This window comes from Nyctibius grandis, chromosome 11 (genome assembly GCF_013368605.1).
Source record: "Nyctibius grandis isolate bNycGra1 chromosome 11, bNycGra1.pri, whole genome shotgun sequence".
NCBI lineage: Eukaryota > Metazoa > Chordata > Aves > Nyctibiiformes > Nyctibiidae > Nyctibius > Nyctibius grandis.
Window position 1 is genome coordinate 15,234,915 of NC_090668.1, and position 72,089 is coordinate 15,307,003.

The 72,089-nt window shown below is 42.5% G+C and overlaps 1 protein-coding gene across 10 annotated transcripts; it reads left to right on the top strand.

The window, feature by feature from the left end:
* The first annotated feature begins 6,317 nt into the window (after nucleotides 1–6,317).
* SEMA6D (semaphorin 6D) lies at nucleotides 6,318–38,414 on the top strand. Of its 10 annotated transcripts, XM_068409868.1 has the most exons (19): nucleotides 6,318–6,432; nucleotides 23,500–23,652; nucleotides 24,013–24,124; nucleotides 24,720–24,780; nucleotides 24,889–24,951; nucleotides 25,041–25,142; nucleotides 25,360–25,450; nucleotides 25,728–25,847; nucleotides 26,283–26,371; nucleotides 27,145–27,362; nucleotides 27,471–27,602; nucleotides 27,799–27,954; nucleotides 28,038–28,211; nucleotides 28,962–29,102; nucleotides 29,204–29,281; nucleotides 30,125–30,186; nucleotides 30,531–30,587; nucleotides 32,434–32,601; nucleotides 34,722–38,414. In XM_068409868.1, exons 1-19 carry the CDS (start codon nucleotides 6,351–6,353, stop codon nucleotides 36,023–36,025), a joined length of 3,363 nt encoding a protein of 1,120 aa, XP_068265969.1. In that variant the 5' UTR covers nucleotides 6,318–6,350; the 3' UTR covers nucleotides 36,026–38,414. The 10 variants fall into 10 exon arrangements, with proteins under 10 accessions (XP_068265969.1, XP_068265960.1, XP_068265961.1 ...); XM_068409859.1 differs by lacking the exon at nucleotides 30,531–30,587 and having other exon boundaries at nucleotides 6,320–6,432; nucleotides 30,095–30,186; XM_068409860.1 differs by lacking the exon at nucleotides 30,531–30,587 and having other exon boundaries at nucleotides 6,320–6,432.
* Nucleotides 38,415–72,089: the final 33,675 nt, after the last annotated feature.

Genomic DNA, 72,089 nt, shown 5'->3' on the forward strand with positions numbered 1-72,089 from the left:
CATCTGTCTATGCCTGAAAAAGGCAGCACATTTTACTGCTAGTGAGGAAAAGTGTAGGTAAACACTGCGGATGGTGAATCTGTACTGACTGAGTAGCAGTATGACAAATGAAATTTTGGAAATTAAAATTGTAGGCTCTGAGGAAGATAGCCTATTAATCTTGCAAGTATGCCATTAAATCTAATTACAGTATTTGTTGATACTACCTTAGATGTTTTGAAATTAATTCCCCGTCAAATGATAGGCGATGTAATACACCTAACTGAAAGCTAATCATTGTACAGAAAATGGAGTTTTCTTGCTTTCAGTGATTCCTGTAGACGTTTCAGGTGCTGGGGGGAGCCAGCAATACCTGCCGCTCTATACCTGGCCCCAAAGGGCACCGTGGCAATGCTTCAGCTTGGCTTTTCTGTTCCCAGCTCTCTGCCCTGTACAGCTGTCCCTCTCTGAGATTTTTTTGCAAGTACCAGGAATTAATCACATTTTACTATTGCAGTGGTCTTTGCAGGAAAGTGCCTGGCCAGAACTGTTGGCCTGAAAAGAGTTGGTTTTTCAAAGTTAAGTCTGATGGGGAGCTTGCAGGCAGGAAAGACCAGTTTTACAAGACTCTGCCCAATATGTTTATTGCTTGAATCCCTTTTATTAGCTTCGACATGCAGTCATCCAAATTTCACTCTAAGCACATTCAAGTAGCAAAATACTCAGAACAACACATTACAACATCATGGCTATGTCTTTTCCGTCTTTTGCTGACGCGGGTTTTCTCTCTCCCAGCCCCACAGTCTGAGCAGAGGAGGAAGCTTCTGGCCTTCCACTGCCTCAGGTTCATCTCTGCGGGATCCCATGTGATCCCCACTGGCTGACCCATGCAGTATACTGCCAAAGCATAAAAAAAATTGTTTTCCAATTATTTTTATTAATTACTGGCACATCTCTACCTCCCCAGAGGTAGATGGGGGGAATTGGAGAGCCAGTGTATTGAATTTCAGTCAGACTTTTGCCTAAGTAAGAACTGAGAGCAGCTATTATGATTTATCACTTAAATATTCAATGTAGAGATAGTGTTCTGTATGCTTCTCAAGGTAAAGTGATGTCGGGTGATTGTGGGTGGGCATGGAATAGCAGTGTATTCCCATTTCTTACACCAGCCTGAAAGATAAATGTCAAGAGTGGAAGCATGTGCAGATGCTGATCCTATACAAAGCCAGGATAAAGTTGCCAAGTTGGGATGCACAGCCCATCAGTGTTAGCAGAAAATTATCACTACGCCTTCAAGTGACAGGCATCCAACCTGAGATATCTAACCCATCCCTCTAAATGAGGAAGCAGATTAGAAAGATATAAAAAGAAGAGAACGATGTAAATTGAAGTTTTGACAGTCATAAATATTTTAAAAACAACTCTTACACAGTACCCAAGAAGATGCTAAAAGAAAGTATTGAACTTGTTTTGTGTTTCTTATATTTTACAAAATGCTCATCGCTTAAAAGCACCTCCTATAATTTTCTGACAACTGACAAGGGTGAAAAGGGGGGTTTCATATCATTTGGAAAATCTAAGAAAATATTTTCTTTCCTTTAAGCATTATAAAGAACTACACTTATGTGCTACCTGAACTGGATACTATTTACAGGGATAAAATTGTGATGTCTTTTCTTAAACTTACCACTCTTTATACAGTACTTGACTTATAACCAATTATTTGCCTATATCAACACAGCACAAGCTTGTTATATTAGCAATTTGCTATTTTTAGCCTATTGGTGTAAATCATGAGTGACAATGATGTCTCACTTCTGATGTGCGTTGATACTGCTACAAGCTCAGGACTTGCGAAGGAAAATGGTTGGCTCAGTTTTATTGCTTTGCCAGCCAAACACTGGGATTTTCACCTGTATTTCCCCAGGCAACAAGGTTTAGGGTGATTGAGCAGAGACAGGATCTAAATGCACTCCAGGCAGATTAAAGACCCATCTTCTGCGATCTAAACCATGGGGCATGGAGGTGAGTAAGTGGCTACAAATAGGGCAATAACTACAGTAAGGGTTCATGGAGACTGGATGCTAAAGCCAGGACCAGTAGGCATGCATCTAACAGAGGTGAGCATTAGAAAACACGTAATTCTGCATTGTGCAGGCTAACAGTGGAATACCGTAATGAGCTATCAGTTTCAGCTTATGTGGCTTTAACCCTGTTCTGGTGATGAGCTGTGAAGCATTATAGCTTGAGCTTCCTATTTTCTACATTTATGTTCTTAAAAATCCAGAGGAGAGAATTCTTCACCAGTCGATAGGGATGAAAAGCGTGTTTTTCTTGGAAATTGTTCTACATTTATTCACATACTACATATGCCTGCCCTGCCCTGTGCAATGGCTCCCAAGATATTGAGAAAGTATGAAGGCACATAAAACCAGAGCTGTATGAAAATAATTTCTCTAGGTTGTTAATAGAAATTAATATTATCAGGCAGACTAATATTTATCTCAGCTATGGGAGCATTACTCATTGAATAGCACCTTAAATTGTCCAGCTAATTTCATGCACTCATAATAAATAAATTCTATTCTCTTTTATTATCAAACTTAATTACGGGCAAAGTAAGTCATAACATCCACACTTTGCAACTTAGATTTAAGGACAGTGAATATAAAAACTGTGCATGTCTACTTCATCGGAAATTATATATCTAATCTATATTAAATTACCTACCAATTCCTCTATACAATGCCATGCAGTCAGCAGTTGTCTGTATGCACTGGTGAAATGTGGCACTTTTTAGAGGGAAAAAAAAGCAAAGGAGGAGGAAAATATTTAGCTAAAATATAATGACACTTAGGATATAACATCATCACATCTTGGCACTACTGTGATTTGATCATCCTTCTGTATCTGACTTTTGCGGTTTTATTGGAAATGACACAGCTTAAATGGAACATGTCCTCAAAATATAAGTTTCACATTTCATTCGGAAGCCATCGTGGCCGTGCATTAGTGTGCTGAGTCACTGATTCAGCTCCGGCCCGGGCAGAGGGAAACCATCAATACCTTTTCCTCAGCACCTGGTATTTCCTAGGGATGTGCCGTTTGAGCAAACTTTCCTGGGCGACCGTGCTCTGAAGGTGGTTTCCCAAAAGCGCAAACTGCCCTGCACTGTGTGCACTTGCACTTCCTTACCAAATCACCGCGTGGCTGAAATAGTGATTTTCATGAACGCTTCTGCTTGCTGAAATCAATTCAGCCTTGGTTATAAACCCAATGGAGGCATTCAAGCAGAATTAAATGTCTGGTTTAAACACATATTAGTTTAGTATTATCCGTATTTTAATGAAGCAAAAACTCAATTTGTTGTTCTAACAGATGGTGGTTCTTTTATCTGTATGTAAATTTTGAATATTTTGCTTACATTTTCAAATTCGTGAACAAGTGTTGCTTAAGTCTGTAAAACACTCAGAGAGTGAAAAGTCCTTTAGACAACAGGAATAATCCATAAACTATACGTACGAGATAGGGTGAGTAAGTGCTCTCATTATCATCTCCTACACAGGGACAGCCTCATCGGAGCCAAAGCAGGTCCTGGGGCATTCCTGGCTCTTGGGCTGACCCTCAGTCCATTTTATTGTGCCTCAGTACTTTCAGATTCTGCTGATGTGTTTCTTTTACAAATCAATCATTCTAGGGGTAATTAACATTTAAAAGCCAGGTTTCTTTTAATTCCATTAGTATATTTGTGACAAGAAATGTGTTGGCAGAATCCAAAGGTTAAGAGTTACAATGAAGAACAAGTTTTAGGATAAATGAAAGTTAAGGCCTAAAATAGCCTGACAATAGCCCATTAATCTGCACACTATTGACACAATAGCGGTCTGTTGTGGCAATGGGGATTTAAGAAGCTTTGCAGCACAAGTTACTGATAGTTTATCATATCAATAGGAGCCTGCATGTATTTGTGTTTAAAAACCTGTGGCTGTGTAATTCCCTGACCGCACACATATTGTAAGTGCACATACTTTAAATCCTTACATAAAGTGGTTTCTAGCCATGCAGCAGATTTAGAAACAATAACAAACTACCATATTTAAGTGTAGACACAAGATACTAGTCTTGGCTATACCAAAATCCTCCAAAATGCTCCACTTCAAACTGAAACCCTTGGCCCTACAGGAATGTGATCCGATTCTCAATGTTGTGTCATCTGCCTAATTGAAGCAGAAGGAGATTTAAACCATGTTAATCCCTCATCCTGATACGTGGAAGCCTCGAGTCAGCTTGTGGCTGGGATGTACAGCAGGGCAGAAAGGTCCCTTCCCAGAAGCAGCCCCTCTCAGAGCAGAGGGGAGTGTGCAGCCACAGCCCAAGCAGATGCCGCAGGCTGTGCCAGGCTTCTGTGCCCCCGCTGCAGGGATAACGGAGCAGCATTGCTGAGTAATTTCTACATGCCAGTCACAAAAAGAGTGTATGGAATGAAAATGGGTGGCTCTTCTAGGACTGCAGGTTTTCTGGCTGGCACCACCATCAGGCATTTAAAAATCCAAGAAGCAAATCTCACATTTGTAGTGCTGTGGTGTGGGTAGCTTGCACCTAGGTGCCCATACCCTCTACAAACCCACGCACCAGTGGGCCTGCTCCAAGTGTTTGACTTCCAGAGAAGAGGCCACAGAGCTACTCGGTGAACCAAATCCTTCTCTTTGAGGCACTCTAAGCCTTTTTGTCCTCAGGTTGCAATTTGATTCCTAACCAAGCGAGTAGCCTCTATCGCAGCATTTTCAAGCACTGTGCAAATTTTGATGGTTTTCAGATTAAAGCTGTTCATGAGAAAGAGAAAATAATGTCCTTACACCTTTAGCCAGGCAGCAGTTCCTGGGGTGCAACTTAGCTGTGCTGTGTTTGCTGTGAGGAAGCCCGTAATGATCTCGCCTTTAGCTTGGCACCACTAGGAAACATCAGAGAGAGACAGCCAAGGGACTGAGTTGCCAAAAACGTCCTATTCCCATGGCTGAGAGATTTTGTTGGCACCATCTCTAAAGAGAATTTACTATGGGCCAAATCCTGGCGCCCTTGCTTAGACGAAACAGTTCTCAAGAGGCAACGCTCCCACCACAAGCGCTGCGTGCATAAAAACCTGCAGGATCAGCCCAAAATATTGCTTGGGAGTATCACGCGCTTGTCTTCCAGAGGGGCAGGAGGGCTGTGGGGAGCGCCCTGTCCGAGGACTTGCTGTGGGGCAGTGCACAGCTGAGGGGCAGGAATTTCAGAATTGCATGTGAATTACAGAAATGTTTCCCCAGCAAAAATATCTAAATTATTTTTACTCAGAATTTTTCTGAGTTCCCATAAAACAAGCACAGATACAGTTTGGTGAGTAATCTTTTTTTTTCTCTTGCTGGGGCATAAAAATATTTCGTGGCACTTTAAGCCTTAATCTATCTTTCATGTGAAGAAAAATGAATTAGTGACAGCTATTTCCTGGACTTCATTTCTGGGATTAAACCCTTTGTTTCTGGAATATCTGAGGGGATTTTGGACAGGCACTTAAAAAGATGTCATTTCAAGGACATCCCCCCCGCCTCCCCCCCACACACACGCAAAGTACTCGTCTGCAAAATTGAGTCTCATTAGCCTACAAAATTGCATTGCTCGCAATGACTTTTTCTTTCTGAGTAGAAATGAAAATTTCCGTATTAAGAAGAGAAGGTAGCGCCGGCGATGAACAAAACGCCTTCTCGATGGCTTCGCCCCAGCTGTTTACCTCCGCGGCTGCGGAGGCGGGACCGGCACGGGGTTGGAGGCAGGCGGGCAGGTTTACCGAGGTGGTTCGGGAGGGGTAAAACTACAGGCGAAGTTTACCGGAGCTCCGCGCACGCAGCCGCGGACGCGGTCGCTCGGTGGTCGCGGCGGGAGGGGAGCCGCGTCCGGCGCTGCCCGCGGCTGGGGAGGGCGGAGGCGGGGGGGGGGGGCGGCCACGGCCGGGGCGGTGCCGCCCCCGCCCCGCCATGGCGCGGCTCGCCGCGGAGCTGCGCCGCCGGCCGGGGACCGCGCTGTCGCCTCCTGCGGGCCGCGCTCCCGGGTGCGGTGAGAGCCGCGGCGGGGCCGGGCGCGGCAGCGGGAGGGGGAACTGAAAAGTTGGCCGCGATAGTGGCAGGGCGCGGGCCAGCTGCTGCCGCGGGCGCGGTGTTCGCGCGGAGGCGGGAGGCGGAGCGAGGCCGGGCGCGGCGGGACAGCGCGGCGTGGCGAGGGGCGGGCGAGAATAAATACATGAAAGGGAGGGGAGGGGAAAAAGGGCAGGCGGGAAGGGGTGGGCTCTGCGGGGCGCGCCTCCCCCGCGCTGGCTCGGCACCGAGCGGAGCGCAGGGATGGGGCGCCCGGCGGGGGACAGCGGGCGGAGGAGGCAGCCCCGCCGGCGGGCGGCGGCCGTGGGCGGCGGCGCGGCGGCAGGTACGCGGGGCCGCGGCGGGTGCGCGGCGGCGCTGCCAGGCGGAGCGGAGCGGGCGGCCGCTGCGGGAGCCGGCGCTGGCCGGAGAGGGGGGAGCCGGAGCGGAGCTGTTTGGTTTATCGCCCCGGGGCACTTAGGGTGAGTTTGGGCCGGCGCTGGGTCGGGGGCTGAGCCGGCCCGGCCCCGGGAGCTCGGCGCTGCCGGCGGGGCGGCGGCGCGGGCGCCCAGCGAGGCGTGATTTACGGGCTCCTCGGCAGCAGCCGGGCGCTGGGAGGCAGAGGGAGCTGTGTTTCAAGCTCCCCATCAATTATGGATGGAAACAAATACTAGAGTCAGTTCTGAATTATCCCCGTGCAGAGGCAGGGATAGCTCCGCTCCGACCTCCTGGGGAAAACAGCGCTCTGCCCAGGTGCAGAGCGGAGAAACTTTTTTGGGGGGACGGCGGGGGAGGGACGTTTTAGCACTGCAGAAACCGATACGGCAGCTTCCAGGGAGTAATTAGAAAGGGTTTAAAGCCTTCTTTATTACTTATAAGCTCTGGAAATGAAAGGTCACACAGATATTTCTAGGTGGATATTATGCCTGTGTTTTAAAGGGTTGAGGGGTGGTTGTGTTGTGTTTTTTATGATTGTCGTTGTGTTTTATCTTGTGAGTTGAAAAAATGCGATTAAGTATGCTTTAGGTTGAGGTATTGAAAATGTCGTAGTTCCAGTGGATATCCCCCTTGTTAGCATGAATATAGCTAGTCTTAAATCAGTGGGTTTCTGCCAATCTTTGAGTTGTTTCTTACTTCTGGCCAAGATTATGTCAGTATCACAGGTGTTAGCCTGTGAGTAACTTAAGCAAAATTCGGCCCTCAGTGTGTAAAGTCATTTGTATTTATGTGTGTATGTTTAGCTTAGAATGTGCTTACTTTTGAGCATAGCAGCAGCAGCAATGATGGTTCATAACGCTCATATATGTGGCACTTGCTGTGCAGATGGTATTGTAGCTTATCCATGTACACACGCACACGCTCCACACATAACGTGCAGGAATTACAGCAAACTTCCTTCAAAATACTGTTCAGTACTCTGTAAATGCGTGGCTTTTTTTTCCTCCTGGTTATTTCCTTTGGGGGAAAAACATGTATCTTTATTGAGATGGCTCTGTGTTCTAAGTTGTTAGTCTTTCCTTAATAATGTTTATTAATTCACTTAAATATTATTTGAAGGAACAGCTTCCTACTGTCTTAGAGGCTTTTAGTGCTAGTCTATTGCTCTCACGTACAAATACTTTCACAGAGAATTTTCTGAGGTTCTCTCCTTTTCCCAAGTCCAACAGGAAGCTCATTGTAAAGCTTTGCAATCACTTTTGTGGCAAAAGAGAATAGATGTTTTTCCTGCTTTATTCACACTATAAAATTCTATGCACCTCTAAAGTCTACTTAAGTTACTATTCAGTAAATTAAGCTGTATGTAATCATGTTTAATGTAGTAAGTGACAGGCATATTTTGTTATGTTGGCAGATATTGTATAAACGTTTACTGTGGCTTAGATAAATACAAATTGCCAGTTGAGGGCTCTGAATTCTTTTCTATATAATCATGAACTTTAACACTTTTTATATTAGTTAATATAAAGCTCAGTTGTTTTAAAAACAGGAAGAAAAAGTTTGTAGTAAGAATTTATTAGCATTCTGAATTATGTAGCTCAGATTTGTTTTCAAAGGGACAACCAAGAAAGTATAACCCAGAGGCTCTAAATTGGTTTATTTAACCAGCTTCTCACTTTCATCTGCACTTTTAGTTACAGCGAACAGCTACCTTCCTCCCTCATACTCTGCAGCCTGTCACTACCTGTCCTCATTTATGGTTGAGATGCAACAAAGATAACATCGTTTTCTAAACGCGCTTTGCGTGATGCAGGAGCGTGTGCCAGGAATACAGTGACGGCCCTGTCAAAGCTCTACAAACCAGCTGTATGGCTGCGGTTTTTTTTTCCCCTAGACTCTCGCGCCCTTTGAGCTGGACCATCTGAACGTTTTTTACTTCTTTTGTGTGGCTGGTCTGAGCCGGCTATTACAGCAGATACTTTAGCCATTGGAACTGCTGTAACTTTGATGTAGACTTATGAAGAGCACACATTTAGATAGAATGCTTAATTATATATGCAATTAATTCTGACTAAATTGGTCTCCGATCTCATTGGTCCTGTCATATGAGATATGTGAAGGTAAAGAAAAGTACCTCATAGAAGCTCACTTCAAAGCATATATTAGGCATTTGTAATAACATAACTTCTGGGCTTACTACAGTTGGTCACATGCAGATTGCAGCTCTTGATTTTTATGGTTTTTTTAATTCTATTAAAAACATTAATGCAGGATTCAGCAACCCTTGAAGTCAGGTGAAGCCCAGTTAGCTATAGAGAAATGTTGAAATGTTTTGGTTATGCTTCCTTCTGAAGAAAATATATTTGAAATCTGAGTCAAGTGGAGATCATATGTGAATACAGTCGGTTTTCATTATGTGTCATACAGGTGATATGACAGACGCTGTTTTGGTTCTACTCTTTCTTTGTAAGACAAAGGAAACAGTTACATCAACAGCTGCTGTGCTCATGTAAGCTTATGTTGAGCTTACTTGTGTTGCAGTCTCTGATATTTTTCAAGGAATACACTATGTGTTTGCTTTGCTTACTGAGCAGAGGAGATGGTCATTGATTACATAGTCCTGTGTTAAACATACATTCAATTCCAGTTTGAAAAAATCAGATGTCTTTCAATTGGATAAAGTAATAATTTGCTCCATGAGTAATTAAGAAAAGATGGAAGGCATATTACTTGCGTTGGGTAGTACAAGTTATTTTCAGTCTTAGCAGCTCTCTATGTAATTAAAACAGTTCAAATGTTGCTTTCGTCAAAACTGCTGTTCGAACAGATGATCTCTTTTCTTATGCATCAGATAAGCTGCTGCAGTTACCCTTAAAACCCATCTAAGCCATTTTATTAAGTTGTTACTCGTTCTGTGAATAGCTGCCAGCCTCGAGTTCAAAAGAAAGTAGGTTCTGATTTGTTCCCATGTCACATGGAAGAGGTGTGCAGTGAAAATCGTATTACCGCCCTTCCGATGCTGTTTTCCGGAGCCCTGTATGTTGTGTGCCGTAGCCGCTTTCCCTCGTCATGGCTTGACAGTAACTACAGTGCAGCTAATATCAGAAGCGATCCAGTTTATTCAAACAGGAAGACTGTGTTAAATTGTCCCACTTCCAAAGTCAAATGTTTGTGTTAACCACAGAGATCAAATCTGTAGTGCACATATATAACATATGAGTAGTGTTTTATTTCCCTAACTTTTCTGTTCCATTCGGCTTTTGTTAACTAACCCAGATTAGCATTTTAACAACCCTGAAGTGAACTTCTGCCATTCTCCCTGCTTGGACAGTGTGTGTAGACCATCCATCATCCTGTCCTTGGCCACAACAGGCTACTGACTCCATAACCATTTGGAGCTATGCAGAAACCATCCGACTGTGAACAGCACAGCTGGCTACAGCAATTTTTTTCTTCCACACCACTGGCAGCATTGTCTGGCTATGGTAACTAAAGTTAACCTCCAGAACATGAAGTTTCTTTAGTTTTAGCACCCCTGCCCAGCCCCGCTGCAGCGCGGTGGGCACACCTGCAGACAGGCCACAAAATGGCTGCGAGGAGTGAGGTAACAACTGGACTCTTTCTTTTCAAGGCTCCAGTTTGGAGACAGCAACCTGTTGTTTGGGGTGGGATTACATTAACTCCGTACTTACCCGAGGGGGAGCTTGCTCCTGACTTCTGTGCTCTTTCAATTTGCTGACGGGGGTGTGCTTTGAAAGCCGCCAGCTAAAGAAACAGAACTTGCCGCTTTAACTTAGCCCCGCAAACTGCCAAGGAGCACAGAAAGAGATGGAGAATTTCGGCTGTGTATTTCACGCATTCTTGTAGAAGCCTTTTTAGTTCCACAACGGAAACCATGTGATTTCACAGGATCTGTGCCCAGACGCTAATACTTGCTACAGATGCTTTCCTTGGTTTGTTTCACAGATCTATGAATGCAATAGGAAAGAAGTCATTACAGGATTTGTTGTTTTAATTGTGTGCTGTGAATGGCAGGTAACCAGCAGGTGGATGTGCTTGTGGCTCTGTGCTAATTCTACTTGTTGAGATTTTTGCATAATTTACTTAAATTGGCCTAACGTGACTGCCTGTCATGTGTGAGCCAGAGCTTTCTTGCTCGAAGAGAACTCTTGCTTTCAAGAGCAAAGGAGGTCAAGAGGTGGTACCAGGCAGGGAGGGGCTGGGTAGAAGTGGAGGAGCAAAGAAGTGGTGGTGGAAGACAAGCAAGGAGCTCAAGCAAGCAAGTGACATTTGTTCTGTCCAGAATGGTTACAAACCTTGTAAATGAAATCAGTCTCTGGACAGCTTTCATTTATATTCTCACACAGCAGACTGGCCTTGGTCTGCCTGACCTTGGTAACGTTACAGAGGTCGTATTTGCACACAGATACTCTTCTTGCAAAAAGGTTTGTTGTTGCTGTTATTTTTCTTAACTGTTGCATCTAAGAGCCAAATTGCAGCCCAGGTTTCTAATTCGATAGGCACTGGATAAACACAGAATGAAAAGGATGGATCCTGTTTCCCACAGTAGATGGTTTAAGAGAAGAGATGGCAGATGGATACAGCCAGGCTCTAGAAGTGGGAGAGCCACGTTGGCCTGCATAATCAGCCGCTGTGTTAGCGCACAAGCTGCCTAAACACAGCCGAGCTGCGTGTGTCGGGGAGAGCGGGCACACGTGCTTGTAGGCATCAGAGGCAAAGGGGAGCTTTGAAGAGGACTGGGGATGAGAATGACAGTTAATTGGCAGATGCATGCTGGGGGGCTCTTCCAAGTGCACGAGGGACAGCGGGGAAGCAAACACAGAGGTGCTTGCCTGGAAAGGTAACAAGTGAGCAGTGGGAACCAGCATCACAGACTAGCTGCCCACCAGAGGTGGGAGTGAAACCTCAGAAGAGATGAGGGGTGATCAGCTGGTCACTCAGCTCAGCTATTACTGCAATAATAGGCTTTTCTTAATGTGAGCCACATAGTTCATCTCTCTTACACCAAATGGTCGTGACAGCTGGGTCTCTGCTTTCCCGAGCAGCAGCAAGGTACCAGCTCACACCTCTGTTGGGTAGGACCTTCCTCAGAGCTTTATTGTGGCACGAAACAAAAGGTATTTCCCTCAAGGGCTGCTGCCACGCTTCCCAGGCGTGTTTATGGTGCTGGTGGTGGACTGAGACTGCAGCAGCTACAGCACCAACAGAAAGTGTTGCTGCTGTTTATGTGTATGTCTATCATGACAGATGCACTTTGGGGTCAAAAGAAAATTCTCGCACTTGTATTTCAAGCCCTTGTTTATGTATCCCTTCTCATGTTGTATGAACACTTACATGTCCCATCGGGCTGTGTAACCATCCTGTTTTGGGAGGCTACAGAGAGGAAAAATGTGTATTTAACTTACAGAAGCCTCAGTGTATAGTTAAGGCTACAGTATTAAAATTTTAGATGGTGTTTGAATGTAGTCCAGTGTTAGTGAGGGAGCTGCGACTCTGCCTGTTAGTGTAATGGTAGTTAAAAACCAGAAAGGGCTGTAAGCAGTCGGCATGTTCCCTGAGCGGTGCAGCACCAGGAGCACTGCCTGGTGGGTCAGGGACGCTCAGTGCCCTGTGGGAGCAACTTAAACCAACTGAGCTGCAAGGCAGGAGAGGGCCTTCTGGCTTTCCAACGGTTGTCCAAGAGCCAGCATTGGCACCCCTTGCAAATACAGCTCTTTTGTGTATTGCCACCTGGAGGTGAGCACGGAAGAGAAGGGTAAGGATAACAGAGGAAAAGCAGTGGTGTGAAAGCTGTCAGCAGTGTGTGAACAATGTCCCCAGGTGTCTTGTGAGAGGAGTAATAAGGGGGGAAAAAAATCATCTTGCAGAGTTGAATGGTTTCTTTCAATTTGCAGACTTGCTCTCTGTGACAGTTTCTCTAACCCAGCACGTGTTTATCAAAGATTAACACTGAAAAGCCAGTAATTTGTTTTTGCTCAGTAAATCATATTTTCTTCATAAAGTAAACGCTGTGTGGATATTTTTAGCATTATGTAGTTTTTTTCCGTAATGATAACCTCAGACAAAAATAATCAAATCCCATGCTTTGGGGATTAATCTGATTCCCTGCAAGGGTATGGATAGAATTTTTTGTCTTGTGTGTGACTATACAGGTTTTACTGTGAGAGTGGATTATGGCTTTTCCTCCCCCTAAAGCATCAGGTTTTCATCCTCGCCAAAGACATAACAAGCACCACTCCTGATTGAACAGTGGTCTTACGTGGCAAACTATGCCAACACAAACCTAAATGTATTTGGTGCAGCTGTAGAGGAAAAATAGACCTGCAGGCATATATAGTGTGTGGGTCAGATATGATTATTTAGTCACATTCTTACCCTGGCCCAGTATTACTAGTGATAACACAAGGATTTAGGGAAACATTGCAATTGTATTGGGGATCTCGGGAGGCCAGTGTGGAGGAGAGAATGGGACAGGCTGTAATGTAAAGCTTTAAAGCCCTAAGTCTCATTCCCTGATCTGCCACAGATTTCCTTGTGACCTTGATTCAAGCACTTGCAGTCCATATGTTACTGATTTGAATTTTTTTAATTATTTTAAATTTTTTTTTACTTTTAAAGGTCTGATCTGTGGCTTCTCTGTGGCTCACTAGTCAAAGTGCCCAAGTAGTGTGATGCAAATACTTCCCTGCCTTACAGGGTGAATGTTATCATGAGGTGATATAGCCCAAGTAAAAGACGGAGAGAGAGCTGGTGCCCAGCACGGCTGCATCCTGTGCCAAACGACGGCCGAGTGTGGGCTCTGCAGATTGCATTTGGCCCATGGAAAGTGGGTAGTTCTGTGATGCAGAGAATTCCCCAAACTGATGTGATGCAGCACAGGGACATGCCCAAGCTTGGGACCCAGAGCAGGATGGCCACGGCTGCACATTGCACCGGTCCTGCCTCCAACCCCAAACTGGCTACAGCATGGCTATAATTTACCTAACTGCATATATATCAGCTTAATAACTTCCGCAGACTGTAGGGTAAGGAATCAGCTGGATTAAATCCTGCACTAATACATCTGATTTTTAAATAAATAAAAATAAGTCTTTCACCACTACCCCTCTGTGTTCTTGATAAGCCAGGTGCTCCCAGAAGACCCTCAGCACAGGCACCTCTCGACATTCTTCTGCCCCTCTGACTGTCCCCAGGGTCTCACGGCATGGGCACCAGTGTTCCCCCTGCCCTCCCCTGTGAATATCTATATACGTACATTTACAAATACACACTCAGAGACTACAAAAGCAGCAAATATAATAACGTGATCCAACTGTTCAGTGCTAGGCTAGAAAGAAGTGTTTTTCTGCCATTATGTGAAAATTTAGCGTGACTGGAACAGAGTCTGCATTTGATTAGGCAATTTAAGAAATGTAAGAGACTTCATACTGTAGGGCAGTGCTGCAAAACAATTGCTCAGAACATGTTCTAAAATTGGTTTTTCTTCACCAGATTTCCATGTGTTTCTGCACGACATCTCAAATGAAAATATGAGCAGTCACGTGGCAAGTGACTACATTTTGGTATTATGGTAAATAAAAGCACCAGTTTAAACAATTATTCCAAATTCTGAGTAGCCTTTGAGATGACAAACCACGAAACTCTCCCTCTATTTACTTTCCAGTCTGGTAAAGACATTTCATAATATATCCTTTCACTGGCATAGTTAATCTTTAATGCTTAACAAGATAATAGTAATCGTTAACTTTGAGCTCAGGCTTCCTCCAGGTTTTCATGCCTGCATTTTGTACATGTAATTGATTGTGCCCAGGAAAGTGGCAGAGCGCATGCTTTGCATATACAAATAGGTAACTGGGTGGCCAGCTACCAGATTTGTCCATGCAGAAAAATCAAGACTAGCTAAAACCACGTTGTTCCCCAGTCTCTATAGGCAGCATTCCTGTGGGCAAGGCTGGCTGACCGTCCCAGCTCAGAGAATGGCACGCTGATAATACCAGTGCAGTGCTTGAGATGCTGTGATGTGTTTCTTGCCAGTTGGTAGTTGTCTCCTGTCTCTCCCCTTGCGTTTTCCAGCAGCCATTTACTTTCTCTTTGGAGTGAGAGCAGTGGCATGCAGGCAGCCCTTTTCCCCAGCAGCAGCAACTCAAGATGGCAAGCCCCATGCTCCAGCAAGGCACAGTGCTGAGGTGCTGGAGGGATGTTTATAGCAGGGGAGAGCAGTGGGTGGGAAGAAGTGATGCTTCCTGGAATGAAGTTGACAGCAACGTGGTCTGGGGCACAGCCTGTTGAACAGCAGATGTGCCCTCTCCACAGTGCAAATCCCTTTTTTCTTGACCTGTCCTACTTGTTGGGGCATATTCTTCCCCCCAAACCTCCCATCCATTTCAAAACATCCCATTCACTTCATCCTGTAGGTAAACCCTGACCTCCTGGGCTCCAGCCAGGTCTAAAATGAGCAGCGCTTATCTCTGCAATCAGGGCTGGAGCAGTGCTCAAGGTGAAGGCTGCTTTCTCCACTGCTGGGAGACAGCAGGGCTCGCAGACAGGAGACCTGGGGCTGCTGCCAGCAATTCACTATGGCTGTGGCGTCAGCTGGACTTGTGCAAGTTGTGCCTGAGACCTTTGTTATGTCCTCACCTGCAAATACTGGTTTGTACCTGTCCCAGAACTGCCTTATCAGATGGTGCCTAATCATGCTGAAATGAGTGGCAGTTTTTCTATGTAAATCATGTACTGTAGGCTTGCAGGAGGGATACTTCCTTACTTCACTTATGGCGCTCACCTGCATTTGTAGCCAGCCCTCGTAGAGAGAGGAAAAGGTAATGCTTTGGCCTCAGTTTTAGGCTTTGTTTGGGCCTGAGGGGGGCAGTTTGGCTGTTTCCAAACCTACACCCAAGCCTATATGTGCTACTGTAAGTAATTAGATCTTTGCCATCATGGTTTAAGAGTTCTCTCTAGTTTTCAGGATAAAAGTATTTCAGGCTAAAAGCCACTATTGAAAAGCACCAGGCACTTCTGACACAGCTGAGAGCTGGAGGCACTCGGAGCTCACCCTGATGAGCCACAGCTGCTCCCCCCAGCAGGCTGCATCACTTTCCTTGGGCTGGGATCGGGGCAGGGGCTTGTGCTACCAGTGCTGCCCACGGCCAGGAATTAATGGAGGATCAGTGCTGAGAGTATAGAACAAACCCTGAACATCGCTGTATTGACATTCTCTGCACCAGTTCTTGTCCACTTTCACGAATAAATTTAGAATCTCCCAGGGCAGTCTCAGTTGGGCACGAGCAGTTTGAATTAATAAAATGCCAGCCTGTTAAAATGGTGAATCCAGAGCACTGCTTAAGTTGAAGTACCTTGCACCTTATCACCCATAGCTCAACCCTGACGAACCTTCAAGGGGAGCATGTCCTGCAGGAGCTTTGTAAAACAGAGCAGGTTTGACCATAGATGTGAGCTGAAATCAAAGGTTGCTTTCAGCTGGAGGACTTTTGTATCACCCTGGTAAGGGAAGGTAGTTAACATTCACTCTCAAAAAATTAACTTAAAATAAACATAGTTGAAGCAATCACTTACAGTTTGCTTAGTGTTTTACTTCCTTTCCTGGTGAAACTACCTTGTGTTCAAGGAAATTGTTGATCACAGGAGAATTTAGCCCTCAAAGTGCGTCTAATCAGCCACTAAACACTTGCATCATTAAAAGTCACCCTATCCATTTTGCAAGTGTTCTGTCAGCTCGTTCTAGATCAAGAGGGGTGCGCTTTCTGTAACATTAAAAGCCTGCAAACAACTGAAGTGTAACTAGCAATAGCATAAGCCAATTAAGATGAAAGCTGTGATACTCAGTGGTAGGGTTTCATCACTTTAATATTAAACTATCATTTTTTACTTAGGCATAGATCAAGAGGTGTTAATGCAGAATCCTTAAAAGAAGTATTATCTTAAAATAACAGACCTGTTATTTGCACTTTCTTGCTCAATTAATATCACAGCTCCAAATACTCTGAATTTTTTCTTCAGAGTTGCAGATTTTGAAGTTCTTATAGAAAGTGAGGATGGCTACATACTGCCAGTTTCAATTTGGGTGTACCTTTATAGGACAGAAACAGTTCTTCTTATCTATTAATTAGTACAAAATCACGCTGTTAGTTTCTAAAAGGGACTACAATAATTAAGTATATTTCTTTTATTATAACCACAAATATTTTCTTGTGTTATTTGATAATTAGCTGAAACAATCTGTCAACAAACTCCACAATATGGATTTATTCCATCATAGACAATCTCTGAGATTTGAATGTACAGTAAACCCCCTGTGTCAGGCATTGCCTTCAGGAGCTTTACTGAAGCCAGCCTTCATTAGAAGAAACACATTTATACTGGAATACCACTTGGGAAAAAAAAAGTTAAAAAGAAAATCACACTTGCATTGATGTTGGCTGTTGTACCCTTGTTTTGGGAGGACTTACCACACTATAAAGCAATTGAATCATTGGAAAACTTATGTATAGATATGACCTAAAATGGGAATCTGTCCTGGTTTTGTGGGGATAAAATTATAGAATCACTTTTCTATTACGTTTTGTTTCAGTTTGTGGCCAGCTGTGGTGTGGTGATCAGGGTCATCAGCAGTGAAGGCCAGGGCAGCTGCCGCAGGCTGGCCCACAGGTGTGTTCTGTAACATTAACATCAGGTCACTATAAATGGGAAAGCTGCTGGGGAGGGGGGCTCTTTGCTCTGCTGTCTTTTCCATTCCATCTTTCTCCTCCTCTCTTCTCAACGGTTACTATCCCTGGAGCGACTTGCCACCACTGTATGAGCCAAGTATAATTTTGTGTCTTTTGTATTAGTATCGATATTGGTTTTCTTATCGTATTAAATCTGTTTAAATTTCAACCCACCAGTCTCCCTCCTTTTCCCAATTCCCTTTCTTGGTCAGGGAAGGGACATTGGGTGATAGAACAACTGCTTATTGTTTAGCCCTGGGTGCGGGCTAAACGGAGACAGAATCCAGTCCCCTGCTTCTCATATAATAGATACTGATACAGATTTTTAAGGCAAATGTTGCGTTCTATGTGGAACACTTTCTGACTTGTGAGCAAATGACTCATTATATCCATTTCATGCAGTGAGACACATAAAAAAGGACCAAGACCAAAAAAACAGAGGTAGGACAAAGAATTGTTTGCTCCTTCTCTAGAGTTCAAGCCACCAGACCCTGGGCCAATCTGGTCTTATATTTTGGCTTGGATAATTTGGCTTGAATGCTGCATTTTCATGTTTTGACTACCAAAACACACTTTGGCCTGGTTCCCCACTGTGCGGCTCTGCTCTGGAGTTATTTTATTCTATGCACAGCGGGGGTAAGGTGCTATTCTAAGTGAATATTCTGATGCATCCATGGTTGCCACTGCATACATTTCTACAACAGTTCTAGGGCACCACTGAAGGTGGCCTGTACCACCTCCATGTAATTTCTTCTAAATGTTTTATCTTCTGTAAAGGACTGACCTGCTTGACAAACCATAGTTCAGCAACAACCTACCTTTCTCTACTGTGCCCTAGTGAAATGCAGCTCCTGCACCTTACTGGCAAGATGTTCTCTCTGCACCTGGCTCAAGAAGTTGAACTTCTCCCATCTGGTAGCAGTTACCATCAGCAAGTAAACGCCTGTGCAAATCCTTACCTCCCTAAAGTAGAGTCACTGCCAGCATGCCTTTTAACTTCATGAAGCCCAGAATTTGAACCATACCCTTTTCAACTAGTGGTTTTCAACCTGCAGTTGGTGGACCATAAGTGATTTGTACATCAAAAGATAATCCCCAAGGCCGTAGTAAACAATATTTTTAACCTTCTTACACTAGTCCTTTGCATCAAAAAAAAAGGGGGGAGGGCTGCTAAACACAATAAGTTCCCATTCAGATACCAACATAACTTTTATTTGGTTGCAAGTGAAATCTGTGACTTGCTGTAGCCCAGCCAACAGATCTTTGTGGTTTGAGTGGTCTTCTGCTTAAAGAGCTTCAAAGCACTGGTTTGGCCCAGTGCCCTGAAGCCACTGTCCAAGGATGCACTGTGACCCTCACCAGGGGCTGAGATGAGTGGAAGTTGCTGAGTGTTGCACAGGTTCTGCTTTGCTCTCCATCAGAAAGAGGAACTGAAGTCTCAGTTGTAGGCCCCGAGAAACTTGTTGAGGATCTGTGAACAAGCAGCAGTAAAGGATTTGTTTTGTTTTGCTTTAACTTTTATCTTATTATTAGAGTGGTTTCATGCTCAACATTTCAGAATGTATCATCTCAGAAACGCACTAGTTAGTGCATTTGCACTAATTAGTGCCCTCCGGGAGTCATTTGCATGCAGGAAGGAACAGAGGACAACAGGGATTTCCTGATCTGTCGAATTCCAGTCACTGGGGATGGTGGGAAACCACATCACATAAATGGACTAAGCTCAGCATATTGCTAATCCGTTCTGCCTGTCCCCCCTCAACATTATGGTTAACACATACCTCCAAGCACAGAGGAGATCCCTGGTCTTACCTAACAGCCTGATTTTGCCCTGTCTGGTGTAGAAGGAAGATGATGGAGCCATTTAAGCCTTTTCATGTTATGTGCCTGGTTTTCAGCTTTTAATTTTGCAGCCCTTTTCTCCTTTGCCTCGCCAAACCCCCAACAAGTGAACTAACTTTTAGGATATATCTTTTGTTCTGACCTATCTTGAACTTCAGCCTGGATTTGCCATACCACATTCCTGTCTGTGCTTAGCATTTTGAGAAGCATTTATTGTGTTAAGGAGATTTTTAAGAATTATTTTTTTTTTGAGTGAATGGAAGATATTGCATCAGTCTGGTTTGAAGCTATTTTATGTGTTGCTTCTCTCCAGCTGGCTGAATGCCCTTTCCCTTCCCCCTCTTTTTTTACGTGGCAGTGCACGGAAAGATGATTGATGGAGTGTCACCAGTGCGTTGTCAAAGGCTGGAGTAGATTAATGGGCAAGAAACACCAGCCTGTTCCCTTTCATGTGTGATTGTTTGAAGGAGGGCTCATATTTTAACAGAAATGAAATCCTGCTTCTCTGGATTCCCCCAATCAGGAATTGAAGGATGGGATTCGTATCTGAGATTGAAAGGTGCCAGCCACAAAGAGACAGTTTATTACTTGGGACAACTGCCTGCCTTCTACTTGACCAACAGCACTCGCCTTGAGGCCTGTTGCAGTCAGGCTGCTGTCCTCTTTACCGAGTTGATTTGTGCCACCAGTTCACATTTATACCCGTATTTCTTTGTTTTTGCAGACACAGCTAGTTATGGCATAGACCAAATGGCCAGAAGATCTCTGACCTGTTACTAGCTTTTCCACCTGGGTGACACTGGCCAGTTTGCCTGTGCTGCAAGGAATGACCACGTATGACCCAGAGCAGCTCAGATCCTTTGAAAAGGCTGTTTTGGTGGTTGGCCTTGGTCACAAATTCAGCCTTGATCTGTGCCTCAATTCCCCAGCTGCAAAACAGGGATAGCAATATCGTAATTTCCAAACATTGCACTTGCCATGAGCTGTTTCCTAGCAGAAATGCTAGGAATGCAATTTATAAGAGAAATTAATCAAAGACTGGTCTGAATCCTGGTTGGGGAAAAATAATCAGACCCAGAGTATGATTGTTTTCTGCATTTCCTTCAAGGTAGACATTGCCAGCATTTCATAATGAGCTGTTCTTGTCCAGACAGATACTTCAGCATTGTTATTTGTAGTCCCCAGTAGTGGCCTCCATTAAAAGGTTTGAACGTGGTAAGAATTGTCTTTCACTCCAGCCTATCTGTGCTTACCAGAAGCATACACGTGACTGTCATAAACCCCTGTTCCAAGGGCTAGATGCAGACCATTTTTATGATTATCCAGGGAACAGCTGTTCTTCCAGGTTTATTCTCTTTTCAGTGGTTCTGATCTCATGCTTGTGTCCAACCAGCTAAAAGGTGCATTTAAATGCCTCTTAAAGCAAGTGCATTTTCTTTTCATAGGTGGGTAGAAATTAGAGCTACTGTTCATTTGCTTGTAATATTTTAACAAGCAAAATAATAAAGAAATGTGTACTACTTACCTGGCTGGTAAGAAGTGATGACCTGTGGTTTGCTGATCCAGCCCAGCCCTCTCTCCACTCGTCTCTTTTGTCACAACAAAGGTCTGTGCTTCGTGCAGATGTAGACATTTTCTTTGATAGAGACTTGTGACAGGTGATGTTTAGTTAAAAGTGATTGCTGAACATAACTATTCCCTCCTTTTATGTTCTCAAGGTTCATCTCTGGAGTATCTTCAGAGGTTTGGGGTTTTTTTGAGGAAGACATAAATGTGAGTTTGTTTCCGTTCTAGATGCAACCTCTAGGGAGACACATCCTGTGGTTTTACATTTCCAAAACTTTACTTGTTTTATGGAGTATGATAATACCCCCTGAAATTTGAATCTAATTGAGAGAACTGATACTATCTTTGTTTACTTGGTGTTTCAGTCATTTCCTATTTAGTTTTGTGACAGGTTGGTTTTAGGTCACAATTGTCGTGGCCAGTACACAGCAAATTGCCCTTTTGTTCTCTGCAGCCATTTCCTTGACTCCAGAAGACAGTATCTGCCTTTGTAAGGCAGGTTACGTTTAAGTTTTGTATTTGTTGCCCCAGTGAATTCTTCCTAGATGGGATAGTGGAAGGAAACAGAGGGAAAAAAGAAACTTCCTAATATGTGCCCATGCTTGATACTGGCAGAACTTGCACAGTTTGCAGGCTGTGTGCGTTTTACAGCCAGGCCAGGGTCTCTTTGAGTCATGATGTGTGGGCCATGAACAGCCTCATCTTCTATGCTAACTAAAGCCTATATGGCTGGGAGAGCTGCTCGCTCTTTGGCAATCTGTATTCATCTGTTCTCCAAGAAAACGAGGCTTCAGGGAGGGCTTTTTACTAAGCACCTTATAGATGTTACTGTGCGCTGACTCAGCATACAGTTTATGTGCCTCCCCTTTCTCTTCTTTCACTGGGGCAGCAGTGGGTTGGATATTTGGAGGCTGCTTTTCTTGAAAAAAAGACAAAAAAAAAAAAAAAAGATTGTGTAAATATTAATGATTTGTTATTGAGTCTGGGAGCCACTGTGCTGCAGGACTTTGCTCTAATGGTGCTTTCACAAGAACGAACTAATTTGACTAACTTTATTAATTCCAGTTTGTTTTAAGTTTGCTCATTAGTAATTTAACACAAGATGCTTCAGCTGAAGAGGCCATGTCAGGACAAGGAAGAGCAGAGGGAAAGTGCCAGGAATCATTAGTGTTTATTAACCACTGCACTCATCAATCTTGACTAAGAGCACAGCCCATTCGTTCTGGACTGGTGGACTGAGATACAGAAATATCATTAACAGTGGAAAATGCTTCTTTTCAGGTCAGTCCGTAATGGACAGGCATTCAGACACCACCCCCATCACCAAATATTATCAGCCTTTAAGCTGGTCTCCTCACACTCCAGCCCGAACTGGCAGAGCTCAGCAGCCTTGTGGAAGGGAAGAAGCCCTGCCCCTAGCCAGCCGTAGTATCAATTAGCAAATACAGTATTTTCATCCCCAGTAAGCATTACTGAAAGGTCAAGTGTTGTTATGAAGGGGTTTTTTAATTGCTTTTCAAATTATTAAATGATTAATACTTATGTGCTTTGCTGGATCAGGCCTGGCACTTTGGGCTGGCAACGTGTACATCTCACAGCAATTCTTGAAACATTAAAATGGAAAGGCTTCTTTTTTTCTGTTTAGACAAAGAGTTTAATAACCAATTTCAGCAACTGCAAAGCATTGAGCTGGTGACTCAAAGCTCTGACCTGTGAATCGGGGCTGAATGAATGCCTCCAAAAGGTTGGAGGAGGGAACAGTACTACATTTGCCAGGTTTCTAATGAGAAACATGACCCCTGCCCAGACTGCTTGTGGTCTTTAAGGATTGCATTTCACTTTGAGATGTGTTTTCTTGTATCCTACCCAAATTGCAACTTGAGTAGTTACATTCTGCTCACTAAAATATCCCTGCGGTTTAATTGGAGAAGTTGTTTCCCTTCCTCTCTTAAAAGCTGTGTTGTATAATGTAGTGGTGCTATCATAAGATGTGCTGTATAATCTACGGAGCACACACATACACACACACACAAAAACCCCACCATGAAAGTCTCTGAAGTCTCTAGCTTTCTACAGTAACAAATACAATCTGGGGAAAATGGCATCTTGGGAACGCAATTCAGCGTTGTGCCCCCATTTGAGTCTCTTGGTGCCCTTGCAAAGCTTGTGACAAGCACCGTCACACTGTGGAGGCAGCATTTTTACTTTGCACGTGTGTAAGTCACTGCACAAGGCAAAGCATCAACTGTGTGGTCCTAGACATAAGGTCTTTTGCAATGAGCACGTTAGGCTCAGTATTATGATGGCACAGCCTGGAAACAAGCAATAATTTTAAAACGTGGCATGGATGTTCAGACAGATTGTGTGTGTGTCGTGACTTTGGTGGATGAGATTTAGGTATTTTATGGGGAAAGGGTTTTATTGGATGACATTCAGTGATGGGGGGGATGGAAAGAGATTGCAGTTTAATTAAAATTCTAATCCCAAGTTTGACAATTTTTCTTGCCAGGTCAGCAGCCTGCATGTTCTGTTTGTGATTCCCGTGAATTAAACGGGCTGACAGTCATCAGCTTCTTTGGAAATGCCTGTAAATCCAGCTAAAAATTAGCAAACATCAATATGTTTCAGAGCAGCTTTGAGTAGGGTTATGTCACAGAGCAGTTTTCCATCAGTGTGCATACAGGAGCCTTTCATAACGCCAATTTAGTCCACTGCTGCCAGTGCTCCAATACAAAGGAAAAACTCTTCCTCTGCAGTAGGAAGACACGTTTACTGTCCTGCGCTGCTGAAATCTCACTGGCATGTTCCTGTTTTCCAGGTAGTTAAGCAGTGTTGCCCCAAAGGTAGTACTCGTCTTTCACCAGCCATGAGGCTTCCTCTGCTTTGTGCCTCCGTGATGCTAATGAGTCTGTCCCAGTGCCGAGCTGTCAGCTTCCCTGAAGATGAGGACCCTATTAACATTGTTGACTACCACTGTAAGTAATCTGCAAATGGTGCTAACCGCGAGGGAAAAAGTTTTAATTTTTTTTTTTCCCTTGGGAAGTTAAAAAAAAAAAGTCTCTTTTTTTTTCCAATTAAAATGTGTTTACTGGCTTTGTATCTTTAATAGAACACTTAATCATTTTCTTAAAAAAGCAATCAGAAATACAGCAATAACTTCAGGAAAAAGAACATTTGCTGACATTAGCCATCTTTTCCTCATTTATATTCAAGACATTACTCAAGGAATTTAGTTTAAACCCTTCTACACCTAGTATATACAGCTAATCAATGCCATATATTGATTCTTTAGCTCTATAATCCTGAGTGATGGTGTAGCCCATTTTTACTTGCAGATTCAAGGCAATATCCAGTATTTAGAGGACGCCCTTCAGGCAATGAATCTCAGCACAGACTGGACTTCCAACTGATGCTGAAAATTCGAGACACACTTTATATCGCTGGCAGGTAATTTTCCTTCACTCAGTTCATTAGATTGAAATTCTTTTCTCTTCTGGTTTTGCATTAATGTGTAAAATTCATTTAGAAAAATCTGCAGAATATGTTAAAAATTAGAATTAGGGGAGGACTTCCCAGAGAAATATACTCTTATCTGTGGCCAGTGCATGAAAATTGGATTTGATGGCTGCAGTTACTGTAGTTATGCTAAAACCAGTGATGAAATACTCTTTTCCCTCTTTTATATTACTGCCCTGACAAAAACCTCTCCGGATCATTTTAAACTTGGACTGACACATCAGGGATGTAGGAAGTGAGCATCACACATTGAATATCGTATCAGTCCGGATTAGTCTTCAGCAGAATGGAAAGACAAGAGATGTATAGCTGGACACTGTAGGTGCTATCGAAGGACCACACCAATAAAAATCAAAACCACCTCATGTTGCTAATGACCAGCCTTCTCTGATTTGTATTAAACACAGAATATCCATAAGCATTTCATAGAAGTTTCTGGTCTAGCAAAACACTCTAAAAAGATTTAGCTTATCAAAAATAAGGCCAATTAATTAAATTTACTTGTCTTTTTACTCTTTGCAAACAGGGACCAAGTTTACACTGTAAACTTAAATGAAGTTCCAAAATCAGAAGTTACTCCAAGCAAGGTGAGTAGATCCAGGTGCTGGCAAAGGAGAGAGGTATTTTCTTTGGTTTTAATATTTTTTTTTTTGTGGAAAGGAAATCAAATGTTCTTTTCTGGTTTGATTTAACAGAAATTAACATGGAGGTCAAGGCAGCAGGACAGAGAGAACTGTGCTATGAAAGGCAAACATAAAGTAAGTTTAGCACATACATTATAGAAAAACAACACTAATTTTATTATATAGGTGAAGTCTGTGATTAATATGTCTTACTCTCTTTTCAGGATGAATGCCATAACTTCATTAAAGTCTTTGTTCCAAGAAATGATGAGATGGTGTTTGTCTGTGGAACAAATGCATTTAACCCTATGTGCAGATACTATCGGGTAAGAGTATTGAAAATGTCATTAATCTGTTGCTGGCTTTGCTTGCACTAAGTATGCTGTAGCAAATACATCCAGGTGGGACTGGCAAGTGCATCAAGGTGAAACAAAGACAGAAGCTAATGTGCTGAATTAAGTTTTCTGGAAAGACAATGTTATGCTTTTGTGCCACTGTACAAAATAGAAATGACACTATCACCCATTTATTTTTCTTCTCTAGCTGAATACCTTAGAGTATGATGGGGAGGAAATTAGTGGTTTGGCAAGATGCCCGTTTGATGCCAGACAAACCAATGTTGCCCTCTTTGCTGGTAAGAACTTCTGCTTGTAATGAGTCTAAATGATTAATGACACCAAAGGAGCCAGAGAGCTTTTAAAGCAAGCACAGGAAAGCTAAAGGTGTCATGGTGCCCCTGCTCTTAAATTTTTTAAAGGGCCTCCAAAGGATTAGAAGCTGACCTGTTAATAAATAGGTTACAGCAATTTGGGGAAGAGTGGCAGTAAAGAAATGGGGAAAAATACAGGCTAGTCAGAATTCTGTAGATTATTAAAGACCTCTTAATACCACGTTTTCAACTTCCCTTTTAGATGGAAAATTGTATTCGGCAACAGTAGCAGATTTCCTGGCAAGTGATGCCGTTATTTATCGCAGCATGGGGGATGGATCTGCCCTAAGAACAATAAAGTATGATTCCAAATGGATAAAAGGTAATTAGGGGGAGTATTTTCCCACACACATGGCAAACATACTTTCAGTGGCACAGAGGGTCAGGTAATGCACAGCCAGCGTGCTTTACACGTATGCTTCAATGTCAGCATATATGCGGCTTTCAATACAGTGTGATTACAATAAGAAAGCAGTTTAATACAAATAAAGCAAAATTTTTGTTAAATACATCAATGAACGAATCCACAGTAACAAAGTAACTGAGCTGAAATGCAATTCCTCCGAGACCTTTTTACAGTCCATTAGCCATCATTAAAGACTCCCAAGTTCATTTAAGCTCCAGTGCACTCATATTTGGACATTCTAAAGTGTCTGGAAGACTGGAGCTCATGTTAGCTGGTGTGGACCTGTGGAGAAGCCACCAAGTCATGCAGCGTAGTTCTTTTAAGTAACCTTCTCTTTTCTCTTTCTTACAGAACCACACTTCCTCCATGCCATAGAATACGGGAACTACGTTTATTTCTTCTTCCGAGAAATTGCCGTAGAGCACAATAATTTAGGCAAGGTAGGTATTGTCACAGCGAGCTGTCGGGTTGCTGTGAGTTGTAGCATGCGATCGTCCTAAAACAGTGTCAGTAACAAGCACAGTTTGCAATATGAAGTAGGGACTAGTACAAAGTTCACACAGTTTTACCATCATTACAATTTACAGGGCGGGGGCGGGGGGGAAGAGAAATAGAACAGTGCATTCTTCAACCAAAAAGTTGTTCCTGTTCTCTGTGCCTTGCTGTTAGGTGAGCTCGCTACAGGTACCTTTTAGTATTAACACTGTTGCCTTAGTGTTGCTGTTGCCTTAACACTTGTGGCAAGTAATGGAAAATCTGAGCGTTTTTTCATGCTTATTAAAGAAACAAAAGAAAACAACACAAAAGAAGTTTCAGAGAAGTTTCTCTAATGTCCCTGGATATTGAATAATTCAGGCATGCCAGTACAGAGTATAATACTCATGCCTCACCATGGAAGGATATTCTATAATAAATTATTAAATCCTTTACACATGGTTAATTAAAGTCTTTAAATCTCCCTAACAATATGATTTTGAAGGGAAAAAAGGGTGGGGACAAGCTGCATTTGCTTGGTGATACAGTAAGATAAGTGCCTGTGCACTACAAGCTAAACACCATTTGCTTTCATCCTTTCTGTGCAGATAAATGGCAGCTTCCTGTTAAAAAAATTATCTTCGGTGTTTTAACAGCTCAGAAACAAGCACTGGTTTCCTTGCATCTCTCAAGCCTGTCTCCCTTTTCCTGGTTTTTTTTTTTTTTTTTCCCTTCGCAGGCTGTGTATTCCCGTGTGGCACGCATATGCAAAAATGACATGGGGGGGTCCCAAAGAGTCCTGGAAAAACATTGGACATCCTTTCTGAAAGCTCGGCTCAATTGCTCAGTTCCCGGAGATTCATTCTTCTACTTTGATGTTCTGCAGTCTATCACAGACATAATAGAAATCAATGGAGTCCCCATGGTTGTCGGTGTATTCACCACACAGCTTAACAGGTGAGAGATGAGCAACCATACATCAAAGGTAGTTCTCTGGTTCTGTCTTACACCGAGATTGGTGCCGTTGTAGGCTGAGTTGTCGCAACTATTTTTCTAATTTTACAGCATCCCTGGTTCAGCAGTGTGTGCTTTCAGCATGGATGACATTGAGAAAGTCTTCAAAGGGAGATTTAAAGAACAAAAGACTCCTGACTCTGTTTGGACAGCTGTACCCGAAGACAAAGTACCAAAGCCAAGGTAAGAGGTTCTTACTCATGATGCCATAATATTGACCTTGTAAAGAGCTACCTTAAATCAGCAGCACTCTTGAGTGTCTTGTCAGGCAAAAACCAAAGCAGAGCTTTACACTTCAGCCATAAGGATGCTCATTAGCAGGCTGCCTTCTCTCATTAAGTAAAATACCAAGAGGAAAACAATGTTGTTCTCCTTTCAGACCTGGCTGCTGTGCAAAACACGGCCTAGCAGAGGCTTACAAAACCTCCATTGATTTCCCAGACGAAACACTCTCCTTCATCAAATCTCATCCTTTGATGGATTCAGCTGTTCCCTCAGTCATTGACGAGCCCTGGTTTACCAAAACACGTGTCAGGTATGGCACCATTCAAAAATAACGCCTGTGAAAAGGAAAACGGGAAAACGCGGTGTTAATGATATGCCTTCTGGTCTTGATAGATACAGATTGACAGCAATTGCTGTAGACCACGCTGCTGGACCCTACCAGAACTACACAGTCATATTTGTTGGCTCCGAAGCAGGAGTAGTACTTAAAATCTTGGCAAAGACCAGGCCTTTTTCTTTGAATGACAGTGTATTACTGGAAGAGATTGAAGCATATAATCATGCAAAGTAAGTATTAACCAGAACACCTAAGCTCTTCATCTAGTCCTTGGTACCTAGCTAAAAAAAATCGTGGTAAACTAAAAGCAACTCATTATCACCAACATTACCACTTGTTTGTTATTTCATGGTGTTCCTCGTGTTGAATAACCTGAAAATATTTGGTCACTTGCCATATTGCATGGGTTCAGTGAACAACGTAATTCCACTCCGGTGACGTCAGTGATACAGTCTAATTCTTCTGCAAATAGATACACTTCTTCCTGAATATGAAACGTCAGAACTATCTGCTGCTGTTAAACAGAAATGATGTGAGCTTATCTTTAGGGTTTCTCAAGAGTGGCCAATAATGTATAAACTATATCTAATCATTTTAAACTTGTTTATTCCGGTGCAAAGAATTTGGGAATGGAAGCGTTCCAATTAGACCCTACAGGCATCCCATACAGGACTCCTGTTCTGCTCTGTCGAGATATTTATGCCGACTGAGAGAACAAAGAAAATGGATTTGGATTTTTTTTTTCCTATATAGTTCAGTGAAATTGTCACCTAGCTGTAAATAAGAGCCAGAAGCTGGCATTTGATAGCCCATCGGTTTGTTTAGAAATCACTCAGCAAAGACGAGTAAGTTACATTTATATGTGTAAAAAGTCTCTTTTCAGTATCTACACAGGCATAAATAAAATGTTTGCAGTGTAAGCACTGCACAAAGTACTACAGTTACTGAAATAATGGCCTCCCATTATTTTTCCTGAACAGGTGTAATGCTGAGAGCGAGGAGGACAGAAGAGTCATTTCCCTTCAGCTGGATAGAGACCACCATGCTCTGTTCGTGGCATTCTCCAGCTGCGTCATTAGAATTCCTCTGAGCCGGTGTGAGCGTCACGGGTCATGTAAAAAGTACGGCCCCGTTCCTGAACTCCCCCTTAAAGGAAGGGCGCCAGCATCTCTTGGGAAGGAAGTAAAAAATGCATGATTTTTTGGGGTTTTTCTCTTGCAAGGGCATGTATTGCTTCACGGGACCCATACTGTGGCTGGTTAGACCACGAGGCATGTGGAAGAGTGACACCAGTCATGCTGTAAGTACTGCTTCTCAAATTAGCCCAGCATCTCTACATACGCTTTAGAGACCACATGAGCTCATAGCCTATGCCTGTTCCCTTGCGCTCAATTAATACATCTCCATTTTTTTAGGGATGATTTTTCAGTGTGCTCTATATGTAAGAGAACAGAATGCTGAAGTCTGACCTAGCTCTGCAATCTCTGCGTGAAGACTTGCTTTCAGTGAGAGTTTTACACGTGTGTAGGAGGACAAGCAGACCTGTAGGAAGAGCAGTTGGAAGCAGGAAGGCAAGAAATTGCTGCCTGCAAACCTGAGCAGCTCAGAGAGGACAGTACACAGGATCCCCTCCCAGGCGTGCTCAGGGCCAGGGCACGGTCACTTGCAAATATGAAAGCACAGGATTCACAGTGGGAAACGAATAAGATTTTTGCTTCCGCGCTGGAGCTGGGGCGATATATATGCATACCAAAGGCACTTTGCACAAATCAAGTCTGTAATATACAGTGCATTAGCAGCTGTATCTTAAAAAGAGGCCTTTGTAGCAGGCCAGTGCAAACTTTAACTAGTATAATTAGACAGTTGTATTTAAAACCAAGAGCACACCCAATGTAGAAGACATGATGAAGTTGATGAAGAAAGGGATTTTTTTTTTTTTCTGTTTCCTGGCATAAGCACATATATAGAGTTTTAAAGCCTGGTTATAACTGACTTGTGCATTTTGCAAAACGATGTTTTGGGCCATACACTAGCTTTTGTATCTGTTTCCATTTGCTGCTTCCAGGAAAAAAAAAATCACCATTTGTTACCCTACTAATACTGTTAATTGCAGGTTCTCTTTGTTTGTTTCATACAACCACAGCACTGGAGGATATGTACAAGATGTTGAATACGGCAACACAGCGCAGCTTGGGGACTGCCATGGTAAGGCATAGTCATTGCTGCTCGTTTATAATGTCTCAGCAGTAGTCTGTGGCCACACCTCACTATGGATGTTAAATTTATGATGAGCTTTTCAGTAACATAATGAACACATCACCTGGTATTACTGTGAATGTTCACAAAGCTGAGCTTTTTGGTCCTGGGTGGCAGAGTTTTGTCTTTCCTTCACCAGGTTACAACTATTTGGGGTCTACAGCAAAGTATTGAAGAACTTATTTTTTGTAACCAGTAAGATTTTAGGTTTTATTTTCCATTACTCAGGTTTGAGATCTTTTGCTTTCTTTTCGTTACTTCTTACTGATTACTTGTTCCTTTAATTCTTTTAGAAATTTTGCCTACTACAGCTACACCAGATTACAAAATATTTGGCGACCCAACATCTGGTTAGTTTTTTTTAATTTTTTTGAATTAATGGCCTTTACTTTCCTTCAGTTCAGCATTTTCAGCCCTTTTTTCCTTCCTTTTGCACAGCTGGCAGTCCTCCATTTTTGTGCTTTTACTCATGTTCCCACTGATGGTAAAGATAGTCAGACTCTTCTCAGCACTTCACCCTGTGTAGCCGCATGTTAACAGCTCATTATTTATTGAGACATCTTTTATTAAAGAGCCTGATTAACATAGATGACATCTTCACTGCACGAAAGTCCACTAAGCTTTACTCTTTATCCCCAGCCATGCATTTGTGAATGCCCCTATTGGTCATCTCTAGTAGATGAATGGCAGAATTTCATCATCTTCCCCCTTACCTCTCCTTTCCTCTTTTCCTTCTTTCCCAGCAAGCTTTTTGCACAAATACACATTTACCAAAATGTGTATTTTCTACATTTTTGAAATGTTTTAAGTAGTTTGTGCTAATGGAAAAAATTTAACATCACAAACTGTGTAGCTGAATGAGGACCTGTGTAGACAAAGGTGGCTTAGAAAAAACTTTATGCATTGTTGTCAGGACTTTCACATCCTTTTCTCCTTCAGTGATTTTTCTAATAGTGTTTTCACCGTCAGCCCCTGGTGTTCAGGAAGACAGGACCCAGTGTTCCTCTGTTGAACTCAAAAGCAGAACCTGTGTTGACTTCAACAGGAGCAAGACCAAGCCCTTATTTTCCAGTCTTTGCTCCTGGCACTTGGTCTCTGCTTTCAAATCAAGTGTGCATTTCTGACTGAGTAATATGAAAATAATCTATTTGTATGTTAAATTTGTAAGAGTGCAACAGAACATTATTTTGTGTTTTGGTTTCTGATGATATTTGCATTTCTGTAATTTGACAAGAAGTAATGTTTGAGACAAATATTTTCCAGGTATATTTACCCAGAATGTAAGTTAGAGACTCACTTAGGAAAGCAAAACAAAACAAAACTGTGTTACATGGAAATGCTACCTGCTTGCATGAGTGTTTACTTCATCAACTGAATTTTCAAAGTGATATTTGAGGACACAGATACAACTGAACCTTATTTTCAAGTCCTGAATGAGTGTGCTTTTGAAGTACATTTCTCAGTCAGATCTCGAGCCATAGACATTCATGCCTAAACCTACTGGGACAGTGAACACAAAATACTTGGGTGTGCAAAGCAGACTCTGGATTGCAAATGCAATTTGGTATGTTTCCTCCTCATGTGCGTTTTCACGTAGGCTATGGTGGTTCTGTTCAGCAAATGTACTGCAGAGGAGCCAGAATTTCTGCAACATTGTTCCTTAGGAACCATTGCAAAATAGAGGTTAAAAACATTCCTTTCATCCCCACCTGTAGAAGTGGCTTGTTCAGCAGTTCCTGGTATACCGTAATAGCACTAATGAGCTGATCTCGTTTCTCAGGCGTAACCTGTCATGAGTGTATATCTTTCCAAGTAACTTCTTTTTTTTTTAAGATGTTTAAAAGGCAGTCAAGTATGTTGTCTCCAGTGAAGAATATAGCAATTTAGTAGAATAAGTTGTGCTTTTCACCTCCACCAGTTGCTTACTTTAACTTTGGCACTGCTTTCATGTTTGACTTCTTTGGCTTTTGGGCTAGCAGCTGTTGATGTTTTAATGTATGTTTTTCGTACTTGAAGTTTTGGAACAATTGATTTTAATCAGCCCTCTGTACTTCTGCAGAGTGCAGGGGGTCACATTTTGCTCTGACATGTAACTCCCATTAAATACTGTCTCCAGCTGTAGCTTAGATGTGCCATGAAACAGTGAGGAAAGCCTGACTGTAATACACATTAATAAAAATCTGTTTGCCACCACAGACATGGAGTTCTCCTCAGCTTCCATTACCACAATGGCAAGTATCCCAGTTATATCACCTAAAGTGATTGGTTCCTGGAAACCTAAAGAGACTGGCTCTCGGAAATTTGTAGTTCAAGATGACCCAAACACTTCTGATTATTCTGATCCATTATCAGGTGTCCCAAAGGGTAAGGCCTTACCAGGGAATACATTGCTGCTGAATGGAAACCTGATAGTCTTCGGCATTGTCTAAGGCTTAAATGTAACAGCCATGATTGTTGGGCTATATTTTACACCCTTTTCCTGTGAATATGCAGACAGTGCAATCATGTTTTTCATACCTACTTATCTGGTGTACAAAGTGCTGCTTAGAGCTTATAATGGGAAGCACAGATAATAAGCTCAGCCTTTTATTCTTGGGGTGTTCCAAAGCTCCCATTAAAATCAGTGGGAGTTCTGGATGCATTAAAAAAAATCACATTCAAGACTTATCTGCACCTCTGGTGGTTGTTTTCAAACCAGTCTAGTTTGGATAAGACTACTAGTCCTCAGGCATGGTTGCTTACGAGAGCTTAATGGTGGGGTTTTTTGTTTGGTTTGGGGGTGGGGTTTTTTGGGGAACAAGGGGGAACAGAAAACAAAGCACAGCTCCATGACAGATCCATGCATTAAATGGGGCATATCCCAAACTCTGCCTGCCTGCAGCATGTTCCTGAAGAACATGGGTCAGATCTGAGCAAGGGTGTGCTGAATTTTTATTCTCTGGATCTGAGCATCAGTTTACAGATGCTCTCAATACATAGAGACACACACAGGTTTTAAGCCAAGCACAAAAAGAAACATTCTGCATGTAATTCTTCTTTCTGTAGCCGCTCTTTCAGCTAAGTGAACCTTTGATTAGGCTTTTATGGCAACTAAGACTTTAATTCAGTAGGACTATTACAGTCGCCCAAAGAATCAAGAAGCTTCCGATCCCATAACCAACACTTAACACAAGTCTCCATCAGGACGCAGAATAGCCAGGTGACAGACATGTTTGCACAATTCTGTATTTACTGAAAATCTCACCAGCCAAAAACCATTTGTGTTTTATTACCATTCACCAAAACATATCAGGTTTCCTATCGGCCGTTATGGCAGTGCATTTGTCATTTCAATTTGTTGCAGTTATTTTCTGTTTTGCTTTAAGTTTTTGTTATCATTTGCTCTTGGTTCTGAATCACATTTTGTGTCACAGCTATTAGTGAACTTTACTCATGTTTTCTTTCTTCTCCTGCACAGTGCCACTAAAACCTATAACCCTGAACATTAACAATGTTCAAAGGCCTTGCCTCTAACAAAAGTGAATCTGTTTCTTCCCTCTTGCTTTTTCATTTTAGCATCCCTTGGGATATTTAACAGAATTACTTTCATTAAAAACTAACATTGTCTTAGCTGCAAGATGTCTGTGGTTGCTTTAAAAAAATCTCAAAAAACAAAGAGAGCTTGTTAATACACAAATAAAAAACTAATTCAATATTCAACTTCTTAGTCTAAGCTAAAAGTTTTCTAAATTTTAACATTCTCTAATAAATTAACCTTGCAAGTTGTTTTTTACAATGTTACGCAAGCATTTCTGTTCATTATTGACTAAAAAAAAAGAAAATAAAAATTAGTGCTCTAATAGAATGACATAATCTTGCACTTCAAAAACTGTACACTTAGATAATGCGAGGTGTGCCGCTTCAAGGCTAGCAACCTATGGATGTATTAGTTTACAAGTTTTGCACCATATTACATTAACATGGTTATAGCAATGCAGTATGTATGTTATACAGTTTTACACATTTGCATAATCCTGTCTCTCTTTTGATACTGATTTATGAGTTGCACAGAAAACTGAGAAATCCATCTATGAGTTATTAATTGCTCTCTGGCCCAGTAGCACCTTCTAACCTCGATTTTCCAGCAGAAATCATTGATGTTAATAACATGCAGGCCCCTATTTATGAGCCTTAAAGGAAATTTGGGGACAGGCTAAACCGAATGTAATATGAGGAGAGAAGCTTTGAAAGCATTCCTCGTTATCAAAGAAAATGGACAGTCTTCATCTAGACTGATCAATGCTCACACAGTCATTTCTATTTATAAAATTATTTGCATTTACCAGTGTTGTGGATTGCAGGATCCAACTGAGTTACACTGACACTAGCCGCAGAGCACTTACAAGCAGTTAATTAGGACACTTCCCTGAGGGAGGCTACCTTCTTCTGAAATGTATCAGTGTGACGTACATGTAGATTTATGATATACTGCATGTCTTTTGCAGGTGTGAGGTGGGAAGTGCAATCGGGAGAGTCCAACCAAATGGTACATATGAATGTCCTAATCACTTGTGTCTTTGCCGCTTTTGTCCTGGGAGCCTTTATTGCGGGAGTGGCCGTTTACTGTTACCGGGATATATTTGTACGGAAATCCAGGAAAATACACAAAGATGCAGAATCAGCTCAATCCTGTACTGACTCCAGTGGGAGCTTTGCTAAACTGAATGGGCTGTTTGATAGTCCCGTCAAGGAATATCAACAAAACATTGATTCACCCAAACTTTACACAAACCTGTTGACTAGCAGAAAGGAGTTGCCGCCAAACGGTGATACAAAGTCCATGATGATGGACCACAGGGGACAGCCTCCGGAATTAGCTGCGCTTCCCACTCCTGAATCTACACCAGTTCTTCAACAAAAGACTCTGCAGGCTATGAAAAGTCAGTCGGACAAAGTGCATAGTAACCTCAATGCTTCACGAAAGGAAACCCCACTAAAAAGCCCTCAGTTTTTTCCTTCCAGTCCCCCGCCCCACTCTCCACTAAGTCATGGACATATTCCTAGTGCTATCGTTCTTCCCAATGCTACCCACGATTACAATACATCTTTCTCAAATTCTAATGCACACAAGGCAGACAAAAAGATGCAACATATTGATCATCCACTTACAAAACCATCCAGCAAAAGAGACCACAGGAGATCGGTTGATTCCAGGAACACCCTGAATGATTTTCTGAAACACTTAAATGAAACTACTAGTAATCCCAAAGCAATTATGGGAGATATTCAAGTGGCCCACCAGACTTTAATGCTGGATCCAATGGGAAATATGTCTGAGATCCCACCGAAGGTTCCCAACAGGGAGGCGTCTTTATACTCTCCACCATCAACTCTTCCGAGAAACAGCCCCACAAAACGAGTGGACGTTCCCACCACTCCTGCAGTACCAATGACCTCTTTGGAAAGGCAGAGAGGTTATCACAAAAATTCTTCACAAAGGCACTCAATATCTGCCCTTCCTAAAAACTTAAACTCACCAAACGGTGTTTTGTTATCCAGACAGCCTAGTATTAATCGTGGGGGGTATATACCTCCCACGGCAGGCACAAAGATGGACTACATGCAAGGGACACCTGTCAGCGTTCACCTCCAGCCTTCCTTGTCCAGGCAAAGCAGTTACACGAGCAACGGCACCCTTCCTCGTACAGGAATAAAGAGGACACCCTCCTTAAAACCTGACGTGCCACCAAAACCCTCATTCGTTCCTCAGACAACGTCAGTCAGACCACTGAACAAATACAGTTACTAGGACATGTCTGTGCTAGAAATGAGTGTGGCATTGACCTGTACAGGTTATGAGATGGTGGTGTGGTAGACGCATAAGACAGAGACTTGCTTGTTGTTTAAGAGAACAAAGTGGCCAAAGAAACTGTCTTTACTTCAGCAACATCTGTGTCTTGCCACACGTAGCTATAGCAAGACTTCGTGTACTTGCTAAGAGCAAACACAAAAAACAAAGGAAAGTGCTGGTCATTACATTTCTTTTGTTTGGAGCTAAGGAGACATGTAGCACAATGGGGTGGGGGCTACTTTACTGTTCTAAATAGCTAAAAAGTTATTGGGAAAAAAATCAGTACGCAAATACTTGAAGAATGGGTTCCATTTTAGACTGCCATTAAGCGTGGTCCTTCCCATTAAATGTGAACATTTTAATATGTATGCATTCACCTTGCCTCTTGCACAAATGTCAGAAAATGGTAATGTCTCAATGAATATCTGGGTTAATAATCAATTTGCTGGAATTCAGTCTCTGGCCCAATTGTAGCATTATTATTTTTTTCTCTCCGTGTGTGTGGCATTTTGTTTGTGCCACAGATAAAGCTGTGCGTGTGTGGATGTGCGTGTGTACTGTACACAGTAGGATGTACTTAGATTCCCATTGCATCTTTTATGCTATGGAATTGTTTACATTGAGCATGACTGAACAAACAGATGACTCTGCCTTCTGCAGCCCTTTGGGTTCAGTTTGGAGACAGCTGAGGATGAACTGCGCATCTCTGCCAGCCTTCTGAATGATAACGCCTTGATGAAATAGTCACCCAGTGAAAGAGTGCAGATATGTCTAATTCTTCATAACACTGTTGTGCTGCTATTGATTCAGAGCTGTGCATTTCAGATCTAGTGTTTTGGGCTGGAACAGGGGAGTTTTACTGTGTTTCCACAGTGCCTCCATCCAATACCTGGCCACTGTGAACTTGAGCCCCTGTACTTCTCGTTGAAGGCAGCTAGTAATCAATTCGCTTGGCAAAGGCCTGTGTAACTGGAGAAGGTTACAGTTTTGTTGCATTTAATAGCGCCCTACATGGTGATAGACTCTTGTCAATAAAAAAGAAGAAACATTAATTGGCCTGGCAGAAGCAGTCTGTGAAAACTCAACAGTAGTGCAATCAATTTGTTTTTGTTGTGTAATGTAAGGTTTTTTTTCCAAAGTCATGCAGGTAATGACAATATTCTGTAAATATTATGTGTGAGTTTACCTGAATCTGTGCATTTTGTGCCTTATTCATGCAAATGATAAAAGTACTAAAAAAAAAAAAGTAAATCTGTCAAGTGTTCTCACTGTAGCACATATCTCCCGAGTGCCAGTTGGAAAGCCTCTCAACAGCACCCAAAAAAAAAAAAAAGGATAAAAAGCAAGAATAATTAATGGTAACTAAAGGCAGCCTACAATCCAAAAAGACAGCAGCATTAAATCACCTTACCATGATAAACATTCCGCTCCAGCTCTCCGAAGGATCAAACAGTTATAATGTGAAATCAAATGAGGTTTCTAGGGTAATGGAACACCTGCTAAAGTTGTGTAAGCTATTTAGTAGGTTTTACAGTATCCACTTGCAGCTGATGTTCAACACAGATGGCTGTTTTAGCTTGCAAACGACACACTACCACATTGTTTATTGAACATAACTATAGAAATAACCATGGCAGAGGAATATTCATGAATTAGTGGGACAAATAACTGCAATGGGTTTCAGAGATGGTGGAGATTTATATTATGTGTTCAAAGGGGAGAAAAGGTTAGTCACTGAAAACTGGATCTCTCTGTTACAGAACAAAGAATAAAGGATAGAAGTAGTCATTTTTTTCTTGTAAGGCTGTAAGGGACATTTATTTCCTGAGACCTCTGGATCCAAAAATCAATGATCTCTCTTCCTAAACACTTCCGTCTTACAACTAAAACACTACAGATTAATAACTATTAAAAATGTACTCGGTTGTCAAAAGATACAAACTGGTCTGAATTCACTTTACAAATATTAATTAATACAGACTTGTGTGAAACCGAAAGATAAATGTATGTGAACCCTGATAACCTCCTGTAACATTGTGCTGCCTTGTAGATGGTAATGTGAGTTCTCTCAGTATTTATGTTGAAATTTCTAACATTCAACTTAGTCCTTATTCCGTTAATTTAATAATAAAAGATGCTTTATCCATTTGTGCAAAGGTAAACGCAGATTGTATCTTTTTTAATGGTACGGCATAAAAAAAAGTAACCCTTAAATGAAGCTGCTCTATACTATAGAGTACTTTAACATGTATAGATATCTTGTAAACTTGTATTGTGGATGTGTAAATAGTACGTTCTTTGGGTTTTTAACACCGCATGTAAAGTCAAAATAAAATATTCCAATGTACTGAGTGTCAAATTTCATTACTAGTGAAGCTAGTTTAGGTGCATTGTTGTTGGGATTACAATGGAGGAAAAACTGCTTGCCTTTAATAGCTCTGTGAAGGAGGCACAGAGACATCCTCTCCTCAGCCTCACCGAGGACTTGCAGAGTCGGAGGGCAACGCACACAGATGTCCTTCCATCTTCACTGCAGCCGCATGTTGACGTGCGTGATCTTGAGGGAGAGCAAGTGTCTGTAGATGACTTTCAGCCTCCTGAGTTAAATAGAAAACATCAACATAACTGGTGTGCAGAGGTAGAGTGTAGTACAGAGTCAGGGTTGCCCATATGACACACCAACAAGATGCACTGAATTTGAAAATATATAATATATGCCCATATGAAGCCTTTATTGGAGCTTGAGCCAAGTTTCAGCTGGGCTCTAGTTCCTGTGAACCCTTCTTGTTAAGGTTAGAAAAATACCAATTTTGTGCAACTACAGTAGTGTTGAAGGAGAAAGAAGATAGTGTGTTCCTTCTAAAATGTAGGCTACAAAAAGATAGAGATCATTCCTGGCAAAATTAATTGCAGACCCTACATAGCAGGACATTCCTAAATACTTACTAATGCTTAATAATTGAAATTCACATTTCAGGCAGACAGTAAAGCCTAATAGAAATATACATGCCAGGTATTTAGTATGTGCCAACATCACACGTAATTTAGTATCAGAAAACAAATACAATGTATTCTTTTAATTAAAAGTTGATTTTAGATAATGGATAAAAATTATTTGTTATGAGACTATGCTGTCAAGGTATTAATCATTTGAAATTACTGTGCATGTTACAACAATACAGTGGCACCTAGTTGTATCTTACTAAAACAAAAAAATCTTTTAAAGGGAAAAGAAACATGGTGCTAAGAAGAAAAACTCCAAACCTATAACGGCTCAATATGTAGACAAGACAAAACAAAAAATGGCTGCAGGCCCATAGTACTGAGATGACTGCAAGAAAACCAATTTGTTGAGCCGTGAGTAGTTATCTCTATGACTGTGCTGCCAGCACAAACCTATGGCCTTTTAAATTGAGGTCTTAAAGTAATCAGAGTAGTTACAAAACTCAGGATGCCTCTGTCTGAGTGCTGTCTTGCTAATGACTCACTGTGACCCTGGGAAGATTATGCAGGGTTTATTCAGTGTAATGGATCCTCAGAAGGCAGTGGTCTCAGTTGGAGTATGTGCATGTGCAGTTGGTCTGTGTGTAACGTTTTCTCCTTATCAATGTTTTCTTATTTTTCGTTCTCCCTCTGTGATTCTGAGCACCAGCAAGGACATCTTGCAGGTAAATAAAGGGAAAGAGAAATCCCTTCCCATCTGGGAAAGGTTAGTATTTGCAGGAGTGGGGAGGAGTTGGTTGGTATTTCCCCAGGTGCCTATTAATTTCACGGGATGGAAAAATATTTTTTAAAAATCGATCACGACAAAGTACCTCATAAATGCAGCATCTGGACTTCAGCTGGGATGTGCAAGCTTTTCATATGAAAAGCAGTACCAGGAGACCAACCTTCCAAGACTGCATTTGTTGTTCAAATGTCATCATAGCACAGTGTGAAAGAGCAAGAAATTAAAGGATCTGTGAGGGAAAAAAAACCCCAAACATTAAATATTTAATTAGATTCAGCTTTGCTCAGAGAACTAGAGATTCTCACCTCTTTATTCAATCATACTAAAGTGCAACTGATGCGAGGGCCTGACTCTGGACCAGCCATTGCTGCCTGCCTGCAAACATTTTTGTAGACATATTGCATTGGCCTGACACATCTGAAATTATACTCTGTCCTGAACTCTCGACTGAGAAACAATTTCTGCTCTGCCTGAAATGAAATTTATTGGAAGCTCTGATTTTATTAGTGCATTCTGAATTCATCCGATGACCTGATTTATGGTCCACTTGCTTCCTTTTTCCCTACAGTCACCAACTTTTCTGAGCTCTGCTTGTTAAAATCATAACTAGATCCAAGTCTGTGTGCTACAGTGAAGGCTGCTGACCAGAGTGGAGATGACAGAGGGTCACCATGTTTAGGCAAAGTCTGAGAATTCCTTGGGCTGCAATGGTGATGCTGCATCCTCTCTGCCAGACTGGTGCTGCTGCCCTTTGTCAGCCAGGAAGAATGTGGCTCAAGCTCCGCTGATACTTTAAGAGTAGGGAAGGAGAAGAAAATCTATCATCACATGAACAAGCTGTCCTGCCCATTCTCAGGACTGGTCCCCATCTGTCAACAAAAAAAGGAAGTTTACTACAGGAAAACTTGAATGGCCAAAAAAAAAAAAAAAACAACACAAACCCCAAAACTCACCTGCACACATCTTGCTGTCCTTGTTACAACTCATAGGCTGTTGGTTTTCCAGGGCAGAGTCCCACTGACTTGCACAAAAATGAGCAAAGAATAACAGTTCTCAGTGAAAACCCTTCTGCAGGATCATACCTGGCTGTAACAAGTTTTGTAACTTTTTCCAGTAGCTGACTTTAACCATTGGCAAAGGCAGCCCCTGAGCTAACCACTTTGCTTCTGTAGCTGTATGACAATCTTAACATGTGTCTGTTCCTGCACAGAAATGGACAGCTGCCTAGTAAGAGAAGAAAGGTGGCAACTGGCTTTTAATTTGGGTCACTTTAAACACAGGCTTATTTCTCAAATCTTTGATTTACAATACTGGCCTCACATCAGGAAAAAATAATCAAAAGTAGATCAGAGCAGATGAATCATAAAAGCAATGCACAAGGCAGCTGTACCTTCCCTTGCTGAGCGATGAATATCCATCCAATCACTCCCGAGGTCCTCAGGAATACATGTTGGTCAATTAACAGCTTGAGATTTTTTTTTTTTTGGTTACAGACTAATGGCAAGTTTTTATAATCAGGCTGTGCTGTATAACCGTGAATGGCTATTAGTCACAGGTTATTGTGCGTGGCCAGTGATTAGGTGAGCCAGAAGCACTTCCAATATTAATGCTGTATGTGAGAATTGATTTCTGTGAAAGCTTGTGCATGCAGCTCTGACACTCGGTCTCTGTCACTGTTAGCGCGGGTGAAATACTGACTCCATCGAATGAGATGGCAGAGCTGCATGGGGCCAGGCCTTCACCCTCAATCACTCAGACGTTCCCAGAAACCAAATGCTGAGGAGGTGTGAGCAAAGCCAAAGCAAAATGGGATGCACATCTGCAGGAAAGCATTTGCTGTAACAGGACGCAGCCCCATCATCATCTCTGGCCACGTTTGTTTGATAAGGAGATCAAGGCTTCAGACTAAGAAAAATGCCTCTGTGGGAACGCTCTGCTTTTTCTGGCTTTTGGAGGGTTTGCCAGCAGGTACTGCAGTGAGAGCTGAACAGGCTTGCTTAGGCCAGCTGACATATTGTGTGTGGAGTCCTCTTGCCATACCTGGACCACAGTGTGTGTGTGTGTGTGTGTGTGTGGTTCTAAGTTTGCCTGGTTTTAAATTCCCTAGAAAAGCCCATCATACATTACACTCAACTGGGACATAAGGCACCAAACGCCAAGCTCCCAGGCACAAGAGAAAAGCTATATAAAGGCACCCACTGAGACTATCCTGTGGGGAGCTGCTTGTGCTAATGGAAGCAGAAGAAGGTGTTTTGTGGTGTTTTGTTTACTTCTGTTGGTAACACTCAAGTAAGGGGTATCAAAATATCAAAATCACAGAATGGCTGAGGTGGGAAGGGACATCTGGAGATCATCTGGTCCAACCCCCTCACTCAAGCAGGGCCACCTAGAGCTACTCAAACATTCAGGAAATCAGCTGAATTAGGACCCTGAACTGAAAGACAGTAAAAATGATTGATCATCCTTAAAATCCTTTCTAGGAGAACTTTCAGATTAAGCAAGTCTTTTTGCATAATGGTGAAGTCTTCCTTCTGCCCAGACTGAGGTGAGTTTGGATAGCCGACTACTATTTTTTATTGCAGCGCTTACTTCTCTTTGACAAGCACAGAGTGCCCATCTCACAGTCCTTCACTGTTCAGATCCCAGAGAGTGTCAGCTCATCCTAACACACAATGTACTGCTCTCCATGCGAATCTTTCATCTGAAGTGACATCATGATCACAGGCGAGGTTATACAGAGTGCAACACACTGTGAGACAGTCACGTGGTATTTCAGAGCTGCTTCATTACTGGGATGGATAGTTCAGAAAGCACTTGAAAATGGCATTTTACTATACATGATATGTTCCATATTTCAAGCATTCCTCACTAGTTCCTGCTGCTTCAGTTAAACTGCAGTACTTGGTAAAAGGCTGATTTTTCTCTTCCCCAGGAACAAAACTCCAGGTAGAATTTCTCCCCACACTCTGAGGGAGGAAATATGCCTCAAAAGGCTCTAACTACATAAGATATTCCAGGCCAGGAGGGATAAAATATCACATAGGACACAAAGCAAGAGCAGTTGCCAAAAATACACTTTTTGTCACATTTCAGACTAAAACCACTTAGAAACCTGTCATCTCAATTTGATGGGGGGAAGAAGAGAAAAATATTTGCCCTGAAACTGGCTGACAGAATGGACAGCTTTATGATGTTGGCTTCTAACAAAATCTTGCACAAATGCCACACAGCTAACAATGTCAGCAGTTTCTATCTAAATCCAGTACTGGATTTTTTTATACTCCTCCTTGTGTTCTCTAAAACACAGTTTCACTTGTCCTGGACAGGAGTATAACTAACCTGTCTTGAAGCCTCGCTTTGGTATTTTAGTGCTCATTTGTTTTTTCATAAAGTCCTTCCAGTGAAGGCTTCTCCTCTCCCAGGCTGTTACTTCATAGGATATTCCAGCCCCACTCCCCTCAGCTTCAGATGCAAGGTCAAGTCAGGGCCAGAGGAACATAGCTTCAAAAAGCTGGACTGCACCTTTGTTATACCACCCGAGCTCACCGCCAAGCTCGTCACAGCACGAATGACACGACAGAACCTTCTCCAGGATGGTTCTCTATTAGCTCTTTCCTATCAAGCACAGACTCCTCCAACCCATCAATGTAACTTGGGTGTTGACATTTGTACCTCTGAAAATATCCCCAGATCTCCATCAAACACCCATAAGTAGCTCATCCATAACAGGGTCTGGGAGAGCAGTGGGGAGACAGACCCACACCAAACTAGAAATCTCAAAGCAAGTCTGGAAAAACGAATAGAAACCAGCAGAAGATACATCTCTAAATAATGCTCATGCCTTTGAAAATCCCCTCAGCTGTTAGGCCCATTTAATCCTTGCTCTCTGTTCAGACATTAACAAAGACGGCCGCTACGCTGCATATCATTCACCCTGTAGGCACAGGGAAGAACGGTGGCATCTCTGGAAAGCATACCAAATCCCCTAATTCCAACCCAGACACCAACTAGCTAATACCTCACGATGAAGGCAGGGTTTCAACCAATAACCACAGACCTATGAAGTCCCCGATATCTTATTTAGGTATTTCTGAACTACCCAAAGTTGCAGAATGTGTTTTCATTTTGGGGGTTATGTTCCTAGTTGGGTTCTTTGCTGCTATGGCTGTTGTTTTAAAATAAAGCAATTCTGGAATACTAAGAAGTCTGTGTGGATTTTTCCCCAAGAATATTACAAAAGTTGACATTAAATGTACTAGCCTGAACTCAGTTTCTGTCTGATTTAATAAATTTATGCCAGACAACCAGCAATATTATTTTTTAATTAACCCTGGAGGTTAAATGGAAGTTTACTAAAATCAGAATATGTTAAATGAATAATTTCTCTTGGCTTCTTTCAGGAAGTCTCTCTCTTACCCTACTAATCAGTTCAGCTGCAAAGAGATCAATAAGGTCCTGCAATTCAGTGAGTAGAAGGCATACATTAAAAAGTTGGTAACAAACCTGATAGATTGGAGAAGATGTTACAGCCTGTTATGGGGTTTTTTGACACTAAATCTATCTATCATCTGCTAAAAATTCTTGAGAAAAGGTTACTGCCCATACACTAATGTTGCCAAATGGAGTAATTTGTTAGTGTTGCTTGAGAAGATTTCCTGGCATTTATCCACAAACATAAGTCTTGTCTGTTAAATCCTCATTACAGGAGAAAACAGACTTTAAATCCTGAAACCAAAAATAGCTTCAGAAGCCAACCATTGTTGGGTCTTCCCATCCCATAAATGGACAATGCAGGTTATCATTTCCTAGACTACAAAATCCCAGTTAAGAATCCTCCCCTTCCCTATTAAGGAGATCCCCAACCTAACAGCTCACCAGGTACGGTGTGCACAGCCCCAGGTACACTGCACACACCTCTTTGCCACTTTTGTTAGGACGCTGTCTCCATAGAGCAACTGGGTTTTGTTAGCCCCAGGAGTGGTCACTCAAGACAGTTCAGCACAGGTTATGCTTGTGAGCAAAGATTAAATTCAAGGTGATTTAGTGTCAGTCTCACTGAAGTACATGGAACAGTATAAAACCCTGCAGTTATATCCTCTTTTTGGCTGTAATTATACTGATGATAGTTATAGAACATTAAATATAGCCATCATCATACTTCTATCAATCTCTTAGCCCAAATGTGAAGATTCACAAAGAAAAGGAGTGAGTTTTTAAGAGGGTCGAACTGTAACAAGAACTCAATGACAGCATCCATGGCAGTGCACCGGAGCTTAGCTACGCAGCTCCCAGCAGAGCAGCAAGTGTTTTTACATCCATCGCAGGAGGCAGAGCTAATGTGCTAGAAGAATATCATGCTGCAGAATCCCCTCCATGGATTTAAACTCCCAGAGAGAGAAATGTCTTGTTTTATTCCCATGATACTTCTGTAGAACAGAAATCACCTGGCAAATTACTTCTGGTCATGTTTGGCAGGGATTTACCAACAGTGGTTCAGTTCTCATCACAGTCGCGGAGTTTTCCTCAGTGGCCCCATTTTGTTCTTGTTAAGTAAACAAGACTAGCACTCAGAAAAGTGCTCAAAGTAAAGCGCTTTATAGTAGGTGCCTGACTGAAATAAGCATTTCAATTAGATCCATTAAGGAAGTTATTACTTGTTAATTGAATAGCAACAGACTGCTAAGGATCACTTATTGAGGTCTAATAAGTATGTAAGAGTGAAATCTACTCTTCATGTAATTCCATCAGCAATAAACTAGTATAATGAGCTTCTTACTAACAAACTTAAATTGTGGGGAATGTTGAGGCAGATAATTGGCACTTAGGAAGATACCTATAGTAAGTTAGTGCAGTATCAACATGCTTACGAAATGTCAGTTTAAACTCTGAACAAATAGTTGATACCAATGGGCTGTGGGTTACTTGATTAAATGCTATTTAAATGTTTAAACTTTCATATTCAGAAAAAATTAAAACAAGTCCTCTCACTGCTCTTTTTAAAAAGTATTATTGAGGCATATACATGCCTCATTCCCAGATGTATAACCTATGGATTACCTGCAATAACCATCAGTAAGGATTCTGGGGTGCTGGCTATGCACCCTGACACATGTGGGTGGTTCAAGGACTTGTTTGCCCAGGCTGCTCTCTGCTCTGGAGCCTGTTTGCCTCTGACACCTCACTCCCTCACACCATGTGCAGGTTATTTAGCAACTTATTTATTTTCACAGAATTGTACTTCTAAAGGAGTGTGAGTCATCTGAGGACCAGCTGATCCCTACTCCTTGCACTCAACCACCACAGGACCTCACCCCCTTTCCAAGTCTGATCAAATTAAGGTTCGTACCTCATGACCGTGAAGTCTCATTTCATACATGAAGAATCTGAGGCACTAAAGCAGTAACTTTTGCCCAAAGATGACTCAGAAAGGTCACAGTAGCTCTGGGATCAATTCCTTCCCCAGGAGCTAGTATATATGATACATTTATATGTCATTTGGACTCCCTAACCAACCTGAGCTGATGGAACAAGGTAAACACCAGTAATCGTCTGGTCAGGACAAGCAGCAACAGAACCGACCTTCATGCCTCTAGTCCTGTGATCTTATCACGGCTCCGTCTCTTCCTCCAAATATTCTCCAGATGTTCCCGAAAGGCTCTGCTTCCCTGTTTGAAATAGAAATCCCTCTGCTCTCTCTTTGACTTAACATGCAGTTTGGCTGCAGGAAATGAAAACTTTTGGAACGGCACAGAGCTTATAGAGGACTTCTGTTTGTACACAAAGCCTGAGCCTTTGCACCCAACAGAGGCCTTGGGATCAGCAGTAGGGGATGAAGGCAAGAAATGCACACTTCAGGAAGCAGAGCCAGCCATTGGTTGCAGAGGGGAGGGACCAGAGCTTCAGTGAAGGTGTTTGGAGAGGAGTCAGAGCCACAGAGGTGGGATGCTGCCAGGGCAGAAATCAGGCAGGAGAACTGTGGACAGCAGGCGAGAGTCCCAGCTGGACACACCAGGGCGTGGGGCAGAGAAGGTGGAAGGGAAGGGGAATACAGGGCTGGGGTCTGAGCCTGGGCGAGAAGAACGGGAGGGCCAGGGAGCGGAAAGCTATTGGCAAGGGCAGTACTTGCCATTTTAAGGGTATCTGTGCAAATCAGTTTTAGAAACTTCTATTTTAAAACAGGTTCACCCCTCCCCCTTTCCCACACACAGAAACACACACTGATCCATCATGTGGAAATACTTCAGACTCATCTATTTAAAAAAATTGACAGCATACCCCTGTCAGCTAGGAGTGTGATTTTTTTTTCAGCTATGCCAGCAAAAGCCCTAATGTAGACACAGCTGTAATATGAGCAAAAGGGAAAAAAAAGTTTCTTTTTGCCAATACAGCTTCTTTCGCTCAGGCAACTGATACAAGCTCTGTTTTTTGCAGGCTTTTTCCTAGTGTAAGCTCTGCACCGTGAGTGACTGCACGGTCCGTACAGCTACACACCAGGTTCGAGAAAGGTGTCCACAAGGCCTTAAATTGTGTTGGAGAAAGGACAGCACCTAGCACTGTGAAATCCTGTTGGTGCCCGGAGCTCATAGGTATGGATGCAATAAAAATACAAATTAATAATGAATGCTGAGCCCAGCTTTCCCAAGCTCCAGAGTAACAGCAGCCAAATCCTTCTCACTTCCCCAGCCTTTCTAACAAGCAGCTCCAACCCATTGCAGCATTGCAGGTAATTAATGTCTGCTTAGAGTAAATCATATCTCAAAACAGAGCTGGCTCAGTGTCCAGAAAGCCTGGGAAGCTGGGAAGTATGGGAGGGACATTTCTGTTCTGTATGAATGGAACAAAACTTAAGCATTTGGAGGGAAAGGCAATCTCAAATAATAAATAATGCAGAGACTCCAACATACCTTTTAAAGCTTCAGTCCCCTTATAATTTGATGTTTGAAATGCTATGCTGTTCCTTTGGAAGCCTTTTCTCTCTCCACTGCTGATGATGGTCTGTCTTCTTAGACACTTGAATAATGTCTCTCTTCCTCTTGTAACGTCGTCTTTGACTACTCCTCATGCATAGTAATGCTAATAATCTTGCAGCTTTCAGCAACATTTTTCTTCCTTTAAATGAATGCCTGGTTTTATGCAGGGCTGTTTTGTTCAGCATCTTGTCTCTTGCATGCCTCTTTCACTGCATAGTGTACCTGTGTACATACAAATATCTATTTACTGCTGCCCATTATGAGCTGTTCATGTTCCATTTAGCAGCATGCAGAAGAATCAGACTAATTGATTACCTATATTGTATAAATTGTAGCAAAGCATAAATGATGCAGTCAAGATTAGCTTGCTATTATGTTGAATATTGTACAAATATATGTGTAAGCATAATCCCTCCCGAAAGAACTTATACCATCATTAACCTTTTGGATGTGAAATGGACTTGATAGCTGGCATATTATACAGTGGATAATACTATGTGCAGTCATGTAGAAGGATATATTTTATACTCCTGACCACCACAGAGTTTTACAGTTCTTTCCTCAGAGAAGATGAATTCAGATTATATCACCTCCTAAATGTAATAATGTAAATATGGACAACAGATGAGTATTAAGCTCATTTGTCAAGGGGAACTAGGCAATTCATCTCAGGTCATGAAGCAAGAAAGGACGAGAAATGCAAATAGAATCCAAAATTTAACTGTTAGTCCAGTCCTGTAACTGGTAGGGAGCACACTAATGTGCTTTGTGCTTCTAAGTTATTTTTAAGCACCTTCTCAGTCATCATTAAATGTTAAAAGGATCCTGTATCTTTTGGAAAGGGTTCAGTTGAAGATCCTGGCTGTTTCCAAAGCTTCCTGAAATAGAAATCCTCACGTGTAAATGGCCAATATAGGATTTCAAATACATTTTATAGAAATAATTCTGGTAGGAACCCTGGACTAAAATCATTCTGATGGGTTTGATACAAGTGCACAGTTGGTCTATGAACTTGCAGCCACTGCAAAGAGTAATCACATTAATCTGAACACTATTCCAATGGCAGCTGACAAAGAAATGAACACCAAACTAGTCAGCTCAGGCCCCTCCTGCTTATTTAACCAGTCCTCCTGCTGCACTTAATATTATCACCACAAAATTCAGAGAGAACTCTTCTGCTTAAATACAGTCTTGAAACAAAGTCGTACGTTGCATTTTCAGAAACAGTCACACACTATTAAACATAAGAAGCAAATTATAAGCCAGAATCTAGAATAAAGGTGAAACAAGCAGACACATTCAGAACATTGAACATCATTACAGCAAATGCCATCATTCGCTTTTCCTTTGAATTGATGTTAACAAGTAAAGCATTTTACTTGTCTTTGTTTACTGGGAAAACATAAATACTGCATAAACTACATCTCCTTGCCAACTACACTTTGTCTACAGAATGGCAGCTTGTTCTAACTATGTTTATACTTTCAAGGAGTTGAAAGCTGAGTGATTGAGCAGGAACAATTTGGGATGTTGGGATGCTGTATACATGTGAAATGTGCTTTTCATTAAATAAGCACTTGAGAAAACCTTAAATGTCTCAGCCTGAGATTGCCCAAAGATCTGCAGCACCACTCAACAGGTGGTATCTCCAACAAGTATTTCATGAAACACCTGAAGTGCCGTGGGAGCCTACATCCTAGTCTAAATAGCAGCTTCCTAAGGGATTCGGAGCCACCTTTCTCCTGGTAAAGAAAGATGGTAATAGGCACCTAGCAAGAGGATCACAAAAGCACTCAGATCTTTCTGAGGTGCTAATGCAATCCAGCAATGCCCTGCCTAGGCCCTCTAGGTGTTCCAGCTTCCCTAGTTTTGCCCACAGAGGCCACACTCACTTGCATGCCGAGCGGCTGCTCAGACCCCTGCAGACTCCCTTCAATGACCCAGCTGCCCCATTCCTTGGTGTTGTAACACCAAACCTCCCAGTCCTGGGATCCTGGTGGAGCCTTCCTGTCATGGATGTATTGTACTCCAGAAAATACAGCACAGACAAGCAGTGCTGTATGAACACTTGCAGTGCATAGGAGCTTCGCAGGGCCACACAGCTAGTTTGGGGAAATTTTATATGCAAAAACTTCAAGATGCCTCCGAATGCCTGCACAGCTACAGCACTAGGTGGGCTCCTTGGGGATATTCTTGCAGAGCAAACATTGAGTGATCTTGCAGGGGAAGCATCTTGCAGCACTGTGTGCTATTTAGTGGGGATAGGAAAAAGCCCTGTCCTCACTCTCCCACCAGGCAAGTGTAGGGACTTTTGCCAATTCAGCATGAGCTGATCTAAACTTAACTGTTTCAATCTGCCTATGATGGGGTAGTTCTGCCTCCAAAGCTGAAAGCTGGCTGGAGACCCGTTGTTAGGATCTACAGAATGAGAGAAAACTGGAACAGTTTCCACTGCTTTTGTGCAAAGCCAGAGCCTGGCTTGTGAAAGAAATGACAGTATAATATCAAAAATGTATCTTTCAGTCAGACCAAGGATGAAAAGCCCTGGGTGCTTCTGCCTTGCTTGAACATCCCAATTCTGATTTCCCACTTCCCATGGAAGCAAAACAAGAAAATGATATGCCTAAGCGTGGTTGCTCTAATACAAACTGGGCTGTGCTCCATAGATTACTGAATGAAATATTAGCATCAAGTACCACCATGCAGTGTGCAACATCTGGAAAAAAAGTTATATAGCAATTTTCTTTATTTTTATAGGAGAAGAGAAAACTGCAAATGGTAGAAGGTATAAGAGGGAATTCTAACAGATTGTACATTGTCAGGGACTCTCTTTCCAGCTGCGGCAAACCTGATAATAAAACACACAATCACCTCAAAACTCAGACATCAGCAGAAACAAGGCAGCCCCCATGGAGAGCTTCCATGCAAGACAGGCTTTCAAAACGGCAGCTCCCCACAGGTAAGAAGCAGTCTGGGTGCTTTGGAGAAAGTCTGAAAACATTTAAAGGATCAAGGTATAGCTTTGAGTGAGATATTCCTTTTTTTTTGTTTCTTTGGGGGAGGTTTTCCTTGTTTTGTGCCTTAAATAAAAGAGAGAGAGCAGACACTTATAAGAATATCCTCGATAAGCATATATTCTTTGGAGAATAAAGCGAAGATGATTAGAAAGCAAAATCAAAGGAGACAGGAGGAATTCTAGGGACAAAATGTTCTTAACTGGCTATGGAGAAAAAAAATCAAGAGCTGCAAAACAGCAGCCCCTGTTATTTGCAAACACGTACCAAGGAGGCTGAGAATAGATCCAATGACAGCTGCAGCCTAATTGATAGGAGACTCGCCTAACAGGTTGTCAGCCTGCTGCATGGCTTCAGTCCAGGCCACGTTGCTCGAGGCACAATGTTAGAAACACTGACAAACGTTTACTAAAAATAAATAAAAATATTCCAGGGCAAAGGGAAATATGGCTCCAAGTGACTACTTGCAAAATTGCTTTAGATCTCTAGGAAAGAGGAAAGTAAGCGGCAAAACGTGAGTCCCCCCAGGGCCTGCAGGACAGACGCAGGCAGCCTGCCAAGGCACTCCAGGATTGTGCTGCCTGTCAGGCGCTGGGTTTGCTGAGAGCAGACCTCCACAGAGGCAACGAAAATAACTACCAGATCAGCAAAGAGCACAATCAAGAGAGTTGACTAGCTGCAAAAGAAAATGGTATTTGATGTATAGAGGTGGATCTGTTTAATGGTAGGAAGGAAACCACAGGGGCAAGTCTGTGAACTCTTCTTTTACTCACCAGGAAAAGGATGTATGGCTTCCTTTGCCAGTGCGGATGGGAAGCACTGTGAAAGAGGTGAAAGTGGCTTAGGCACAGCCTTCAGCCCATCCCATGCAACACACTCACAGCCAGAGAGTCACATTTGGGATTCTTTGAATGTATTCATGCTAGGACAGAAGGCTTGAAAGAATCCTTGGTCTTGAGCTCCCAAGTCAGCAATGCATCCAAGCAAGCTGCAGAGCAGACAGGTGAGCAACAGAAAGCTAAAGCAGAGGGAGGTGGAAAAAAAAGAGAGACAGCATATGGATGAAAGCCTGTTAGGACTGTGAAGGCTGCTCTCTTTGAAGGAGATACAACCTTGGTAAAGCTGAGACTCTGTGTGGGAGGGAAACAATCTTCTGAAGGTAACACCTAGCACTATACACGGCACCCAGGGCAGGACTATTATTGTGCATGTGTGCGCAGAGGGACCTTGAGCCATGGGTACCCAGTCCCTCTGGATTTACTAGCACTACTAAACAAACAACTAATAAAGTCAATGACTGAAGAGAGCCCTTCCACAGCAAGGGGAACAGAGCAGGAAAAAACAGCACTGACTGAGCAGTCTGTCTTCAGCTGCTCTCCAGCTCTCCTCGTTGGCTTGGGTTTCTGCACTTGACACCTCTCTGTCAGTCTCTGGTTAACAGTGAAGATGATAAGCAAATTATCACATTCAGAATTAATTCCTAAAAATACTTTATAAATTTCTATAGAAAGGAACTTCTGAACAAGCATTTTCTTTACTTGCTCTCACCACGATATTCATTTCTGTCTCTGAGAATGTCCAAAAAGGCTGTGATATACCTGTAAACAATGTTTTTCAGAAATAACTAAGTGATTTTACAAAACAAATAAACTCATAAACCTCCCTGTCTTTGCACGCTGCAAAACGAAGGCAAAATGCACCGAGGAATCATTTGCTCCTCTCTCCTTTATGGAAAAGTGACACTAGGTCTTTATGATCCCTGAATTAAAACTCAGAGGGCATTTTTTTTTTTCTCCACAGCAACATACAGACGTCTAACACAGGGCCACCATGAAAATTAATGGAGCAGCCACATGGCTAACAACTCTCTAGGGTACTTTCAATATATGCTCCTCAGCACTTAGCAAATCTGTGGGTAGCTACAGGAGAACAAGAAAATTACTCACAAGCCAGGGCAGCCTGGATGAGGGGAGTTCACTGCAGCCAAGGGTGCTGCTACATGAGAGTGAGATGCTGTCAGAAATAGGTTTCAGAAGTAGGTTTCTGCAGCGTTCTCTGAAATCCCAGCCTGCTCATCACAATCTCCCCCTGAAGAGCAACTATTAGCAGACACTTCTCCTTTATTATGTGAGTTCAGCAACACGGTTTCCAGTATGGGAAATAGGGAATAACAAAAAAGAAATTCAGAGCAAGGATCGTGAAACAAAGTCACCAATAAAGGGAGCCAAAATTCTCAAGAGGCTTGTGCTTGGTAGATGCATGTGTACATACATACAAATATCCAGTTTATGCATGCAGACAGATCAGAAGACTTTCTGATAATTACAGTGGGAGGTAAGCTTATTTCCAAGCTTTGCAACCAAGCACCTCTGGATTGTGCATATTCTGAGAGTATCAAATTAAGAAAATTAAATTACTCAAAACTCTGCTACACATTCACAGCCCCAGATCTGGCTTAAAATATTAGTTACCCTATCTCTTACTAACTAACAAAAACCCAGTTCCTGGACTATGGGGAGTGTAAAATCCTGTTGAAGTTTAGCCTTCTGCTTCATAAGGCCCAGTATGCAATACAGTTCGAGGTGCTGTGTGGGAGAAAAGGCTGTAGACAGCACCACTATTTTTGTATAGCTTATGAAATAAACTCCTTGAACAGTATGCTTGCATCGCATTATTGCAAGAGTAGAATTACTGCTTGTGCTGGAAACCAAGCATCTCAATTTTTCATACAGATTTTTTTTGCCCCCTATAAAAGACCCTGATCCAGATTGGGTGAAATTTTGAAGCATGATCCCCTTATTGACTTTAATAGAAACAGGACTGAGGTCTATAATCAGCTTTTATTTAAGGCAGGCGTGCTCTTTTGTACTGTGTTTTTGTAACTTCACTAGACCTTAGAAAGCATTAACCTGTTTTGAATTCACAACACTACTCTTTAAATAGTGGACTCTCACCCCAGAGACTAAGGACACTGAAACACTGACCTCCTGCATCCAGTGATTTTGATCATGAGTTTGCATCCCAGAACTGCAGGTCAGGTTTAGAACTCAGCTCAGTATATGAGCACATAGTGGGAGTGAGGAGTTATTTTCTAGGGCACATGAGTCAAATGCTCCATGCTGATAGAGAAAATGGTATGGTTACTGAATGTAAAGGAGTTGCTGCTTCTTTACAGCCAGCCCACTTCAGCAGAAACCTCTGTAAGAATCACTTTCTTACTGAGCAAGTAAGAGTATTGACAGGGAGCAAGAGATGGGAGATAGCAGAGCACAGGAATACTAGAATGCAGTTTGTGGTTTTACAATAAAAACAACTTTCTGCTTTTAAATGGAACAAACTGTAGTTAGTCCATTTCCCCAGACAGCAAAATTTTTGAAATGCCATAAATTATTCCTAAGTTGCATCTGTGTCATCCCAAGAAGCCCATCTAGCCACAGTGTTCAAAATACAGAAAAGGGTTGAGCATGTCAGAAGGGGATCCAAAGTCCCACACACCAAACGACCATAGTGAACATCAGCAAAGAAGTGTCTATTTGAAGCTTCATCCCTTGTTGGAGCATAAATCCTGGGCAAAGGCTGCAGGCATCTTCAGCAGGGCTTCAGCACCCAAAATGGCACAGCCATTTCTGTATAGTTACTTGAACTTTCAGGCACTCACCTGGGCTCTAGCTGTGCTGCAACCAACCATCATTTGATTCACCTTTCAGGTAAAGAAAAGTAGTTCCTACTCTGGTCTCCATACTATGGTTTATAATTCATTTGTAACTCAAATTCAAGTGATCTGAGTTTCAGTTACCGTTATTCAAGGCTGACATACAGCAGTCATTGGGACCATAGGTCAAGGCCATTTGTTGACCACTCCTGATGCTCTCCAACATAGCAACAGAATTGCTCAAGAACATCCTCTTTGCAATTTGAGAACGGCAATCACCAGCTGTGTTCCTTTAACAGGGTCACACTTTCCTTCTGCTACAACAGTAAAACTCTTCTCTGTGGGATACTATCCAGGGCAAGACTGTGCAGAGAACTCCCCAGAGCCACGGTCTTACATCCCCACCGTCCGTGCCAAGCATATTTCTAGCATTAAATCCAAATCTCAGCACAGATGACAGAAGCAACAAAAAAACTCAATTCCCTACTATAAAAACCCTACACAGCCCTCTGTAGTCCAAGTGACTGTTGTGGGGAAGTAATACATGATACAATTAACTGTTTATGACAGGTAATGATTTCAGGCACTACTTGGAGGTACATGGAGGAAGGGCAAGAAAGTGACAGAGCAGAGGACTGCTACTGTATCCTACAACATCACTAGCACAACACTCTACCTCTGTCCTTTAGCATTTTTCAGGATCAATCCCTCAGGCTTTACTAAAGCAAACTGACCACAAAAACAAGCCCAAATCAAATCCCCACTCACCTTCTTAAACATTTCCAAGTACACACTTTCTTCCACCAAAGAGGAAGAAGCTCTGTACCACCAAGGACATCAAAAGAAGAGCCCCAGGTGCAGCCCCGACTGCCAGGCACCCCATCCAGCAAGCCACCTTCATTCATCTACAAGCCTGTATGCAATGATTAAAAGTTGTATATTGCCCATCAATATTTAGGCATTAACTGCAGGGCTGGAGTCAAGGAGCTTTTCTTTGGCCGCTGTTCACCACTTCCCAATTAGTGGTTTTGCTAATCATGTGAATAACAGTTGTTCTCTCGAGAAACATTTTTTAATATGTGTCATTTTAAATAAAGACTTTGCAAATCCTCAAAGCTGTGGAAAACAGACAGGTCACAACCGTTTCAGGGGAACCTTTTCTACTTCAATGCTATGAGGAAGTAATGCTTTACCTGAATCAGCAGGTAATGGAACTCTTACTGTTCAAAATGTTCAGCTAGGAACTATCTTGCTCACAGGTGCTGCAAAACCAGAGATTATAGGTTGGTTGCAAAATTTCAAGTTCCACACAGGAAGATATATATTAAGCATATGTGCTAAACATCTTTTTGTACAACTTAGGTCTTAAAAGACACGCCTAGCAGCCCTTTAATGAACAAGTTGTTGCTATTATTATTTACTGAAAGCAAACACTGTGATATGACACAAAGGGAGACAAGATGTACTCCTTGCCCCAGTAAGTTACAAAGATTCAATCATTTGGCTTCATTGAAGAACTCAAATGGGCTAATGAAAAAATAACTGACACTTGCTGGAGACCGTGCATGGAAAAATTCAGTATCAAAGAGTGCCTTGGGAAGTTGTCAGGCTGTAAAAAGAGATGTTAACAATATTTCTTCTGTAACCTTGAATGCACAGTAATTGTAACCAGTTAGACTTAACCTGATGATAAGAAATACAGGCACTGACAAAACAACAAGCCTGAAAATTTGTGAGAAGACAAGACGAGCCCTTGTCGATCTGTCTGGTCTAGCTTTTAACCCCCACACTTGTAAGCCTTTGTGATGGCCCAGGCCGACTGACTTTGAGAACAGCGCTCATGACTTGGGCAGACATTAGCCTGTAGGAGAAAAGCAGTAATAACCACAGCCACCTAGTTCCCGACAGGATCATCAGCTATTGCTTTTCCTTGGCCGTTTCAACATGATCATCATCTAGAGGAAGAGCACAGAACGTTAGCAAAGAAAAGATAACCAAAAAAATTGAGGTCCCTTCTGCATGGCCTTGGCAAAGTTCTCTGCCTCTATGTGTGTTTTAGTCCCCCGTTGGTAAACAAGGGCCAACCAGAAGAAGAAAGTGCTGTGTGATAACCCAGTAAGCAAACCATCATTTTGAAGGCATCCTGCAGAAGGAAGCATATTGTAACATATCCACTTTAACATAAGAAGTTTAATTTTGTTTCAGATCCTTGTGTTTTTTCACTGCCTTGCACAACAATACGATTATGGATCACCACTTTACCACATGAATACATTTCATCATTCTAGATTACAGCAGTAACTTATTATGTATAGTATGACAATTCAGTCATAACTCTGAAAATTACGACTATATTTCCCAGAAAGATTCCCAAAGAACAAAAATCTGTTTATTATTGAAATTATTTTCTCCACATGTGTCAATTCACTTAATCCTGTGCACAATTCAGCAAGCTTTAATCCTTCTGCATATTTCCAATTCAGCAATATCACCCCTTTAGCTACTGTGTTTGCTCTTAATAGAATTTTTCCTCTGTGGTTCATTTATATTCAAGAGACTATTCAGGTCACCCAGTGCAAATATTTTTGGATCATTGGCGATGTCATTGTCCAGAATCATATTCACTCTATTTCCTCCATTCCCAGAATGAATTTACTAGGTATGGGATGCTGAAAAAAGGCTCTTGTTCTCATTCGTTTCATATTTAACTGAAGAAGCACAACAGAAAATAAATGAAGTCTGATTTGCATGAAATTGTGCATTCTGTATCCTAATGTTGAACAAGAGCACAGACATTCTTTGAGTTCTGTCATGTTTAGGTTCTATATTTAATTCGTCTCCTTGTCACCTTCTGTTGAATTAAGGGAATGATACAGTAAGGTTTCCATAACTTAATATTTGCCACTTTAACTGGCTACTAACCCCACCCTAATAACACTACCTTCCTTCCATCTGCAGGTGCTGCATTTGTCAGTACTTACAATCCTCAACAACTAAATCCAACTTAACCTGTTGAAAAATCCACGGAAAGAGGGAAAGGAGGGAAACACGTCCTTCCTGTTGGCTTCCCAGCTGAGAGCAGCACTGCAGTTGTATTTTGCAGCTCCTGCTTCAAACAGAGGACATCGTGCCCCTTTGCTCTCGGGTGCACTTTCATCCCGCAGGCTGAGCAGTGCCTCGCTCAGCCACTTCCAAACTCTGCTAGAGATAGCCCCAGACAAGCCTGTCTCCAGGATCTGCCAAGTGACAGATCAAAGCCAGAAAATTGCCCTTGTTTCTAACACACTTCCTGCATTTAACACTTTGTGCTCTCCCCTTGAGGCACCTCCAGAGAGGCCTCTCTGGCTCCGCCAAGTAAAACCTGGAGCCTGAAGTCCTGTCAGTGGGAAAGGCAGCACCAAACAGACCCCTAAGGGCCCAACAATCAGACGATGTGCCAAGTTATATGAAATTAGTTCCCTTGTTTCTCTTACAAGAGACACAGGAACTGAAAGACGAGCTGGAAGCAAGGCCGTGTGTACCCCTTATTCCTTATCGGGCCCCTTGTAGACATTATTTACAGCAGCACTGGAAGCACTGGAGCCTGCCTTTTAGAGCTTACTGAAGAAGTCAGTGGGAACCTTTCCAACAACTCTGTGGCCTTGCTGAAAATTGCTGAGGTTTGGTCTGTGCTCCTTTAAGGCTGCAGCGAGAGTATGAGTGTTGGGACACAAGCTAAACTGAAACTGCTGTTAAAGGGAGGGAGTGAGGGGGAACACACAGAACTATTCTCAAAGCTGAGAAAATAATAATTAAAAAAAAAAAAACAAACACCCTTTCCAAGCAGTTTTTCCAACTCTAAAGAGCAGCCGCAGCTGGAGTGGTACCAACTGTGCAGACTCACTCAGCAGAGACAGGCTGACCATCACACAATAGCTTCGGGTATTGATGGTTTTAAAACCTGAGGAGTTGGAGGGTAGTCAATGTTGCCTTTTCCAGCCCTTTAACCCTCAAGATGCTGCTGTATTTTCAGAGCCTTGGTTTCAAGATTGTTTCCTGGTCCCAAGCATGGGCTGAGGAATATCTACTGCCACAAGAAGCACAGGTTTAATCCTAGTAGAGCCAGCTCATCTTTTCATCTTGCACAGACAGATGACTTGAACACCACACAATTCATTGAGCATAGGCTGTTCAGACACAGCATTAAAAATGGAGTGGAATGGTTTTACAGCATTTTTCTAAGTGTGGAAATTTGCTATAGCAGTCCTGGGCTAGACACTCCCCTTCTCTCTGTTCCTTTGTAACATGCTGGATGAGAAGGTTGCCGTTACTGCCATATGGCAAATTTCTGTGACCTATCAGGATGAAAACAGCTGTATAAAGGTAAAAAGACAGATAATCACAAATGCCTGCAATCTTCAGATAAAGGCAACACACAGAATAATACAACTTGCTTAAATAATATGATTGTGATTTAAAAACACAGCTTCTTTTCACCTGACACTGCTATTCAGATGGACAAACTTTATTCAAAGGAAATGTGTTCTTTGTGGGTCAGTGTGTTTCCATGTTTTATTTTAAAAATACCTTGTTATGCTTGAGTATCCAGATTTCACATGTCCTGGACTGAAAGAGGGGTTGCCTGGTACCACTGTCACCCTGGTGTGAGCAAGAATCCTCAAAAACGGCCGTACAGAAGGAGAAGCACTGCCAGCCCTGCTGCTAGCATGCCCTTTAGCCACAGAGGGATTTCAGGGGCACGTTAATTAAGTCACTCCAAGCAAGGGTAGAGTGACATGATGCTGTGCTGTCACCCAAAGCCTCTTCCACCCCAGCGAACCAGGTATCACTAGCACAAGTGCCGCTGGTCTGGTGTGGGCTTCAGTGAAGAGTTTGATATATGTTTTCCTACTGCAGTCAGACAAACAGGAATAGTATTTCCTGTATCACTTCCTCTGCTTGGAAGATAGTGTGGAAACTTCAGCTGCTTTTTCCTGATATGTAGGGAGGAGAGAGACAAGCAGGGGAATATCTAGAGAGCTGGCAGAAGTACAGTAAGAGAAAATAAAAGCAAGAGTAGAGGAAAGAAAGCAAGTGTCCAGGCCAAAAGAAGACTGAATGGCACAAACTTGCAAAGACAATGGTCAGTAAACTGAATCAGGTACTGTGAGAGTCACTGAAAGAGGGGGTGGAAATGTGTTTTAAAACAGTTTAGTGTGGTTGACACATGCAATGCAAGACCCTAAAAGAAGAGAGTCTTCTAGAGGTGGATTTCTGTCCCGATTCCAAGGGAAGCAGCAGAGTAGTGCTGGATAGGGCAGCAAGGAAGCAAAGAGATATTAGTAGAGACAGAACAAAGCAAAAGGGCAGGGGGTGGAAGATAAGGAGAAGGATGAGGAAGGGAATATTATTTTGTAGAGCAATACAGTACTTTGCTGGGTCACAGCCAGCCTCTGAATGCACATTAAACTCTTATTTCCCATTTTCTCCCAGCTGGATAGATAATTGCCTGACTATAGAATTATATTAATCATTTTTATGTCTATGATCTCCAATGCCAGCACAAGGAGTGCTGTTAGACAAAGCTATGTCTCACCATAGGCTACGAGAACAGAACAGGACCCCCTTCCCCTTCTGTATTTGAGATCAGTCTCAAAGAAAAGCACAGGAAACATCAGGAATTCCCAAGGATCGATGGGGTAAGATACTTCTATGGTTTCAGGCATATATATTGTATTCCTTCCCCAAGCCTTTCATACACAGCCTGATTTATTAGCCTTAGTCAGCATTCTGTCTTGTAGACCTGCCAGAAAAGCACAGTGGGATGAGACATCTGGTAAATTTGCTCAAATTCTATTATGAAATATCTTCAGTTCAAGTTTCAATGAAAAGTAAACAAGTCATTGTCTTTAAAAAGTGATTCACTTTGCTGTCAGAAAACACTGGCAATCAGCAGTAGGCATTAGTCCTCTTTTCAGGGCTGTCAAGGGAGAATAGTTCCAATTGTGAACCACTCTGGGCCAGGTAGATCATGTGTGTCATTGCTGGTTCAGTGAAATTTAACTTGTTCACCAATGTCTGCTGTCTCATTGCCATGCAGTGACATTTGCTTACATTTTAAGAGCGCTCAGGGGATGCATAGAGAGCATGGGATACAGCAGGCTTGCATCTCCTCTGCAAAGCAGGGTGCTGCAGAGACTCCCAGTTTGGTCAGCACTGAACTGACTCCAGAGCTGCATGCAGTTTAGCAATGTATAGGTACAAGCCTTCTCAGAGCCATCTTGGGGATTTCTAACATAGTACAGCATGGTGCCTTGCAGATGTTACCAGGTGAGAAAATGCAAACTGTGGTGGTAAACAGGTACAGCCTGTTGAGCTACAGTCAAGAAAAGGAGGTACTTAACAAATGCTCTGTATCACATTTCTCCTTGCTGGCTCCACACTTATGCAAATCCATTGGCCCGAAACTCCCACATTATCCTTCCATGTAGGGCAGGGGCCAGAGGCCATTATTTCAGTCTCTAAATTGGAACACCGCCTATAGAGAAGCTGCTCTTACTTTCTGCAGGTGTATTCCAGCCCTCCTCAATCGCTTGGGCTGTTTGTGGAGAGAGGTGAATGTCCTCCACCAAAGGACTCTTCAGCAGTAGTTTAATTTCTACAGAAAGGCATTCCTCTCTTACAATCAGCAGCTTTAATAAGTGCATTTGCTGCAGGAAAAGAATCTATTGATGGGTCAAACTACGGCACTTGACTGTATTCATCCACAGGGGATATTTTTTAATTGGTGAGGAGCCCTTATAGAGCCATCTGACTTTCCTACATACCTGTGGTGCATGGTATATTTGAGATAGATTTAGCTAGAAAAGGACAGATCAAAAAGATGGTGAACACATTATAGATCATTACAGAAACTAGAACTGCACTAAGAACTAGTCCATCTGTCAAGGAGCAGATACATGCATTTAGGGCAGGTTGTGCAGTGAATGATGGTATACCAGAGAATATGCTTATCTGTGCAATCCACACAACACACTGTCTGCAGTCAACACATTCCTACGTGCGCTGGCATGAGCCATTTGAAACTGATTTTCCATTTATGCCAGTTCTCATGTTACACCATGCCAGGCTGCTGGAGCTTGGACACTGAATGAGACAAATCCCTGCCACCCTCTTTGGTTCAGGGTGACTTCAGGACAACACAAAGTACTTGGAGTAAAACAAGATAAGACACAAAGTGAAAAAACAAACCAATTAGAAGTGCCATCAGAGCTGGAATTTCTCTGGGAATGTGTGATAGAACTGGAGAAGGTTTAAAAAGTGCAGACAGTAACGTGGCTGCCAAAAGAAGAGCAACTGTCAGAGCAGGGAACTTTTTTCGTGCCAGGGTTAGTACTGAAGAAGATGACATTTTTCACAGTTCTCATTTAATCTGGGCAAAGAAGGCTGAGAGGGGAGAGGTAATACAGAGACAGGAGCAGAGCTGCAGCCACAAAAGATTAAAACATCTCAGAGACATGTTTAGAAATAGAGTCTGCAAAAGAGTCTTCTGGCAACAGAGAGAAATTTTGGACCAATCTAATAGCAAGGCACCAGTCTCAGCTGTAAGGGGCACTTCTGAGAAAGCCATTTGAACCTGCCAAGCAGAGGAAGTCAGTCAGTCCGGACCAGAACTGATGGGGAGAGGACAGCCCTCTTCTGTAGCAGGCAGGAGACAGAATATAAACTACCATGAAAAAAGAGACTGAAACCAGAAAGGTGCAAGGAACTCATAGCTGGAGCTGACTGAAAAACAACACATGAAGCTATGGACAATGCCTATCATTTGGAGAAGAGGCACAAGAATATCAAGGAGCTCATTTGAACGAGAGCACAGCACGGAAATCACAGCAGTGCCAGAAATAGTGACTTCAGCAATGAAAGAACCACCACAGATAAAAAGTAAATGGGTAAAAAACCCTCCCATTTATTTACCAAGCAGGACCCTTTGCTAATCCCCACTGTGGGAGGATGTGAACTGCATGCTTGAATACATGATGAACTGGGAAAGAAAGACGATGCGATAAATAGTACCATGGAGAAGAGTACACACCCCAGGGTAAAACACATGCCAAGGCCTTGGTCTCAACAGGGTGAACCAAACGTGGAGGCAGGAGAGCAGTGGAGGTGGGGGAGCGGCGGGGGCAGGCTAACCGCTGGGCTGGCAGGCACCTCCAGAGCTCTGCCGGAAAGGAGAGAGAGAAGCGGGGAGGAGGAGGAGGGATGAGACAGATAACAAAGCCATTGCAGACTGTCTCTATGGAGAAGAGCCAGGACTGGAGGCACACTGGTCAGCCAGTATACAAACTAGATGGAAACCTTTTACTTCTCCAGTGAAGCGTGTAACTAAAGTCACCACAAAGTTAACAGAAAATGGGATTAAAATATTGCCCATTTCACATTCTAGTGAATTGTGTTTCAAATGAAGGTCTTTTCCAAAAAAACCCACCATTTTCTTGTTTTCTATAAGAAAATGTGTAGCAACTGCTGCACCTACCATCACACCAAACTTGAATAATGTGTCCTAATCATCACATTTAGAGGAGGCAGGGCTCTGCGTAAGCAAACACTAGCTTCCTGCAAATGTGTAACATAGGTAGAGTGGACTTTTGAAATGTTAAAATTAAACAAAGGGTCAGTGCTAACAGGGCAGATCAGGCCTGTCTCCTACTTGCCCATTCTGATACGGCAAGGGACAGCTGCAATCACACTGACCCAGGCAGTCTGCAGGAGCCTCCCTCTCTCTGTCCCTCCTCCTCACCTTTCTTCACTGTTAGGAGGAAAAGGCCACAAGGTAAACCAGCAAAAAGAGCACAAGCTGTCAGACGCCTCTCTCCCAGGGCTCCCAGAATTCACCCTGATCCAATGGATCGGCAGAAATCCAGCCTCTTCCAGGCTCAGAGACTCTGGGAAAGAGCAGCAGGGAGGAGGAGCTGGACAGAGGGTGAGGAGCGAATAACTGAGAACTCTAGTTGTCAGACTGGGCTCTTGCAAGCTCCTTCTTTTTCCTTGCTTTAGGTGCTATCTCAACAGAACATTGTTTTCATGACTTTCCCTATAATGACAGTTTATTCTAATCAATAAAGCTAACAATGAATGATCAAGAAGATGATAGAGGGGAGAAGAGAGGAGAAAGCCCTTTTCTACTCTGAATGGGCTTTGGCCATCATTAGCAGACTGCTCAGGAGCCCAGCCCCAGCCGTGAGAAAGCAACTCCTCAGGGGTCCTACACCTTCTACCCTCCATTCTCCAGCTCCTTTTGTCATCCTCAGATTGCACAAGCCTCTGGTATTGGGCTGCCATGAGTAGCGACAAGATAAGTGGGAGGCACGATAGAGAACAGAAGGGATGGGCAAGCTGTATTTATTCTCCTCTGTTCCTTGTAAAGCTACCATTGCCTTGCTCTTCGTCATTTTCCTCCCTTTCCTCTATGACTTAGAAGCAGCAAGATTTGAACAAGAGGGAAAAATATTTTAAAATACTTTAGGGATATATCAACATAAATTAATGGATTTTTTTTTCCCCCAAGGAAGCACAGGCCCCACACTCCCTTCTGTCTTTTCTTGCAGCCCCAGGCCTTTTGTTCTCTGGCAAAAGCTTCCCATTGAAGTGCATGGCATTTTCTGGGCACTATATCTTCTGTATATTCTTTGCAGCAGTGTAGTTTTTTTGATAGTCACTTGACTAATCAGCAGTCACTGTTAAAATACAGCATTGTACATTGACACTCCTAACCCCCAGGAAGCAGTAGAAGATGAAGAGGGAAGCCTGCAGTTCTTACTGGCCTCATTTTCTTTCCTTGAGAACTAGCTCTTTCTTTCCTCCATACAAGTATCCCACACAGTTAAAGCCAGCACTACTTATCTATAGCCAGCTCTTGTTCCCATTCCTAATATCACACAACTGGAGTACAGGGGCTGTTTAGGCTAGTAAGGGAACAACGTGGGCTTCTAAAGTTGTCCCAAAATGAGTTGTTTGCACAACAACTCTCTGTGTTCCTCACTTGAACACCTCCTCAGATGTGGCAATACTTAAAAAACGCTGTAGAAATTTTTCATTTCCAGATCTAAGTTAATTTGTTAAACGTTGACCACAAGGCTAGTAAAGAAGCTGGCTGCTTTAGGTCCTACCCTTTCAATACCATGATGTATTTTATAAATAATTTAACAAGACAGAAGAAATTAAGGAAGGAAACATAGAGCCAAATCTGAAGGAAGACTGTTCTCTTATCACAGCTGAAACCATTTACTTTTGTTACATGTAGTTATGTTAGTTTTTAAGTACTCGGCTTTTTTAATGCTAATTCAAGCTTGCTGTTTCTTGCTGACAGCCAGCCATATGTGACCTGCTGTTCTTTATAAACATTACACACCGTGCAAGAAGATTATGTGGTCGCAGGCAATGGGGTTTTTTCCTTCCTGTAAAACTAAATTCTGTCAGCCTGAACCACTGGCTTGCTGTCTCCTCTTCCCTCTCCTGCTCTGAACTTGCAGCTTCAGAGCCTTAGATGTAAAGGATTTATCAGTCAGGACTGTGTCTTACTGGAGGCTCCTTCTGCTTCCCTGTAGTTTTGGGCTGTTGTTTCATCCTGTCCTCTTCCAAGAATACAGCTGCTGCCACTAAAAGTTAAACTGAAAACCAGGAGAGGTGGTAATCTCACCTGAGACCATGTAATGCCTTTTAGAGGGCTTGTGGAAGTACTATCGTCCTCCTTTAGTTTTTCCTACCTGGTAAGCAGAAGCACTTTTGAAGTCCTCAAACCACGCTTAATTAGCTGCGTTGCTGGAAAGTATGCTTGTGGCCCACTGTGACAGCTTTTAAGAGAAAATAGTCACAAAAAGAAGCAATAGTGGCATTTTCAACTCAGGAATTTCCAGCTTTGCGTTTGGGCAAAGCAGTGCAGTTAAACGATGGCTCTGCAAGCACATAGAGAGGCCTGATCAGGGGAGACACTAAGGTACCCAGCAGCACAGTGAAACAGGATGCTCAGAACTTCAGGCAAGACACTGCATACCAAGCAGAAGCTGACCCAGAAATCACAGGGATAAGGCTTAGGCTGAAACGGAGTGATGAAACGAGGCCAAGTGGAAGCTCTGTCTTACCATAGTCAATAGGTGCACTCAAAGCAGAACATCTCAGGAAAGAGAGAGAGGGAGGAGAACCAGCTTTTGAGAAATAAAACTCTAAAGCCAAATTGTGGGTTTGCCATGAAAGAATCTGGGGGAGTGACTCAGATAATGACATTGCTCCTATTTCATTCATAGAGCAGCCAACCCCTAGGAACAAGGGCCACCATATGTTCTTAAGAGCAAGTGCTGTAGTTTAGCTTTAAACGTGACAGCAGTTTCACTGGGGACAAGCACCACCGAGGGTCTACTGCTTGCTGAAACGCTGCCAATCCTTCTGAAGGTGTTCCCTTTAGACGTGTAACACACATCGAGTCTTCACTATTTCCTTTCTGTTAGGTTTGTTACTTGGCCTTGGAAAAGCCAAAAATGGACTGGAGTATTTTGTGATTCAGCAGATTGAGAAGAATGAAGGCAATCCAGTGAAGTAAATCACTGGGAGAAAGGCCACAAAAAGAGAAATGAATGACTATGTAACTAAAAGGTATGAAATAGGTATTTGAGACAAGAGGTGGACAAGGAAGTGCAGGAATAAAGCTAAAATAATAAAACTTGGCTAGGAAAGGCTGAAAGGAAAAGTAGAAAAAATATTTTCAAGGAATAAAGACAAATTAGAATTTTTCAAGTATGTAAGAAGCAAAATGTCAGCAGGGCATCTAAGAGAGTGCCAGGGTTATTTAGTAACAGAAGAAAAAGATTGCAGAAAACTGAAATGAAATCTTTACCAAGTGTTCATAAGAAAGGACTGAGGTAGCAGAGAGAATTACTTTTTCCATGAGAGGGGAAAAATAGTCAAAGAATTTCAGGTCACAAGTAGAAAGAATAAATAAATTACAGCTCTGTATAGTACAGACAGTCATACACACCCCCCCACACCAGTCATAGATGAGGCAGGGAGGTCTCCTAAAAGTGAATTTTAAATATATTCTCTGAGAACCAGGAGCAGAAGAAAAATGGGTTCCTATTACATTTATCCATTGCACTCATTTGTCCTACATGAGGGAGGAATCTATATAACCTCCCAATCTTAGGTACTGTGAGAGTAGAGATCATCCTGAAGAAACCATTCTTACACTGTTTTAGCCTCTCTGATGCTGCAAGGCTCTCACAGGGAAAGACAGGTTTTGCGTGTGCACACAACAGCTCACAGCTGGCCCTGCTGCTTACCCCGGAGCTGCTGGGGGAACGACAACCAACAGCTCAATCCATTCTCAGCGTTGGTAATTCAGGAATGGATTTCTGGATGTTATGAGGTAGACCAAGCTCACCTATGAGTACAGTCAGTGACTTGCAGTGGAAGCATTCACCAGACAAATAACGAGCAGAGTTAATCTGCAAACAGAAAACCATTGGGAGCAAAGTGAGAAAGGGAGTAGCATCTCTGAGATGGGAAAAGCTTCAGGCAAAAACAGCTGGAACTTCATAATCAAACTCTACTCACTGTTCTCATTCCTTTTTAAAAAAAAGATTTTTAAAAAAAATTTTTTTCAATTTAGGGACAGGATATTCACAAGGCACATAAGCACATGACCAGAAAAGGACCTCCTGACGTGTCCTCTCCTTGAGAGAGTTACAAAGTGCCATGGCTGATGTGCTTTGAACAAACCTCATGTGGATGCTCGTCCCAAAGGACAAACATTGCCAAATGCCTGTCAACAGTGTGCACTCTTTGAGCTGCCTAGCCATTACCTTGTATTCAATCTCATACTTTATTTAGCTTTTGAAAACAAAATGTATGGGCATAGGATTGGAATCAATGTATTGCAGCATCTTGGGGAACACTGAAGAAATAATAAATATTGTCAGATGCTGATGCTTTCTCCTTAAAATGTTTTTGCTCAGTTTGGCTTTTCTCTCTGCCATCTCTCCACGCTTCCTGTTAGAACGCAAGGTGACCCTTCCATGCTTAATTACCCAAACAAAATACACAGAACATTAATGCCAAAAATGCTCCTTGTGCATTCTACTACATTGGCAGATGTTTGAAATAATCTAACCTCATTTTTTCTTTTTCAGGTTAGGGTGAATGTGGTGTAAAATAATCAAAGCAAGTAAACAAGAGAAAGGAGGATGGACAAACACATGTTGACAAATACAAGCTAAGAGATGGAGTCTGTGTGTGCATGCACAGTAAACTGTTCCCCAGCAGAGTCTGACTCTATTCTGAAACAGATGCTTGATGATAGTGCTTTGCCTTTATATAGCCACGTTCATGCAAGCGTCTCAAGGCATCCCTCAAACAGTCACATGCAGCACAGTTTGGCAATCAGATACTACCAGTATAATTATTTTACAGAAGAGTAAATTGGTTCATATGTTCTGGATGATTTTTCCTCGTTCATCACAAAAAAACAGTGAAGAAGCTGGGAGTACAACATGGAAATCGCTGCTCATGAGGCTCTAATTATCATCTCTGCTCTGCGGCCTTCACCCCTGCAGACTGCTAACGCTGCACAGTGGGAATTGCTCCACTGCGCACCCGGGGAGGATGCGCTCCCTCCACCAGGACAGATGTCTGCCTGAACGCTGCTCAGAGCACACGTTCACTGATGCATCTTTGCTAGCAGGGACTGAAGCACCAGCTGCTCACCTCGCTACCTGTAATTTGTGGCACATTCAGCCAACCTCTGGTATTTGAGCATTTCACCTGCTGTTCATGTGATGAGCCTATTTCACATGACTGGCAATTTAGCTGTGCTGGTGCAGGGGCAAATGGGGCTCCAAATCCATTCTTGCAGGAAGAAGTGAGATTGCAGATACCCTGAAACCCAGATGGACCCAAAACCCAGATGGACCCAACCTGCCTTCATGCAACACTGGAGTAGGAGAAATAGGAGCCATTGCCATGTCCCATCCATGGACTACTTCCAGAGCTCCCCCGTGATCAGGTTTCTGAGGCAGGGATGTGCCTTGGGGCTCTCAGCTAGATGAAGTGTTAGGTCACAGCTCAACACATCGTGCAGATCTTCAGGTAGAGGCCTAAGAAAACTCTTAAACAGGCTGGAAGTACAGTAAACCTCAGGCACGTTTTGGAGGAGCTAAACTGCGGCAAATAAAATGTTAAAACCCATTTCTATATGATGAGGCACTTAAGTAGTTCAGACAATTAGACTGCTTGATTGGCTGACATTCCTAACACTATCATTTTGCACACAGGGTGCCTCATGCATGAATGAAGATGGTTTTTGAAGGCTTTGCTTTTTGTCAATGCTTTTATGTTTCTTTGTGGAATAAGCAAGTTCATATTAATTACCCCAGCATTTTGACTATAAATGCTTTGGGCACCTAATAAATTAAATTACCATTTATTTAGTTACTGTTTGGTTATTTAAGAACTTAATAACAAACATATGTAGTGACCTGAACTTGAATTACAGAATTCCTCATTTGCAGTTCAGATATCAAGATAGAATAGCTCAGCTTCACTTCACAGCCCTCTAGCCTGGCGCCCAAACGGACACAGAAGCAATTGAGATGATTCAAATGGAGATACCCCCAGGGTGCCATATGCATTTAGAGAGAACAATTGAGAAATAAGAGGACCATTTAATACAGAAGAAAAATGTCCCTTAGGCAAAGATTTCACTAGGTGCTAGAGACTTGTGGGATAGTCCCTTTCCTGCACAAATGACACGATTCAGTCTTCAGCTCCCTATTGTGCAAGCAGCTCTAGAAGCATTTCTAAACCTGCCCTCTGTCCCACATGCAAGAATTAAGATGCTGTAATTATACACGTAATTTCTCTTGCCTTTCACTAAAATACTACTAAGCATCCTTCACTGAAGACACTCATGACACATCCAGAGGTAGGCAATCACCATCTCTCTTTCCTGGATGACAAGAGGTACGGAAAGGACAGAGCTAGATTAGGAGTTACCCTTAGAGATTTTATGCTGAATTCAAAATAATTAAGGTCATCTTCTCATTCCTAATGCAAACAAAGAGTTCTTCATTTACTTAAATCTCAGCCGTTTCACAGGGGAATGTATTTTGGCCTAAGTGATGTACCCAAATTCCCAGAGGAGTTCTTGCATACAGTTCTACACACACAGGTGTACACAGACCTCCTCTATTTCTGCTCTGCAGTGGCTGGGTAAAAGCCTGATACAATTTGGAGACGAGTTCACAGGAGTTTGATCTAGTACATATCGCCCTGCAGCAGCACTAGTTCTGTGAATCTCTGAGAGTGTGATGTACCATGTACCAGCTAATGGCTTAACAACCCATGTGAACTACAGCTTTCCTCTCTGCTTGGAATAACAGTTTTGAAAAACTTAGTTGTTTCATGAGAACGTAATCACAGTCCTTGGCATGCTCACTGGAGTGATGCAGGTCCTAAAGGTGATGAAAAATCTCTCCTGATCAACCAATTTCAGATTGTCTACAGAGGTTTAAGAATAATTAGCCTGATTCACCTTTGAGTCAGTCCATTTCTATGTTGGTAAACAGGCACTGGCTTCAGTGCCACTACCATCTTAGAGCTGGAACGAGGCAGAGCTCTTCTCTGGCATAAATCTGGAATAATAAGGCATTTGGGGAGGACTAGTAAGGAAAAGCATTCAGCCAGTGGGGCCAGAACTTAAATCGTCCTTGTCTGGGTCTCATGCTCTTTGAAGGGTCAGAACTCCGTAGAATTGCAGAGGCAGAGAGGACCTCCAGAAATCACCTACTGTCCTCCGGCACGGTGGGACCAATGCACCTATGACACTCTTGACAGATGTTTGTCCAATCTGCTCAACAGCACTCTGAGCCAGCTGAGTACTTGGTCCTTGACTTTATCTCAATCCCCAAGATAAGTGAGAAATCAGGCATGTTTTCTGTATACGTTGACATGTCAGAAAAATTAAAAACACGATGGCTTTTCATATCAGACTGTTGAGGAGTAATTACAACAGTGTTTTCCAGCAAACCACTGATTGTAGGCTAATTTTCTGTTATGAAACAGAAACCAGGGTTAATGAGGCTAATTGTGTTTACCAGTGTTTCGAACAAAAAGGAAGCCAACTCAATTTTGAAGCGAGTTCTTTGTCAGGAACAAATTGAGGAAAATTGCTACAGTCGTATCAGCATTTCCTAAAAATTGCTTAGTACCATGCTTGGGAAACTAACACTATAGAACACAAGCTAGTGGTACAGAAAATGACGCTTATTAAACAGTAACTACATCGAGTTTCAAATGCATGGCTGTGTGACGTACAGTGATGGTTGAGCTGTTGAAAGCAATGCAACAGGGAGTCATTAATAAAGTGAGTGACCCTTGTTCCAGCTCTACTGAGGTACTACATAGAGAAAAAATTAAGAAATCAAGGTATATAGCAATATCTGTCAGACAAACAAAAGCTTCCAGTTCTACGTCTCATCCATGACTGATTAATTAATTATACAAGCTGGACTAGTGAAAAATGAACACATTACTGCAAAGCAAAATTCACAAGCTGTTAGAAGTCCTTCAGAAAAAAAAAATGAGTTTAGGCTGTCTTGCTACAAGCTGATAATTCTAATAATTACTCAGAAGAGTCGAGTGACTTCAGTGATGAAAGACATAAGCAATATCTGCAGCATAGTACAAGCAGCTGCTGCTGGGGAAGCCTCAGGCCTGCCAAATACACCTCAGCATTAGTGCCCCTGCTATTCCCGTCCCAGTCACTGTTGAATCCCTAGCCAGGCCAAACAGCAATGCTTTGGTTTTGCAGTGTAACCAACTGGAACTAAACTGCAGCCTCATTCATTTGCACTCCAGACTGGTGCCCAAACCAAGCCAGTATGTGCTAGAAAGACTATGAAGGCTTTCAGCTGCAAAACACACAGGCGCAATGGCTGCGATTTGACCTTACCACAAAATCCAGACTGCCTTACCCCTCTGTATGCTCAAGGCAGAAGCATCCTGGGATTTGCAGGAGGGCCTTACTCTGCTGCAGGAGACAGACCTAAAGAAAATCCACATCCGTACGTATGGCTGTCCAAAGAGGAGCTCCACAGGAGGATAGTAAGAAAAAATTATAGCATGCCAGACAGCAAGGACAGCAAGCAAGAAAACAGACAAGTGAAAGAGGTCCTGTGGGGAAAAATGTGGAGCTAAGGAAGGAGAGGAATTAATGTGATAATACATCAACATAAGAGAGAATAAAAAACATATGGAAGAAAGGGGGAATCTAAAGAATAAGCACAAATAGGGAGACATACTGGTTAAAAAAGGCAACAAAAATGTGCGTAACATTAAGGTCAGTAAAGGTCACCAAGTCCTTGGCCTACATTTCCTATCAGAAAATCAGTTCTGGGAGAAAGAGGGTGAGGGGAAGGAAAGGGAGTCTCAAGACAGGAGTGGGGAGCACCTGGCTGAGATCTCAGCTTTTATAGTGAAAAGCCCATTTGATGTCTTTCAGTTTACAGTTACAGCCAGCGGCTATCCAGCTCCAGCGGCTCTGTTGATCTGGGGCCTTTTGCAGACTGTAATGTGTTCACTGGAATCGAAGCTTCCCCTTAGAAAATTGATGTCTGCGGCCCTTCTGGTT

What these genes read in the sequence shown, in the direction of transcription:
- SEMA6D (XM_068409868.1), top strand. Translation starts at nt 6,351, where the DNA reads ATGGGGCGCCCGGCGGGGGACAGCGGGCGGAGGAGGCAGCCCCGCCGG. An exon ending in TTTACCAAAACACGTGTCAG is followed by an intron (nt 27,955 to 28,037) that starts GTATGGCACCAT and finishes TGGTCTTGATAG; the next exon opens with ATACAGATTGACAGCAATTG. An exon ending in CGTCACGGGTCATGTAAAAA is followed by an intron (nt 29,103 to 29,203) that starts GTACGGCCCCGT and finishes TTCTCTTGCAAG; the next exon opens with GGCATGTATTGCTTCACGGG.